The sequence below is a fragment of the Ictidomys tridecemlineatus genome, chromosome 3 (genome assembly GCF_052094955.1).
Source record: "Ictidomys tridecemlineatus isolate mIctTri1 chromosome 3, mIctTri1.hap1, whole genome shotgun sequence".
NCBI lineage: Eukaryota > Metazoa > Chordata > Mammalia > Rodentia > Sciuridae > Ictidomys > Ictidomys tridecemlineatus.
Genome location: NC_135479.1, coordinates 214909492 through 214976557, shown reverse-complemented (window position 1 = coordinate 214976557; position 67066 = coordinate 214909492). Strand labels below are relative to the sequence as shown.

Genomic DNA, 67066 nt, shown 5'->3' with positions numbered 1-67066 from the left:
GGGCCAGGGTGGCCGTGTGTGCCTGTGAGTAGTTCACCCTTGGTGGCCTTGAAGAGTCTCATCTCCTCCTCATGCAGGTTGTGTCCTCTGCTCTAAGGGCACTTGCTTCCCTGTGGCAGGACCAGAGTTTGACCCCTGTGACCCAAGTCTGGAACACTGACCTGCATGGGTAGTGGGCACAGGGTCCAGAAAGGGCCCCAGCTCTCAGGAATAGCTGGAAGTGACCATGCCAGCTGCTAGGTTGTGGACTGGGCATGAACAGGCCCAGGGGCACTGACAGAGTGTCACTGTGGTGTCAGGGACAGACAGAAGCCCCCATTCCAGGGCTCCAAGTATGTGCACCTGCCCACAGTGGCTGCCTCAAACAGGGCCCCTGGGTCCCATCGGCTCTCCATCACGCAGAGTCCCCGGGCTGCCAGTCATCGAAGGCTGAGCGCCAGCCTGTCTCCCTGCCCCATGCAGGGACCAACGCGTCCAGGCCCAGCCTCGGAGGGACCCTGCGCAGTGCCCAGCTGTAGCCATGGTGCACGGCCGTCCTCCCTGGTGGGGATGAGTCACAAACGTGTCTTTTCACGTTCCCTCTGTGCTGGGAACAGAATCAACTGCATAATAATAATAAAGGTTATTTATAAAGCCCGCCCCCGCTCCCCGGGAGGTTTGCTTCAGAGAGTTAAGAGATGACCCAGTTATAAGTACTGTGGACCAGGGAGGAAAGACAAACGCCAAGCCAATGACATGGGGCTACTTGGGAACGCTCCCAGGAGACCGTCATCATGGCCTGTGAGGGTCTTTTTAAATAGATTTTAAAGGTCACTTTGCCATGTTCAGTCTTGAAAAGCACTGAGCTTATGCCGAGACCCTGCATGTGCTCTGCGGCCCGGGTTCCAAGGTGGTGGCCCAAGTCTGTGACCATGTGTGCTGTGGAGCCGGTGGCAGATGTGCAGATCGCCGGTCCCCATGGAGCTCCGGGGTGTGCGTCCTCTGGTGCCCACGTCCCTCTCTGGAGCTGGGGAAGGGGCTGCAGCTGCACTCCCACCCCTTCCCTCCTCTCTCTTTGCTCTTGATGGCCGTGCTTCTTAGTGTTTGGTTTGCAAATAAGGTGACTGTCAGGCTGTGGGAACCTGCAGGCTGGGGTTTCCAGGTGTCCTCAACCCAGTGGGCAGCAGAGGGAAGATGTGTCCACTCCTGCACCTCAGGGAGCCTCAACGGTCAGATTGGTGCTGTTGGGGCCTGAGAGGCCCTAGATGGGAGGGACAGAAGCCTGCAGCTCCAGGAGTTCCTTTTGAGTGTTGGGGTGGAAAGAGGGTGTGCCAGTTATCCAGGAGGCCTGGCACTGAAAGGCCCCTTGCTGGACATGGGCAGCCTCCTCTGCCCAGTTTTGGGCCAGGGGCCTGGAAAGGGAGCCACAGGCAGGGGCTTGGACAAGGTCTAATCAGGACCTTGCAGGCCACCGCGGCCAGCATGTCGATGCTAGCCAGCTCAGCACTCCAGGGCCCCATGCAGCAGGGGTGTGGCCATTTGCAATGGGGGCTCCGAGGCTGAGTGTCTGATCGGTGCCTGGTGCCTGGCTCTCCAAGGGTGGGCCCTGGGTCCCTTCTGCTCAGGTGCATGGGGAGACGTGTGTAGTCTCATCTCAGGGAGAGATGGCCCAGGTGGGCAGTCAGATGAAGGGGGAAGGATGGGTCCATCCTGTGGCTGTTGGACCAACCTTGGGTTGGAGAGTGGTTCCAGTGAGTGAGCCGATGAGCCACAGGGGCCAGGGTCTGGGAGGGGCTGACACGGAGCCCTGACAGCAGTGTTAGAGCTTAGTGTGACGTGGCCTCCTGCCCATGTGGAGGTGAGGGAATTCTGAGAGGACCATCCAGGGGTCATTGTCCAGCTGTGGGGCCTGCACAGTGAGGGGGCGTGGGACTGTGAGAGGGTGGAGGCTCAGCCCGTACAGGTTGCAGGAGGCCTTTCCCCTGCATCTCCCTGTGGTGTCCTGCAGTGAATGAGTGTTACCACAGGGACAGTCAGAGATGTCCTCACCAGGGCCCAGCCGTGGGGCGGCCAGCACCTGATCTCTGGGTCATCCCTCTCTTCATGTCCCTGCCTTTGTCATTCGAGTGGTGTCCACTCAAGGAGACGCTGGCCTGCCTGCAGGGAGGCGTGTCACAGTGGAGCTGCAGCTCTGAGACCCGTACCCTGCAGGCGGTGGCTCTGGGGGCCTGGAGGAGCCACTTGCAGGCAGGGTAGAGCGGGGGAAGGGCTTGTGTGGGTGAGTGCAGGGGCAGGCGTGGAGGGCAGACTGGGCCTGCATTCCCCCAGGCACTGCTCCAGCCTCCTCTGCCAGGGCCCACCTCTGTAGCTCCTCCTGCCATTCTTCCACTGACCTGTCCTTGGGACTGCCCGGCAGGAAGGTGGGTGCTGGAGGAGTAAGTCCTGAGAGTCCTGGTCCCTGGGCAGGTCACCAGGGAGGTTCCAGGAAGACCCCGAGCCAAGGACGCCCTCTTTCGGCCAAGCATACCTTAGGCCATTCGAGTACTTCAAAGGATTTGCGGTTGGGCAGCCTGTGAGTCCTCACCAGCTGGTGGCCTGTCCACACAGTTCCTTCTGCTGGGAGCCAGGGAGGTGGGGTTTGGGACCAGTCCCACCGGGCCCTGTGGCTTTGGGTTGGCCCTGGAAGGACATGCACAGAGGGACACTCAGTGCCCACAGGGGGAGGCTAGGCAGTGCCGGAGGGACCTGGTGTCCTCTCCAGGTTTCCCCAGCGGGTGGAGGGCTGGCCCTCAGTCGCGGTCACTTAGAGCTCCCGAGAGTCCTTGGCGATCTGAGGCAGGCTGTCCAATCTACCGGCACTTCTGCCGAGGCTCAGAGACTCGGCCCTGGGCCCCAGGAGCCGGGCTGGCCCTTCACGCCGCTCCAAGCACGGAAAAGGCCCCGACCATCACGGCGCGGCTGAACCCGCCCCTCCTCGGCTGGGAGGAGCTCGGCCTGCGGAGTCTGGGGACGACTGGGGACGTGGCTTTCCACTGTGACCCTCCCGCCCGAGCCTCGCACTCCGCCTGAGGACTCCTGTCTGGCCCGCAGCGGGCGCCCCAGCCCGTACCCCACGGGTCCTCTTCCTGCTCCTTTCCGGGGTCGTGCGTCCAGTCCTCTGAAGGGCGGGCAGGGGCCTATGCTCACCGCTCGCCTTTCGTCCCACTCCTCACTTTGGCCCCAGGCGGGACTTGGTGGGGGCTCTGGTGAATCTGGTCTCAGGCCGTCTCAGCTGTGTGTGGAGTTCTGGAGGAGGAGGAGGAGGAGGAGGAGGAGGAGGAGGAGGAGGAGGAGGGGGAGGAGGAGGAGGAGGGGGAGGAGGGGGGAGGAGGAGGAGGAGGAGGAGGAGGAGGGGGAGGAGGGGGAGGAGGGGGAGGAGGAGGAGGAGGAGGAGGAGGAGAAGGAAGAGGAGGAGGAGGAGGAGGAGGCGGCAGCCTGACCGCGGGCTCCTTCTCTGCGCAGCGGGTGGAGTCGCTAGAGGACCGTGTGCGGAGCCACCGGGCGCGGGGTGTGCGCTGCCGGGCGCAGCAGAGCGGTCTGTGCCAGCCCGCGTCGTGCCAGTGCGTGTGAATGCGCCCGCGCGTGCGCCCAGGAAAGCCCGGCGCAGCCTGGTGCGCAGCGGGAGTCCTGGGCTCTCCCCTGGGGCTGCGTTCTTTCGGAGCTGTGTGTGCGGGGACGTCCCTGCTCCTGGGGACAAGCCAGGGAAGGGTCCCAGAGACGGGGGACAACCTGCGCTTGTACCTAGAAGAACAGGACGCAGCTGCGGGCTGGCCTGTGGTCCACCCGGGGTGTCGTGTTGGTGCTGGGGCCTGCGCGCCCTTGCTGGGCTCGGTCCAGGACGGAAGTGGAACTCGGGGGCCCAGATCTTGGATGGGAACCCTGCGTCTTTGTGGTCCTAACAGCTCTAGGGTCGGACAAGAGGCGACTGTACCCAAAGCTGGCAGGCTGCTGCTCACTCCGCAGTCCTGACTCAGCCCGAGCCGGCGCCTCCCGGGGTGGTCGGCGCCTGGATGGAGAAGCTTTGGGAAACTGCCTGCGTCACAGCCACCCGGTTCCGTGAGTTTCAGGAACGTGTTTCTGAGAAGGTCCCTGCGTGTCCCAGGCGGCAGGCTCAGGGTCACCAGGCCAGTGGGGGCCTGAGTGGAGGTGCTAAGGCCCCTGTCCAGACCGTCTGATACGTGGGGTCCTCCAGGAGAGTGGTAGGGAGGACAAGGTCCCCAGGGCAGCAGCGTTCTGAGGCCACAGCTCAGAGTGTGGGAGGAGGGTCCTGGTTTGTCTTTGGGGGTCCTCCCTTTCAGAGCGGCTTCCTGGGGACCCCAGGTTTTGAGCTGGTGCCATTGGAAAAGCTGCCTCATGTCCCCCCCGCCCCCCCTCGGGTCAGACTGTTCAGGGTCAGGGGATCTCTTAAACCTGCTCACAGGGACTTGGGGGACATCTGTCTGGACTTCTGGACCTCCTAGGTGTTAGTCCAGGCCACTCCCTCCCACCACCGCAGGGTGGGGTAAGAGCTAGAGGGTGCCCTGTGGGTGGGAGCAGGAGTGGAGCCCCAGGAGGCTCCTGAGGATTGGGGGAGGGGCAGGCATGGGCCTTAGGACTCTGGACCCGGGCAGACCCCACTACACTGGCCCCGAGGGGACTCTCCAAGGGAAGCAAGCCTGCTTCAGACCCCAGAGGCCTCCTGCCCTCTGACACCCTGGGCTGGACCTGGACCCTGTAGAGTGGGATCCCTTGCTCTTCATGGGCACAGGTTGTGACCGTGAGAGATGCTGGGGTTAAGAGGGACGGAGGGCCTCCTTGCAAGTGGCTGAAGGCAGTGTGTGGGCTTCAGCCGGACCCCAGGAAAACCTGCCCAGCCTCCCCCTGCCCTTCAGTGTCCTTCAACTGACCATGGCTATGCAGGCCGGAGGCGGCCACTGGCTAGACGGCTACCAGAGAAACGGCTGCGCATACCCTGAGCTCAGCCCTGGGAGGGGAGGGTCGGCTGGGCCCTGGGACCTGGCACTGCCGCAGGCGTCCCAGGCCTGGCTCTCCTGGAGGATGCTGGAGCCAAGGTGGTGTTAGCCGGAGAAAGAGTGGACCATCACACAGGGAGAGGGACACGTGGAGGCTGCCAAGGTCCTTTATTAATTTCAGAGCAAGATGCTCAGGGGGAGGGAGGACGAGCTGCTAGGAGGGGAGGGGGGCTGCGTGCCCAGGAGGGACTCCCACAGCCGCAGGGCTCCCCGTACCCCTCCCACTTAGCGGGCGGCCGTCTCACTCTCATCTGGACCTGACATGAGGCAGCAGCCCGACAGCCAAGGCTGACCTGAAGTCATGGGACCGTCACGCTGAGGTGGGCACCAGAGTGGTCCTGGGTTGAATCTCAAAGGCCGAGGAGAGGCCAGGGTGGGGCCTGAGCCCACTGTCCTGGGGACATGGCTGGTCAGCAGCAGGACCTCTGGCCCAAGGAGACACCACAGCAGGCCGGGCGGGAGCAGGTGGGGCGGCAGAGTAGGGACACGCAGGAGGCCGGGCGGCAGCAGCTGGGCTGGCAGGAGGAGGCACAGCAGGAGGAGACGGGCACGCAGCAGGTGGGCCTGCACACGGGGCGGCAGAGCAGGGACACGCAGGAGGAGGGTCTGTAGCAGCAGACGGGCTTGCAGCAGACGGGCACGCAGCAGGTTGGCTGGCAGGGGGAGGAGCTGCAGCAGTCAGACTGGCAGCTAGACTGCTGGCAGCAGGAGGAGGAAGCCTCAGAGCAGATGGGCACACAGCAGACGGGCTTGCAGCAGACAGGCTTGCAGCAGACAGGCTTGCAGCAGAGGGACACACAGCAGGACTGCTGGCAGGGAGAGGATGAGCAGCAAGAGGGCTCACAGCAGGACTGCTGGCAGGGGGAAGAGGAGCAGCAAGAGGGCTCACAGCTAGACTGCTGGCAGCAGGAGGAGGAAGCCTCAGAGCAGAGGGGCACACAGCACACGGGCTTGCAGCAGACGGGCTTGCAGCAGAGGGACACACAGCAGGACGGCTGGCAGGGGGAGCAGTTGCAGCAATCAGACTGGCAGCTAGACTGCTGGCAGCAGGAGGGGGTGCAGGAGCTGGTGCAGACTGATTGGCAGCAGGGTCTGGACACACAGCTCACTGGGGTGCAGAGGAGGGTCAGGCAGGGGGCTGGGGCGCAGCAGCTGGGCTGGCAGCAGCTGGGGGCGAAGCAGGGGGGCTCGCAGCAGCTCTCTGGGCAGTCGTCCACCTGCCAGGAGGAGTCGGGGCAGGAATCGCAGGAGCCAGGCTGGCAGACGCGGCTGCCATAGCTCAGGTCGCTGGAGCAGAGGGACATGGTGGAGGTGGCCATGGTGGGTGTGCTGGAGGAGGGTGGGTGAGTGTGTGTGAGTGTGTGTGAGTGAGGAGCTGGACTGCTGGGCTTTTATACCCGTCTGCATGGCGTGTTGTCCCAAAGGAGGCTCCTCAGTGTTGCTCCTTCCGTGTTGGTGTTGGGGCTGGTTGGGGACAGCCCTCATTAGGGCTGGCTTACTTTCCTGGGAGATGCCACCCAGCTCGTAAAAGTGAGGGCTGCACACGGACCTGGCTGGCTGGCCCTGGTCAGAGCCCCCGGGGGGAGGGGCACCAGGCAGGAGCGTGGCATGGTGAGTGGGTGGGCTCTCTGCTGGCCTTGGGCACTGTGTGAGAGCCCCTCCCTGGGCATGTGCCCCTTTCTTTGCCCCCCCAGGCCTGCAGAGACGGAGGGTGGCGCTCCAGAGCTGTCCTGCCCCACTGTGGCTCTGACGGAAGCACGCCTCCCGGGAGACCAGTGGCCCGTGCACTCTTCCTTGGGCAACTGGACATCTTGGCCTTGGTGGCAAGTTGCGTTTGTGGCAGGGACGCGGGAGCCATATCTGGCTGGACAGTGGCCACTGTGCCGTGAGTCCCTGCTCTCGCTGCTCCTCGGCTCTGGCTTTGGTGGCCGCAACGAGGCTCTGCTTGGGCAGGTTGGGGTGGGGCCCCGCTCCTGGCAGCCTTGGGACCCTCCTGCGTCTTCTGTCCTCCTGACCACTGCCTGTGTCCTGGGGCTGAGCCCCAGAGCCATGTCCACATGCCTGCGGACGCCTGGGTGGGGGTCCAGGAAACAGTGGCTAAATGAGTCAGGGTGTCCACTCTCCAGGAGGACGCCTTGGGCTGGAGAGATGGGCAGGTGATGTCCAAATGAGCAACGCTGGGTCCAGAGGTCATGGCCCCACTGCTGTGGGCCTGCGGTGAGGCAGAGCATCCAGGGGGTGTGGGGCGGGGGGCCGCTCGGCTCAGGGCACCAGGAAGCAGGGGCGAGGAGGGACAGGGAAAGAAGTGAGTGGGTGGGCCTCTTCCACCCGTGCCCCCAGCCTCTAGTGTGATCTCCCAGTCGTCCACCCGGCTGCCAGGGCCCTCGTGCTCCAGTGGCTCTCTGAATGCGGCTCTGGGTTGGGGGACAGGCCTCCACTCGGGAGCCTTTGGGGACATTCCTAATCCAGTGCGGCGACTGCCGTGGACCGTGTGCTTAGGGGGGCCAGGGTGGGGGCGTTAGAGGGCTCAGCGAGGAGCCTTGGTGATCCTGGCTGCCAGCCCTGCGACCAGGTGCCCTCCGCGCAGGCTGGACGGGCCGTTGTGGGAGACGCTGTGAAGAGGGCTTCTCTGTGTGGGGTGGTGGCCTGGGCAGCGGGCGGGCAGGCTCTGGCCCTCAGGTTTGGCTACGGCTGGGGAGACTCCCTTTCAGGTCTGAGAGCACTCACGTCGCTGTGTCAGGCTGCCTGGGCCTGGGTTGGGCAGAGCTGGCCACCTGGGCGGGCAGGGAGGCTCGTGGGCCTGGGAAGGGGCACAGGTGGGCGGTGGCGATGCCAGGTCCCGGGAGGCAGGAAGCCAGCTGCACCCGGGAGCTGGGGGCCAGGGACTGGGCACCCGTGCCCTGGAGGTTGGCGGCCTCCGGGGCAGCGCGTGTCTCACGATAGTTTTAATTTTGTCGGGTGAAATTTGAAGGGCTGGTGTTTGCCGGACGCAGCGGATCCACACGGCCAACACCCGGTGCTGACGGGTCTCGCTGTGTGCGGGGCTGTTCTGGGCAGGTTGTGAGCTTGAGATGGTGCTGTCCTGTGCTGACGGGTCTCGCTGTGTGCGGGGCTGTTCTGGGCAGGTTGTGAGCTTGAGATGGTGCTGTCATGACCCCAGATGGGGAGCCCCAAAGCCCACCCGAGCCAGCAGGGGGCCTCAGGGGAGTCCTGTGGGCATTGTCCTTAACTGTCCCCAGGGTGAGGTGGGGGGGAAGGGACACAGGAGCAGCCAGCTGGGCCGGACGCAGAGGACTTGGGGTGGACGGTCCCTGGGTGCCGGAGGCCTGCTTGGAAGGCAGAGCTCCTTCCTTCTGCACAAGAGAGCTGGGGTTGAGTGACCGTAGGCAGGGGAGGGCCTTGCTGGACAGGCCGAGCTCAGAGCCGGGAGCTGCCCGGGAGGCTGCGGGACTTCCCGGAAGCCCACTTCGAGGTGTGGAGAGGAGCTGGGGGTGTGGCGCTGGGGGAGCCCGTGTCCACAGGCCGAGGTGTGAGAGGTCCGGTCAGTGGCGGGCTGTGAGCGGCTCTCCAGATGAAAAGGCTGACTTGGGTTTGGATGTCTGCATGTAGAGTGACTGCTGCACACACTGGCACAGCTCCAGGGCCAGGGCTGTAGGACGCAGGCCGCTGGACACCTGGGGAGCCTGGCAGGTGGGCACAGCAGAGGCAGGTCCAGGGTGAGGACAGGCCCTGTGGCTCTGTCCTGCTGTGGGTGTCCTGCTGGACCCCAGTGCCGCCCTACCTCCACCCTCGGGGAGAAACAGAAGAGTGGCTGTGCAGGCCGTGGTGGGGGGCAGTCTGAGGGGCGCTGCCCAAGGGGCAGCACTGTCCAGTCCAGCAGGAAGGGGTGCAGGCAGGAGAAGCGTGTGAGTGCCCGGGGGCTTGGTGGGTGGATGGAGGGGCCTGTCGCCCTTTTATTTGGGTGCTGGTGACTGCAGAGGCCAGAGGCCTTGGGACACCCAGGGAGGCAGCCAGAGGGTTCCAGAGAGGTCAGACACTCCTCAAGGGTGGCAGGAGGGGTCAGTGGGAGGCCCAGCCCTGGAACTTGGACCAGCGCCCAGGGGCAGGAGAGGCGGGAGTGTGGCAGCGTGGCGGGGTCAGCACACAGGGGGTCGGGCAGAGGCGCAGGGAGGGGGTGAGAGGGTGAGGACAGCCTGGGCCCTGTGTTTGGTGATGGCGTCTGGGGACGGTGGGGGCCTCCCAGCTGGCCAGGTGGCAGGGCCAGGGTGCATGTGTGGCGGGCAGTGTTGACCACCTGGTCCATTTGTGCTGCTGTGTGACAAGACACCAGGAACGGCTCTTTATGTCCACAGTTCTGGGGTCTGGGGAGCACTGGCCCCAGGTGGTTTGGGTCTGGGGACTGTTGTGTCCTAAGGTGGTGATGAGGGGTGGGAGGCAGAAGCCCCCAGCTCCTACGTGAAAGGCAGAGAACTCGGGACTTCATCCCCCTGACAGACTCCCCTGTCACACCCGGCGGATGGGCAGGTCTCCATGTGCATTTTGGGAAGGATGCGTTCAAACTGACCGCCGGCCAGTTCCAGCACTGAGGACAGGGTGTGCTGGTCCCCGAGAGGCCACTGTCCTGTGCTGAGAGGACAGAGGCAGACTCAGCCTCTCCAAAGGACCCACGGTCCTCAGGGTGGGGAAGCCACCATGCAGGCCACTGTATAGAGGACAAAGCTGGACGTGGGCGTAGCGAGACTCACTCGGCCTGCAGCGGGCTGGACAGGCAGGGCCCGGCCGGCTCCGAGTGGAGGAGGAGGACCTGGGGCCCAGGAGGTCAGGGAAGCAGAGAGCAGAGGAGGCGAGGGCATGGTCAGGTGGGGAGCTGCCGGGGCTTGCCTCCTGCCCTCGTGAGGTGAGGCCCCAGCCTCCCACGGAGACCGCGCCAGGCCCCATCCTCCTGATGGTGGCACCCAAAGGGCATGGCCAGGTCCTGGAGGAGGCCGGTCCTGGGACACAGCCTGGCTGTCGGGGCCATGGGCTCAGCTCTGGTCTCTCCGTGTGCGACAGCAGGGACACTGGTGGTGCTCAGGGGTCGCCGAGTGGGAAGGCGGGCAGCTGGGTGGCCTGTCCTCGGAGAAGCTGCAGAGACGTGCCTCGTCTCCCCCGTGGGGTGAGGATGGCGATGTGGCCTCCAAGCCCCTCGTTCCCCGCTGCCCCTCGACACGGCACACGGGAGGTGCCCAGCCAGCGAGGCCACTCCCCTCACCTGTAGGCAAAGCCACCTCCTGGTTGGGCCGGTGGCTGCAGGGTCTCAGGAGCCGTGCGCATGTGGTGACCACTGTTTGATCAGGTCACAGGTCACTGCTTTGTCCTCACTGTCTGGGGTCTTTGTTGTACTGACTCTCTGTGGCCACACCCTGAGAACTGTGTGCGGGCTGGTGACACCGCGCAGCCGCAGAGCGCGGGCTTTTGTGCGGCCCGGGTCTCCCTCTACCCCAGCACCTGGCAGACATCGTGGTGCGCCACAGTGAACGCGAGTGACCTCTGCATCAGTGTCTCAGGGTGTAGTTCAGCCATGTGATGTGGCCTTCTCCCCCATAAACCTGCCTCCTCACTGTCCCCTGCCTGCCTGGGCCCCCGTCTGCGCCCTGCTCCTCTGCAGGTGCCGTCACAGCTCTTTCATGCAGGTGGACTCCCACCTCTGTCCTTTGGTGGCCCTGCCCGCCACAGCAGGGGCCAGGGCTTCTCTCATGTTCATGGCTGAATAGTCTTCCAACGCGCGCTGTACCTCGGTGTCGACCTGTTCATCGGCCGACGCCGTCACTCATTTCTACCCTTTGGCCATGGTGAATGGTGCTGCAAAAGACACTGGCAATCAATGATCTGATTGAGACTCTGCAGAGAGTTTCTTTAAGGTACCCCCCACTTCCTGGGGGCACAGCTGCTGGCTTGTTTGGCAATGCTGTGGTCACACTTTTTTGGGGTGCTCAACCTCTGAGCCACATCCCCAGCCCTTTCTATTTTTTTATTTTGAGACGGGGCTCTCACTAAGTTACTTCGGGCCCCAGTGCATTGCTGGCCTTGAACTTTCCGTCCTCCTGCCTCAGCCTCCTGAGCTGCTAGGATTGCAGTGTGCACAGGCACCCACTGGGCCTGGCTGGTTTTCTTAAAAAGGCGCTGTAGCTGGGGTGTGGCGGCCTCTCACAGAGGTTTGGGTTTGCCTTCCCTAGGAACCACCAGCAAGGAGTGTGCTTGTGGACATTTGTGTGCCTGTGAGGGGACGTCCACTTGCGCTCCGCCTGCTTTAGTCCAGTGTTAGATCCGGTCATGTGTTAGGTTTTACCAGAGCTTTCTACGTGGGCCGAGAGGGTGTTTTAATCCAGGAACGTGGGATGTCTTTCCATTTATCAGGTCTTCTTTAACTCTTTTAAAAATCTTTGTTTGGGTAGTTTAGACGGATGTGTCTTTGGAAAGAGGCAATACCATTAATCAATCGGTTTTATGAGGCCCTGAGGACCCGACCCAGGGCCTCACCCACGTGAGGCCGGCGCTCTGCCACCAAGGCCCAGCCCCAGCCTGTTCTCTGATTCTTTGGCACATTCTGTAGCTATCCAGATCGTGTCTGTCGGTCAGGTGGCTCCCTGGGTGCTCTCTCCTTTTCAAGGCCATTGCAAATGGAGCGTTGTTTGCTTAACTTCCTTTTTGGGTCGTTCCGTGCTCGTGTGCAGAAACACAGACGTCGCTGGGTTCTTTAGTAAAGGGTCAGTGGCTCTCTGGGGCGTCTCTGGGAGTCTCTCGGTGCTGCCCGTGTCTCTGCAGTAGAGGGCTTCCTTCCTCTGATTCTGGCTTGTTCTACTTCCTGTGTGCTCCTGGTCTGGGGGGTCCAGTTCTTCCCGGTCGGTGTGAGGCTAGTGGCAGTTCCATAATTCAGGAAGCGCCTCTGTCTTCCTCGTCTTCTCGTGTTCTCTTTTTCTTTTCCGCGGGGCTGAGAGGGCCACCTGTTCCCCTTCAGTCTGGTGACTTGGTGCGTGGCCTGGGTCGGTCTTTTTGGGCTGACCGTCGGCCTCCTGGAACAAGCCCCATTTAGTCATGGCGTAGGACATTCTGCATGCGGGTTGGCTTCGGCCTGCTGGTATTGGCTGGGACCTGAGCATCTGGGTTCATAAGGCACATGGCCGCGATTCTCTCTCTGTCTGGTCTGGCTTCGGTATCAGGGGACGGCTGTCCTGCCGGGCGAGTTAGGGAGAGTCTGGGAGGCTTTCCTGGGGTTCTTTAAATTCTGGTTGATTCCCCGTAATGCATCTGGGTTTTTGGTCGCTGTTTTCGTCTTACTCGTCATAGCTCTGCTGAGACTCCGTTTCTTTTTGGTCAGTTTGGGGATTCGTGTGTTTGTGGACTTTCATTTCATGTGGGTCCTCTAGTCTGCTGGTGTGACTTGTTCTTGCCGTTCTCTTGTACCTTGTTATTGCTCTGAGCAAGTCTTACATTGGTTCTGACCCGACTGTGTGCTGGTCTCTTGAGATCCGACTGCGGCTTCACGACCCTCTTGATGCTGCTCTCTTTGCCCCTTGTCTCGTTCACTTTCTAGAAAGTGCTTCCTTTATCTGCTTCTGGGTCCGCCCTGCTCCTCTCCTGCTTCCTGGAGGTGAAGCCGGGCTCGGATCTGGGACGTTTACAGTCCTGTCCCCCGAGCGCTCTCCGCGCTGCCTTTGTAGCCCTCCTGGGGCCTGCGCCCAGCGGTTGACAAGCTCCTCTGCCTGATGTGATTTCTTGGAGATCCTCCCAGGCTTGGTTGGTGGCCTGTGTGTGCTCTGTCCCGTGTCCCCTGCACACTGAGCAGGGTGCGGCTTGGTCGCGGTCCTGTTTGCTTCTTGACCTTCTGTCCCAAGTTCTGACGGTCGTGAAGATGGAGAGTCCGACCCTCAGCCCTGGGGCGCTGTCTCCATTCTGGGCTGGCTCCGTCTGTCCTGGGGCTTGCTGAACGGAGCTCGTGTGCTTAGGACTCTTCCACCCGAGGGTCCAGTCTTCTGCATGCACCGTCCTCTGGTGTGTGTGTGTGTGTGTGTGTGTGTGTGTGTGTGTAGCTCACCAACGGGGCGAGCACGACCCTGGTGTGTGTCCTTTGGTTTGGTGTGTGTCTTGCTTTCTGAAAAGCGAGTCTGCCTCAGAGCACATCAGCTTAGGGAGCAGCTGGGCCTGGCACCGTGAGAACGACCCCCGCGACCCCCGCGTTGGAGCCGGGGTGCCCCCAGGACCCCCCAGGTCCCCCCAGGTCCCCCCAGGTTCCCCCCCAGGACCCCCCAGGTCCCCCCGTCCCAGTGGTATCCAAGCAGCATCCACAGGGTCTCGAGGCTCCGGGAGAGGGACTCAGAGAGACCAGGTTTTAGAACTGTGTCTGTTGGATGCCACCAGGAGAGGAGGTGGACGAAGAGGCCTGTGTGCTTCGTACTGGACCCAGGACAGGGTCAGCTGGACGTCCTGGTCACCTGCCCTACTGAGGAAGTGCCGCCCGGCCTGCTGCCCCTCAGCTGCTCCTGCGTGTCCTGCTCAGCTGTTGGCTTCGGCTTGGGAGTTACCGCCAGTGTGTGGCCTTCAATGCGGCCGAGTCTGGCCGCCTGGGACTTGTTCTCTGCAGGTGACTTGTTTGTTCTCTGGGGGTGTCTGGCACCCTGCGTCCTGGGCGTCTGCGGTCAGCACAAGGCGTAGCTAGGCCCTTCCTCGGCTTTCCCAGCTCGGGAGCCCTTCCCGCCCGGGTGCCTTCAGCTCTTCTGCTGCCACCACCCATGGATCCCCCTTATATGCTGCACCTCTCTCTTAGGGACCCTGCAAATCAGAGGTACGGCCTTCGGACTGACCATTGATGATATTTTCTGTTCTCTCATATGCTGTATTTTTTTTTGGATGGAACCCAGGGTCCCTGAACCACTGGCTCACATCCCCAGTCCTTTTTTATGTTTTATTTAGAGACAGGGTCTCACCGAGTTGCTCAGGGCCTTGCTGGTTGCTGAGACTGGCTTTGACCTCGCGATCCCCCTGCCTCGGCCTCCCCCACCGATGGGATCAAGGCGTGGGCCACTCTACGCGGCATTTTCTTGATGTTTAGCCCGAACTTGGAAGGATTTCTCCACCTCATCCTCCAGGTCTCTATTCTGAGAGCCCACATGTGACTCCACCGCAGCAAACCCTGCTTTCCTGTGCCCTTTTATGCACTGAGGTGAAGAAAAGAGAAGGGAGGCCACTGGACAGAGCTCGAGGACAGCGAGGGCGTCCCGGGACGAGGTGGGCTGAGCTGTGTGCTGTGCAGACGTGGCACAGGGCACCTGTTGTGAGTGACTGTGATGTGTCAGTGCACACGTGCTAAGAACCCCAGGCGTGGCCCTGCCCGCCTGTGACCCAGAGACTCAGGAGGCTGAGGCAGGAGGACCTAGCAAGGCCCTCGGTCATTTAGTGGGGCCGGGGTGTAGCTCAGTGCTAGAGCACCCTGGTCATCCCAGCATCGCCCCCCTCTCCAGAAAATCTAAAGAATCCAAAGATGCTCAATGTCCATGGGATGATCTTTCTATTTTTTTTTTTGGTAGCTTTTTTTTTTTAAATTTCACTTGGATCAAATAGTTTTGATAGACAGAAAAAGAATCTGTACTATTATTTCCTTCCTTAACAGCTAATGTCAATTTTCAGACTTGATTGCTTTTCACTGGGCAGTTTAGAAGATATGGCCTGTTTTGTTTTTTTTTCATGAGTTTTCTCTTAGTCCCAATCATATGTGTGCAGTGTGTGTGTGTGTGTGTGTGTGTGTATGTGTGTGTGTGTATGCACGTGCAGGACTAACCTTCAGGCTTATGGCTTTTGGAACATATTCTTAGCTACAGGACAGAGTAATCACCAATGTGACTACAGTTTACCCCACTTCTTGGTCACTGACACCTGACGTGTCTCAACAGTCTGCTGCTCAGCTTGTAAGACATCACCAGGCCTCAAGGTTCGGAGCACAGAGGACTGGTGGCAGAACCCGTGCTTGCTGTATGGCAATGCCCAGGGCATTCCTTGCCCAGTGGGAAGCTGGGTGCACAGGCCTGGGTCTGTGCCTAAGGGGACGCAGGGTTCTTCCTTTTCCCCCATTACTGTATGTGCCTCTCCACTCAGTGAACCCCGAATGGAAGGACATTCTTTTTAAACCTAAGGGTTGGGCCTGAATGACGATTACTTTGCACACGTGCCTTCTAGGTGCCAAATGTGTACTCCAAATGTGGCGTTAACGTTGACATCCCTGTGGGTTCAAGCCACGTGTTTCTGACAAGCTGCAGGAAGCAATGGTAATTTTGGCTTTTTCTTGGTTTTGTTGTCGGATAATGAAAAGCTTTTGTAAAACAGCTGAGTGTCAATATGAGTTCTATGGCTTCAATCTCCTTTAAAAATAAAATTCTTAAGGGTCCAAAACAAAGGACAGGGGGGCAAATTAAAAAAAAAAAGAAAGAAAAAAAAAGAAAAGAAAGAAAATCAAACCAAAAGAAAAAAAAATTGCTGATATTGCCACAAATCATTAGAAATCTCCTGACATGCTGAAACCAAGTGGTTCAAAACAAATCAATGACTTGTTTTCAATTTTTTGTGGTTTCCTTCTGCTCCTTCTGCCCCTTTGCCGTCCGATTGGTGATGTTATTCAAACAGGACCGAACCCCTGCCAAGTGCAGGAGCGACCCGGCTGCCTCTTTCATCTCCTCGTCGTTGCTCTCGGGGGGCGGGGCTTTTCTGTGCGTCTCTTTTTGAGGGGCAGCGTGTCGCTGGGGACCTTCCTGGCCTTGGTGAAGTGCTGGCGCTTCTTGTGCTGGGATGCTTACCCGCTGTCCCCCAGGGCATCCTTGGCCTCCTTCTGGCTGGGCTTCCTGTCGTCCTCCTCCATTTCGCTGTGGCTCTCGTGACTCTGGAAGCTGCCCTTGCTCCCTTGCTGCCCTCCTGGCTCCCCTTGGTGGCAAACTCGTAGTGGTGGTCGGCCGGGGGGGAGGAGGAGGAGACGGAGTCGCTGGTGGGCGAGGTCCTCTGGGCGTTGGAGGACTTGGCACTGCTGTAGTTGTGGTCCTCCTTGGGGTCTCCGCTGACCACGGGGGAGCCGCACGATGGCTCACTCTCAGTCCGCATCCGGCAACTGGTGATGCCGTTCCTCATGGCTGCCATCATTCCCATGGGAGTGATCGGCAATGGCCGGATGCCAGGAAACAGCCCTCGCTCAGAACCCGCGCTCCATTTTGTATCACTCCTGGAGAAACTGCTTGTATCTCAGGGGGAGTATTGAAAAGCATCATGGCACTGGCAGCATCAATGTCAGGATCTTGCAGAAGGGCTCCGTTTCTCTTGAAGAAGGTACTGCCCGGCCAGATGGGTGGACCTGATGGGCTTTGATATGCCTGACGAGAGGTGGGAGGAGGTGGGAAGGTGTCTTTTTCAAAGCCTGAATTAGATTTTGTCTATACTCTGGGTCTAAGCACCATAACGACCCTTTCCCAATTCTCTGACTCCTCTCTTTGTCCACTTTTTCTTAAAACACTTATTCAATGACAGATTATGTCTCACTGAGTTTCTCCACCCAGTAGGTGCATTCGCAAAATACGGAAAATGTTCCAAGATCCAGTTGTAGATATCCTTCACTGGCAGGCGCTTGGTTGGAGAGTCCTCGGTGGCCAGGAATATGAGGCAGCTAAAGGAGTAGGGGGGCTTGCAGTTGGGGTTCTGCCTGGCATCATAGGGCGTGTCAGAATGGACTGGGGATGGACGGGGCTGAGGACCGCTCCCCAAAGCTCTTCAGCAAGTTCTTGCAGGCATGCAGCCAGTTCAGCTCTTCGCCTTCCACGGTCCCCCCTTCTAATCTGACGTCAGGCAGAGAAAAGTCAGGTCATCGACTTCCTGAAGGGCCTTGGAGAAACCACTGCCCCGGTATCACTGACTCAGTCCACTGGACACACTGATTCCTGAGCTTTCTGGCTTCTTACTGGCAGGCATGACTGGACCCATTTACGTGAAGGCTCCTGGCCCGATCGGGACACGCCCTTCAGCGGAGCCGACAAACTTTCGCGGGCGCCCAGCGGGCATCGCTTGGTGGCCCTGCTAAGGACGCGCGGGCGCGGGTTGCAGGGGCTCGGGGTCGCAGCGTGGCGTCCGGGATGATCTCTCTAATCACTCATCTTTAAAGCATCTTGCCTTTTCTTTTTTGAATGGCGAGACTTCTTTCCCCGAATCTCGAGTGTGTTTGGGTCTAGAAGGTTCCTCTGTTCCCGAGATGCTCTTCCCGGCCCCGGAGGGGGTGGGGGGCGGGTTGTGTGGCTCCCGATCTTTGCCTTTCCATGCCGTGGACTTTCCCGCGCTGGGCGAGGGTGCGGTGGCCCTGGGCTCTCTGGTCCCCTGTGTGTGGTGGTCCATTTTCTGATAGGCTCAGGCAGGTGGGGCAGGTGACATGAGCTCTGTGAGGTCTGTGGCTTGTCCACTGTTGGGCTTCCTGCGGAATAGGTGAGAGGAGGTGGACAACAGAACTGGGCACTGGGTCCAGGATGCCCGCTCCATCCTGGAGATGAGCGCTGTGCCTCCTGGTGGGCATGGGCTATCGGGCACCCTGTGGTGGGGCCTGCCGGGTGGTGCCAGGTGCAGAGCCGGTTCCCCTCCCACATGGCCCCACTCCTGTTGCTGGGCCTGCTGAGGGGGCAGGGCGGCTGGAGCTCTGGCCGGGGCAGCACCCAGCTCTTGTGCTCCCCACTGCTTCCTGGCCACGTCCCCTCCTGGGAGCGGGTCTTGGGGGCTGTGGCAGGGACAGTGGGCTCAGCCCCCAGGCTGCGGGGGATGTAGGACTGTCTCAGCGGTGGCTTCTCATGGCCAGTGCTGCTTTTGGGTGTTTGGTGGACTCACCTTGTCTGCCTGCAGGCTGGACACCGGGTTCTCCGAGTGTCCCCAGCCCCTGACCGCAGCCCAGCTCTCTCTGAACAGCCGGCTGCCGCAGCCCGGCTCACTGTTGTGACCTGTCAAGAGCAGCATTCCATGTGCCTTCTAGTTTCAGTAAAGCATTTTACTGTTTTTCTACTTAGGTACTTTTATTTTCCTGTATTTTTGTTTTTGTTTAGTTATAAAATATTTTAAACACAGCAACGTTGGGAGACTTAACTGGTGAGTATCGCCCGGGGAACGCTGGTTTTACTGCACACTGGGCTCTCCACCAGATGACCCCAGCAGCCACTCGGCCAGTGCACATCGATGCATTTCAGGGTCAGTGCAAACACAGCAGCTTCCCTGGGCCTTCAGCCAGGGCGCGAGCCAGGGCCCAGTCCTCCTGTTTCTGTGTGTGACATCAGTGGACGCGCTGGACACCTGGCCCAACCCTCTCTGCAGACCCTCCTGACCCGGCAGTTTCCTGGCCTCACAGCCTGCTGGCCAGGGCTGCAGCCACACCTGGTGCCCGCTGTGGGCTGGCTGTGGCCGACTTAGGACATGCCCTTCCCCTGGGCAGGAGGCCCCTGCCTGTCCTGCTGGCCCCGATCCAGTCTCTGGGGCCACGGGCCATGGGCCTCTTTTTGGTGTGAAAGCTCTTCCCACAACGGACAGTGGCCACAGCCTCCCAGGCTCCTCCTCCTCCGCCTCCCTCAGCTTCCAGGCTCCACAAGAGCCCTGGACAGAGGTCCCAGGGTGACACCAGGGGACGGAGGTGCCCTTGGACTCAACAACCTGCATCCACTCCCTCCAGAGGGGCCCTGAGCCCAGGCCCCTCGCCCTGGCAGTGGCTGTCAGAGAGACCAGCGGGGTAGGACCTGCAGCCAGCACAGGGCAGGACGGCACAGGGCAGGATGGCACAGGGCAGGACGGCACAGGGCAGGATGGCACAGGGCAGGACGGCACAGGGCAGGACGGCACAGGACCACGAGGAAGCGCTCGGGGAAGGAAGAGCAACCTGAGCTGAGGAGCAGATGGCCTCACTGCTCATGGGTGACTAAGATTCAGGGATCGGGACCAGGACACCATGGCCACAGGGGACGTGAGTCCATCACAGATGTGGGACTCAGTGGAGGAATCTGGTGTCTGGACAAAGAGAAAGTCTTCGGTGGTCACCAGGGCAGAGGTGGTCCTCACATAATCAGCAGCAGCAGGAGGGGGTGCTGCAGGGGACGGGCCTGCAGACCAGGGTGGGCAGGAGAGCTGGCAGCACACAGAGGGTGGGCAGTTCAGGGCACGCAGCAGGCCCCCTGGCAGGGGCTGGGCACACACACAGGGGCTGGCCAGCAGGAGGACGGGGCCCAGCACCGGGAGGCAGGACAGGCTGGGGGCAGCCCAAGGAGCAGCTGGTGTGGCCGAATGAGGCCGACGCCCTGTCCCGGATGGCTTCCTGCTCTGCCCACTCTGCTGACCTCCCTCGGCTCCCTCAGTCCAGGAAGCCCTTTGCCAGCTGCAGGCGCCCGAGACGCAGCTGGCTGTGTGCTTTCTGAACTCGGAGGCCGGTTAGCTGGAGGCCGACTGTGGAGGCCAGGGGATGCCACCTCATAGGTTCCCAAGGTCCCCCACTGCAGAGGCCCTGTCTGGTGTCCCCACAGCACAGCACGCTCCTGGCCCCAGGCCCCGCTCAGATCCTCCATGTCACAGACATGTCATCCTCGCCTGTGACGGACAGTGACCCTCAGTCTGTCCCCTGTTCTTCTGACTGGGTGACCGCTGCTGCCATCTTCGAGCTCAGGGTCTCTCCTCGATGTGGCTACTGTGAGGCCCGACGGGTGGAGTTCATGTCGGCTGCTGAACTTTTCTGGGATTCCTACTTCATAAGCGTCCCTCTCCCTGGAGTCCCTGCTCACGCGGCAGCAGCTCTCCGCTGGCCTCTCCCCTGCAGCAGCTGCTGCTCCCTGGTGCCCATCTGAGTGCTCTGGGGACTACGTTCCTGGTCGTCTTTCCCGTCTGGTCATTGGGACTGCACTCCAGCCTCCGGGTTCTGACTGCTGGTCCTGGCCTGGGAGACGGCGTGCGGTGGGCTGTGTGGGAAGGGGTCCTCAGCTCTCTAACCCGAGGGTCTCCACGTCCACCTGCTTCCAAGGAAGTCCTGATGTGAGTTGGCTTGGGCTTCGCTTGGCTGGCGGTAGATTTCCCCAGGCCCTGGGCCGGGGTGTAGCCGCAGCTGGACGCTGTGGGCGTCCACTGTCCACCCTGCTGCACCTCCTCCTGGTGGCCTTCCCCAGCAGTTGCGGCCCACCCCTCCACAGGTTCCAGGCGCCTGCTCCACTGCTGGGCCCCGCTGCTCAGGTCCCGGGCTTCTGCTGTCCGCCTGCTGCCCGCCCCGTGCAGAGGGCCAGGGCTTTCATGTTTTGCTCGCTGCTGATGGCACGGCAGCTGGGACAGTGGCCGCAGCCTTGGGAGCACGGCCTGCGCTGCTGTGGCTGCTCACCGCGGTGGCCGTCTCCCGCCTGGTCTCTGGGGCACAGTTAGTGGAGCGCTCTGCTGGCCGCCGGCCATCCAGGTGCCCAGTGGCCTTCCAGAGTAGCTCCTGTCTGTCCCAGCGGGTCCTGGTCCAGGCAGCAGATGCTGAGGAGGCACTGGGAGACCCTCACTCGGCTTCAGTGTGGACCCAGTGGAGAGGGCTGACAGGCACCGGGGCTGAGCCCCTGCTCCCCGCTGACGGGGGTCGCGGTCGGCCAGGGCTGAGGCTTCAGAGCCGCCGAGACGACCCCCGTCCATGGCAGCTGTCCTGGAACGCCTTCCACCATGGGGCAGGGGCTTCGTGCTGGGCTCCCGGTGCTGCGGGAGGAGCGGGCAGAGCGGGCAGAGGACCACACAGGGACAGGAGTGAGCCTGCTCACACGCCTGTCGGGCCCACGCGTGTGCGCTGGTGTGCGGGCTGCGGGCCCCGCGCCGTGCAGGCCTGGGAGACGGCCTCAGGGGGCCACTGCGAGCTGCCCTGCATCCCCCCAGGGTCTCCCCCAAGCCCTTCCGAGGCGCCACTCTGCGCCATGTTCCAGGGCCTGCTCGCTGTTGGGGAGGAGAAGGTGACCCAGGGACTGGAGTGGAGGGAGGAGGACGCAGGAGGCGGCCTGTGCAGTGTGCACGGCCCGGGGGAGAGCCTGGGCAGGGCACAGCTGCCCATCTGCTCTGTCCCTCCTTTCCTCGGCTGTACAAGGACAGAGCCATCGGGAGGACAGGAGAGATGACCCGATGGGAGCCCCGTCCCCCTGATGGGCACAGGAGCACCGCCATGTCCACCACCCACCCTTCCCCTCCTGGCCCAGGATGGTCTCCGAGCCTCTCTTCTTGTCCGCTGCTCTCTGTCTCTGGCCCCTCCCTGGGCTCTGGGAATCTCACAGAAGCAGCTCAGGACACGGGTGGAGCCACCAGAGCCAGCAAGGCCCCGGGCAGTTCCCAGGGTGCAGAGCTCCAGGAAGGGGCCATTAGTCACGGGGCCAAGCAGAGCAGCCACAGCAACAGCAGCCATGTGAGCGTGGCCCAGGCCGAGGAAGCAAGCCAGGAAGACCCGGCTGAGCTTCCGTGTTGCCCGGACGCCCAGCCGGCATATAAGGGCTGCCAGGGGAGGAGGCGCCAGACCTCACCACCTCCTCCCCAGCACCAGCCAGCCTCAGCCACCATGTGCCACACCAGCTGCTCCTCAGGCTGCCAGCCGGCCTGCTGCCTGCCCAGCCCCTGCCAGGCGACCTGCTGCGTGCCCGTGAGCTGCAGGCCCACTGTGTGTGTGCCTGTGAGGTGCCAGGTGGCCTGCTGTGCGCCCGTGAGCTGCAGGCCCATCGTGTGTGTGGCCCCCTCCTGCCAGTCCTCCGTGTGCCTTCCCGTGAGCTGCAGTCCTTCCGTGTGTGTGGCCCCCTGCTGCCAGTCCTCGGGGTGCTGCCAGCCCCCCTGCCCCACCCTCCTCTGCAGACCCGTCTCCTGTAGCACCCCCGCCTGCTGCTGACCCCAGGCCACAGACCAGCTGCTCCCAGGGCAGGCGGCCACCCCTGCACCCTGCCAGCACTGGGGACGGTGGAAAGCACGGCCAGTGGCCCCTCTGCACTGGGGGCGAGAGCGGGAGGACGGTGCTGATGCCCCTGCCCTGCGTGTCCCCCGGGCAGTCCTGGCCCCAGGGGCCTTCTCTAAGCCCACGTGAGCTAATAAACCAGCCTCCCGTTCGCAGCTGTAGCTCTGTCCTTCCTCTGAGCTGGCCTGGCCATCTATCCTGGTGACCTCTCTTCACATGGTTGATGGGGAGCCCTGGGTGGGGAATCGGCCTGAGGCCCAGTGTCCAGGTGGTGCGGGTTGGGGACGAGCCTCTGGCCTGTGGCCTGCTTCCCAGCAGAGTTCCTTCCCGCCGCTGGGCGCTGCCTGGAGGCCTGAGGCCTGGCGCCTCCCCTCAGGGACGTCCTGGTTCCCCAGGTCGGCCCCGTCTGTCTGCACCTCAGGCTCTCAGGGCTGGACCAGCTCTGTAGGTCCTCCCACCGCTGTCCACAGACATCCGGTTGATTGACCAACAACTGTCACAGCCTGAGCAGGAGTGCGCCAGGTCCCAGCACAGAAACCAGACGCGCCAACAGCTCACCAGCAAGGTCTCGGGGCCGCCGGGGTCGGCAGTGCTTACTCTTATCTGTCCCCCAAAACTACAGTTGGGGGCTGGGGATGTGGCTCAAGTGGTGTACAGCACCTGGCGTGCGCGGGGCGCTGGGCGCGATCCTCAGCACCACGTAAGAATAAAGATGTCGTGTCCACCTAAACTAAAATAAATAAATAAATAAACTGCAGCGGACTCAGGCTTCCCTGTTGGCCTGCAGTGTGCTTTTGCATCGAGTGGCCTTTGAGGACGTGGGCTCTGGAGTAAGCTCTTCTCCGCAGGGTGTTGGAGAGAGTCCTCTGCTTTGTGGGTGAGCTTCCCCCTCTGGCCCCGTGGTTCTGAGGTCACCATTAGCTTACATTTCCCGGGAGACGGGCCGCTTCCTCAGGAGCTGGTTCCAAGTTCTGCTGCTCCGGGGTCAGCCTGGGACCTGACCTTCCCTGGGCTGCACGCTGGCCGCCCCGGGCTCCACCTTTTCATTTATGCCCTAGAGGCCTGTGGTGAGGTTGCCCGGTGGCCTGGGTCCTGTCGTGTGGTCTAAATGGGGGCTTTGGATGAACCTGAGTCAGAGGCGACGGTCAGCCTGAGGGCCCACGCGGCTGCATCGCGCACGCACAGAACACTCTGTGTGAGCACGCGTGACACGCAGTGTCATGCACCACCCTGGCACATGCCTGCTTCCCACTGTCCTGCACCCCGGTGTCCACAGCCCAGGGCTGTGGTGCAGTGGGCTAGGTTGCCGGGTGACCCAGCGGCTACTCAGAGGGAATGCCCACCGTCCCTCCAGGGGCGTGGCTGGACCAGTAGCACTGCGGTTTCTCACTGGAAGACCTCCCCCAGCGCTCTGTCTGGTGGGTGGTGGCCGGCTGGACGAGGACTAGCCCGGCCAGTGCTCTCACACTGGGCACCGGGGAGGGGTCCTGCAGGTCAGGCTGCCGAGGCAGACGTCGCTGGCCCAGCTGCCAGGCATGCAGCATGGCCGAGAGCAGCTGTCCGAGGAGGGCGCCAACCTGCCCTGTCTTCAGGGCAGCGCCTACTGGACGTGCTCACTGTCCCCTTCTAGGCTCTGGGGACAGTGAGGTGCAGCAGGGCTTGGTATCCACTGTGCTGTGCCCCACACCTGCCGGGCACCTTCACGTCATGGGGGTGCGTGTGCAGACGGGCGGCACTCGGGCTCCAGGTTGGGGAGCGGGCAGGACCAGGGAAGGGACGGGAGAGTAGAGAGCTTCTGAGAAGGCCTGGCCTGGCACAGCGTGGCCGCAGCCTCTGTGGGGACATGCTCACCAGGTCTGGCCACGCAGAGCAGGGGCCTCTCCTGCGACTGCAGCTCCCCCCGGGCTGCACAGCAAGCGGCTGCGGGAGAAGGCCGGCGAGGAGGCCGGCAAGGAGGCCGGTGAGGAGGCCGCGGAGCCCAGTCCAGGGGCGGGGTGGTGCGGCAGGCGCACAGTGGCTCGCTGGAGCCCCGAGCGGGCGGTGGGCTGCGCTCCGAGGGCACGGGAGGCCTGCCCCCAACGTCAGAGGACAGAGTCGACCGAGGCTGGCGAGCCCGCTTCCCAGCTGGACCCGGGGGCTCCTGCAGCGTGGGGGGCTGGCCGGGGGCCCGTGGCCTTGAGCTGGACGACACTCTGTCACCCTGTGCCCTCAGGCTGCCTAGCTGGCACCGTGGGCTTCTCCATGTGCATGCCGTGTCTTAATAAAGTCCTGAACACTTCTGCGGGCGTCTCTCTCACTTGGATTGCACACCTGTCTGCGCTGGTGTGGCTTGTAGCGTCACATTGCTGATGACAATGACTCGGGGAATATCATGGTTTGGATGTGGGGTCCCCCAGAAGCTCAGGTGTGACATAATGCGAGAAGTTCGGAGGACAGAGGACTGGGTTAGGAGCGCCTTAACCCAGCCCGGGAATCGTCCCCTGGTAGGGGCTACTGAGTGGCGGCTGGAGGCAGGTGTGGCTTAGGGGTCTCTATTTTGTGTCTCTGCTTCCTGGTCACCAGGTGAGCTCCTTCCCTCTGACACACTCTGCCACCACGATGCTCATGTCACCTTGAGCCGGGTATGGAGCTGGCCTTCTTCGGGCTGAGACCTCTGAATCCGGAGCCTCCAAGTGGACTTTCCAGTTCTGCAGTTGCTCTGTCGGGCCTTGGCACAGCTGAGAGGAAGCGGCCGGACCCTGGGTCACTGGGACGCGAGAGTGTAAGCAGGAGCGTGGAGTCCTTCTGCTGTCAGTGTCAATGGCTCCACGGTCCCCAGGGAGCGTAGGGAACACTGTCAGGGAGGGAGCTTTAGCCCAGGTGCGGGTCACGGCTTTCTGGGGCAGGTGCCCACCATCCATCACTGTGGGGTCTGTGCATGGACGACAGAGCTCAGGCCTTCCCGGCTGTACTGAGCTGTCTGTCTGTCTGGGTAGAGCTCAGGCCTTCCCGGCTGTACTGAGCTGTCTGTCTGTCTGTCTGGGTAGAGCTCAGGCATTCCAGGCTGTACTGAGCTGTCTGTCTGTCTGTCTGGGCAGAGCTCAGGCCTTCCTGGCTGTACTGAGCTGTCTGTCTGTCTGGGTAGAACACAGGCCTTCCTGGCTGTACTGAGCTGTCTGTCTGTCTGGGTAGAGCTCAGGCCTTCCTGGCTGTACTGAGCTGTCTGTCTGTGTGTCTGGGTAGAGCTCAGGCCTTCCCGGCTGTACTGAGCTGTCTGTCTGTCTGGGTAGGGCTCAGGCCTTCCCGGCTGTACTGAGCTGTCTGTCTGTCTGTCTGGGTAGAGCTCAGGCCTTCCCGGCTGTACTGAGCTGTCTGTCTGTCTGGGTAGAGCTCAGGCCTTCCCGGCTGTACTGAGCTGTCTGTCTGTCTGGTTAGAGCTCAGGCCTTCCCGGCTGTACTGAGCTGTCTGTGTGTCTGGGTAGAGCTCAGGCCTTCCCGGCTGTACTGAGCTGTCTGTCTGTGTGTCTGGGTAGAGCTCAGGCCTTCCCGGCTGTACTGAGCTGTCTGTCTGTCTGGTTAGAGCTCAGGTTTTCCTGGCTGTACTGAGCTGTCTGTCTGTCTGGGTAGGGCTCAGGCCTTCCCGGCTGTACTGAGCTGTCTGTCTGTCTGGGTAGAGCTCAGGCCTTCCCGGCTGTACTGAGCTGTCTGTCTGTCTGGTTAGAGCTCAGGCCTTCCCGGCTGTACTGAGCTGTCTGTCTGTCTGGTTAGAGCTCAGATTTTCCTGGCTGTACTGAGCTGTCTGTCTGTCTGTCTGGTTAGAGCTCAGGTTTTCCTGGCTGTACTGAGCTGTCTGTCTGTCTGTCTGGTTAGAGCTCAGGTTTTCCTGGCTGTACTGAGCTGTCTGTCTGTCTGGGTAGAGCTCAGGCCTTCCCGGCTGTACTGAGCTGTCTGTCTGTCTGGTTAGAGCTCAGGCCTTCCTGGCTGTACTGAGCTGTCTGTCTGTCTGGGTAGAGCTCAGGCCTTCCAGGCTGTACTGAGCTGTCTGTCTGTCTGGTTAGAGCTCAGGTTTTCCTGGCTGTACTGAGCTGTCTGTCTGTCTGGGTAGGGCTCAGGCCTTCCTGGCTGTACTGAGCTGTCTGTCTGTCTGGTTAGAGCTCAGGTTCTCCTGGCTGTACTGAGCTGTCTGCCTGTCTGTCTGGTTAGAGCTCAGGTTTTCCTGGCTGTACTGAGCCATCTGTCTGTCTATCTGGGTAGAGCTCAGGCCTTCCCGGGTATACTGAGCTGTCTGTCTGTCTGTCTGGGCAGAGCTCAGGCCTTCCTGGCTATACTGAGCTGTCTGTCTGTCTGGTTAGAGCTCAGATTTTCCTGGCTGTACTGAGCTGTCTGTCTGTCTGGGTAGAGCTCAGGCCTTCCCGGCTGTACTGAGTGTCTGTCTGTCTGTCTGGGTAGAGCTCAGGCCTTCCCGGCTGTACTGAGCTGTCTGTCTGGGTAGAGCTCAGGCCTTCCCGGCTGTACTGAGCTGTCTGTCTGTCTGGGTAGAGCTCAGGCCTTCCCGGCTGTACTGAGCTGTCTGTCTGTCTGGTTAGAGCTCAGGTTTTCCTGGCTGTACTGAGCTGTCTGTCTGTCTGTCTGGTTAGAGCTCAGGTTTTCCTGGCTGTACTGAGCTATCTGTCTGTCTGTCTGGGTAGAGCTCAGGCCTTCCCGGGTATACTGAGCTGTCTGTCTGTCTGTCTGGGCAGAGCTCAGGCCTTCCCGGCTGTACTGAGCTGTCTGTCTGTCTGGTTAGAGCTCAGGCCTTCCCGGCTGTACTGAGCTGTCTGTCTGTCTGGGTAGAGCTCAGGCCTTCTCGGCTGTACTGAGCTGTCTGTCTGTCTGTCTGGGTAGGGCTCAGGCCTTCCCGGCTGTACTGAGCCTTCTGTCTGTCTGGTTAGAGCTCAGGTTTTCCTGGCTGTACTGAGCTGTCTGTCTGTCTGGGTAGAGCTCAGGCCTTCCCGGCTGTACTGAGCTGTCTGTCTGTCTGTCTGGGTAGAGCTCAGGTTTTCCTGGCTGTACTGAGCTGTCTGTCTGGGTAGAGCTCAGGCCTTCCCGGCTGTACTGAGTGTCTGTCTGTCTGTCTAGGTAGAGCTCAGGCCTTTCCGGATGTACTGAGTGTCTGTCTGTCTGTCTGGGTAGGGCTCAGGCCTTCCCGGCTGTACTGAGCTGTCTGTCTGTCTGTCTGTCTGGGTAGGGCTCAGGCCTTCCTGGCTGCACTGAGCTGTCTGTCCTGCTGCAGCTGAAGTCCAGTGGTCAACGCGATTTCTGTTTCTCCTCTGTGTTCATCAGTGGGGACTGTCGGTGTGGAGCTGGCTGTGAGGTGCCGACGTGTTCAGGGTGCAGTTCTTGAGTGGACCCTGTATCGTCTTGCAGTCTCCCCTGTAGCCCTGCGATCCTCCTCCGTGTTCCGTGGGTGTACTTTCCACTGTGTCCTCTCCTCTACCTGAGTCCACTTGAGCTGGGTTTCTGGGAGGTGGACAGCATAGTGTTGGACTCTGGTTTTCATCCCATAGGAGAATCTGTCTCTTGGTTTCGGTGTCAGACCTTTGGCTTTGGAGGTGCTTGTTGTGGGTTTACATGGACATGCCACCTGGGTACTTCAGGGGTGACACTCCACACGCCCCCTTTCTCTCTTTCCCTCCGTGCCTCTTTGGGGCTCCGTTTCTCCAGCGCCCCGTTCTGTCTCTGTGGGGCTGGTTGGCCCCGAGTCTACGACACACCTAACAGCACTGAGCTTGGGGACCTCACGAGGCCGCCTCCTCTTGCTCCTGCTGTCGGAGGGTGACCATTGTGGTGTAAACGTGATAAAATCCCGCCACACGTCACTGTTTTTGCTCTGGGTGGCGGGTCATCTTGTCACCCTGTACATCCACTTTCTCTTTGGCTTTTCAGTTGTAGGTGACACGATGTCTTTGTGTTTCTGTGGCGCTGAGGATGTACCCGGGCCTCGCGCGTGCCAGACGAGCGCTCCGTCTTCCCTTTAAGGCGCTCTGGGGCCGTCTTTTCCTCCGCTGTCCGGCCCTTGGCCTGGAGGGCTCTTGGACCCCCCGCACACGCCTCCTGTGAGCGGCCCCTCGGGGTTCCACTTCCACTTTGGAAACTCGGTTTGGTTCCTGCGCAGGGTGGAAGGTTCATTGTCTCTTCTCAGCCAAACCTACCACGGGACGCAGAGAGCGGACGCCGCAGCAAGCTCCTTCGACTGGCAGCCACAGCGTCTCCTAGGAGAAGGGCCTGGAGCGCAGTCGAGGGCTTGGCCTGGGCTTGTTGGTCCCTGGACTTTCCTCCCCCTCTCTCCTCCCTGTCCACGCGCCCTCACTCTTACTGAGGGTGCTCCCTGTGTCCCCGCGTCTGCGTTAGTGTCTCTGTTGGAAGGCGGCGTAGGGCATGGGTGCACGGTGCCTGCTGATTGGGCCCTGTGTCCTCGAGCTCTTCTGTCAACCGAAGTGACCTCCTCAGAAGACCCCTCCCGGCTCCCTGGTGCGGCCCTGCCCGACCCCTCCCTCACCCTGGCCAGGCTGCCCGCCCTCTGCGTCTCCCCACCCTCAGCTCCACAGGGCGGCAGTTCTCAGAAGCCGTGTGCCTCCTGCCTCTGTCTCCTCTTTGGGTTTGGCCGTTGGGGCTGAAGAGCGGCTGCTCCTCCTCTGGGAGGACATCACCGGGCTCTCTGGGCTTTGGGACGTGGGGTTTTGTGCTCCATTGTTTCTAGAATGTTCCCAGCTGTCAGCTCCTCACATGCTGCTTCTGCCCAGGTCTGTCCTCTTTCTGGGGCACGATACACAGGGCAGTGTGGCTCACCGTTGTCCCTGAGGTCCTTGACCTTGTCCTTGTTTCCTGCCTCCTCCGCCTTTCTGTGTTTCAGTCTGTATTTACCTGTCTTCAATCCAACGAAGCCGCACTTGGCTGCATCGAGGGTGGGGGGCCGTTGAAGGGATTCTCTGTGTGCTGTGTCCATCTGACTCTCTAATCCCCCTCGCTGCTGGACACCCCTTAGTGCTCCAGTCGCAGTGTCCGCTGCCTGTGGGTGGCCGCCGTCTGGCAGTTTGTGATTCGCGTCTGCTGGTTGCTCTGTCTTAGGCCTCGGAGGTCTTCCCCTTGCTGACCTCTGTCTTATGATCTTGGGCGTCAGACCCCAGCACTGCTCCTGGGGTGCGCGTGTCCCTGGGCCGTTGTTCTCACAAGAGATTTCGGGCAAGACGTGAGATGTGGGGAAAGAAGAGGAGAGAGGAAGCCAGCACCCTCAGGGAGGGTGTGGCTGGTCTCAGAAGAGAGCGACAGCCCCTGTCCCATGTCCCAGCTTTTACTGGGAATTTTAGGGGAATTTCCCAGAGGGTCTCGCGGGAGCTCCACATCCAAGTTCTTGTTGGCGGGTGTATCGCAGCGGGCTGCAAACTCCCCAGTATGTCATGTTTCCTTTGTGGGTTCCTGACCCGGACTGTGGGGTGACAGGTCACAGTCCCAGTGAGACCCTGGGAAGGACCCAAGGGCAGCTTTTGGGGGGGTCCTGGCTCGGCGGCAGGTTCTCTCTGGAGCTTGTTTTACAGACTTTGTGCCAGCGTCTGGCCAGGGCCATCTGTCTCCCCGAAGGGGGCCAGCCCACTCGCCTAACTGCTGGGTTGCCCGATGCCCACTGCCTTGGTCTGGGCAGGCCCAGGGCAACTTTGAATGATTGACTTCACAAAACAACTGGGGACGGCAGGGTTGCCCCGCAGTGACGTTAGCCCCGGTCCCCAGGGAGGAGCCTCCGCAGACTTCCTGCCCCCCCCCAGAGAGCAGCCCTGCTTGGCTTCGGTGGGCAGAGGAGACCCTCTGTTGGAGGGTCCTTTAGGCCTGTTTCCCACCCACCCCTCAGGGGAGAGGGTGTTTTTCCACCGTCCCCCACCCTCAGGGAGCCTCAGGAAGGGGGTGGGACACAGATTCAGGTCTCTCCCCCACCAGGGACCCTCTCGTCAGCTCAGCCAATGGGACGAAGGCTCTTTGAGGAGTGGCCACGGCCCTTACCCTTGCTCTTTGAGGAAAGGACTTGGAAATACACGGAGACAGGGAGCTGCGAACGGGAGGCTGGTTTATTAGCTCACGTGGGCTTAGAGAAGGCCCCTGGGGCCAGGACTGCCCGGGGACACGCAGGGCAGGGGCATCAGCACCGTCCTCCCGCTCTCGCCCCCAGTGCAGAGGGGCCACTGGCCGTGCTTTCCACCGTCCCCAGTGCTGGCAGGGTGCAGGGGTGGCCGCCTGCCCTGGGAGCAGCTGGTCTGTGGCCTGGGGTCAGCAGCAGGCGGGGGTGCTACAGGAGACGGGTCTGCAGAGGAGGGTGGGGCAGGGGGGCTGGCAGCACCCCGAGGACTGGCAGCAGGGGGCCACACACACGGAAGGACGGCAGCTCACGGGAAGGCACACGGAGGACTGGCAGGAGGGGGCCACACACACGATGGGCCTGCAGCTCACGGGCGCACAGCAGGCCACCTGGCACCTCACGGGCACACACACAGTGGGCCTGCAGCTCACGGGCACGCAGCAGGTCGCCTGGCAGGGGCTGGGCAGGCAGCAGGCTGGCTGGCAGCCTGAGGAGCAGCTGGTGTGGCACATGGTGGCTGAGGCTGGCTGGTGCTGGGGAGGAGGTGGTGAGGTCTGGCACCTCCTCCCCTGGCAGCCCTTATATGCCGGCCGGGCGTCCGGGCAACACGGAAGCTCAGCCAGGTCTTCCTGGCTTGCTTCCTCGGCCTGGGCCACGCTCACATGGCTGCTGTCGCTGTGGCTGCTCTGCTTGGCCTCGTGACTAATGGCCCCTTCCTGGAGCTCTGGGGCTCAGGGAGATGATCTGCTAATGGTTCAGAGCCTGTGAGTTATCCAGAGGTGTCTTTGTGCACTAAGAAGTTGTGGTGTTGGGACGTCTGTGGCAGTCCTGCTGTTCCCAGAAACCCATTGAACTGGAACATCTGATAACTGTTGGCTTCAGAGCCGAGGGTCGAGGCTTTTCACACATCCTGCCTTTGGCAAGGAGGGTTTCCCAGGTGTGGCTTTGCGAACACCACAGATCAGCTGATGACGCAGCTCATCCACTCCCCACATCACCCCACCTTTAATTATTACTGTAACGATGTATGTCTACTTGGAGGTGTTGGAACTGGTATTGGACAAGCTGGCAGTTCACTGTGAGAAAAAAGCATGGAATTGAGAGCAAGGAAATAAGTCTTAAGAGATACCATACAGTATTCTTTAACATTTTCCAAGGACTAAAACCACTTAGGTCATCCCAGAGATTTTCTGCAAAACTGGAAGGAGATAACATGGGTCTGGCTTTCCTGCTTGGCTTGGATGGGATGGTGCAGTGGCAGAGATCTCAACTCACATTGTTATAATTCCGAATTCCTAATAGATGCCTCTTCCCCCAATCCCATTGGCAGCTATTGTGTGGAACAGGTGTTACACAAACAAACAGAGAGTGACATGGCATAGTAAGTGTTGCCTGACCTTAAAACTTTGCATCTGATCACCTAGGCCCACTACAATAGCCGCTAAGGCATTCAGCTTAGCTTCAAGTTGATTATTAATAGCCTCCTGATCTCAGAGGGCTCTTGAAGTATTTTGAGCCAGAGCGTTGGTGATGGGGAGTGCTATTGCCCATTTCCTTTTCTTTTGACAACCAGCTACTGGTCCTTTGCCCTGTCTCATTCTCCCCTCTAATTAAGGGAACCTTTGCTGCTCCTAGGGGAAATGGGCGATGACCGCTCTGGCTGCTTCAGACTGAGAGGGAGCAATGTGGCCAAGCAGTTTGGGCTTCCCTTTAGGAATGTTTTGGGTTAGTTGAGGGGTCTGTGGTTTGGAAAGAATACGTTGTAAAGTGATCTGGGGGTGGGTGCTTCTATGAGAGAAACAAAAATGCATGAGTCCTGGAGCAAGATTAATACAAAATAAATGTTGCAGCATCTGGACAGTGAATATCAGGAAGATGATGGAAACCACTAATCTTTCACCAGAGAAGCTGGTCCCATAATAGGGCCAGTGAGGACATGGCCTCTATTTGGGAATGTAAATCTTTTACATTGCCCGTAGGGGCAGTCCTAAGACGCCCTCTTTTATAGCCTCCATCTTACTTACTCTTGCTGTGGCTGACACAAGTGGACATCTTAAGTTTCATTAAAAGAACTGTTGTGTTTTCTTTTAAATGCTCAGGCATGGCTCTGTTTTGGTTATAACGGCTTTGCTAGGTGTTTAAGATCAAGTTGCTCAAACTGACATTGTTCCCATCTGTTATGAGTCAGCTGAGTTTCCTCAGGGGTCACTCTTGGGAACTTGAGAGAAGCCTCTTTGTTCCTTTAATGCCAGCTTCCAGGATGGGTCTGGGTCTCGTTGACCACGTGGATTTCCTTGGAAGTAGAGGGACATCCCCTTCCCCAGTGCTCCTTCTTTTGCAGCATGGGCACTGGTCAGCTTTCTGTCCTCCAGGGTCTCATTGATCCCCCTGTTTGGGAGGTCATGTGGCCCAGAGTCGCAAAGCCCTTGGAGAAGTCCCCTTGTTCCTGGGTCTGAGCTGACCTCAGGGGGCAAGAGCCAAGTATTGGCTATTTTCTTTCTTGGACCTTTTACTTCCTTAAACTTAGTCTCCAGGTTTTGGTCTTAAACATCCAACAAGCAGTTTCACCAGTCTTAACGTCTGTAATTTTAAGTCATTTACCCCTTCTATTTAATTGGGGTCAGCATTGGTACTGGAAGTTAGCCTTACCTCCTATCTGTCCTGTGGCTGATGCCTGTTATCTCTGATTAACTCAGGCTCTTCTACTGAAAGCTGTACTTTTGTAAGGCATGATCTGACAATAGTTATAAAGTTTACAAGAAAAATATAAAATGAAATTAACAAGAGTAAAAACATATTGGGTTTTTTTAATAATAGGTATGAACCAAGAAACATAATGTTTATGATCCCCAATTTTGACTTTAAATTTTAGTTTGAAGAACACCAGGTTGGTAAAATGTTCTCCTAAACCTTATATTTTAAAGACTTCTCTACTTGGAAGATACGAATACATCTAGTGTACAAAGAAGCCGGTAACAGCACCACAATGATACTGGTGTTTTTATATTAATCAAGTTTAGCCTTTAAAGAAAACTTTGGAATCTGGAATGTAGCGTAATACTTTAAAATAACAGTTGTTATTTACCAGAGTTGTACAAACCCTAATTCCTTTCAGACTAGTTCCTCTACATAATAAAACATAACAGACATAAGAAATTATCTTTATAGATAAGAGCAGATTCATGTTTTAGGAAATTCTTGTAACTTCGACCTATAGAGGATTAACTTTGGTTTACATCAGTATGTGTATATTTGACCTTAGGAAAAGGCCTTCAGTGACTTCAACTGATTGTGCTAATTGCAGGGAGCCAATAGAGTTACACACAAAGGCTTTTGAGATTTCCCTGCTACAAACCTTCTCCAAGTTACTAATTCTACAAATTTTTACCTTACTACACAAAAGACTTTTTCTTTTTAATCCAGAAAACTTTTTTCTTTTACTTTCCATATTTAAATATATTTTCATACCTAGAACCTTCTTATATCTCTTTCCTAGCCTTTCACTCCTATTCAAATTTATATTCTGAAAAAATCCTCATGAGATGTTGAATTTAGACAAATTACTCTACTTTCATAAGATAAAATATTTTGTTTTAGTAGTATTTTAATTGAAACTCAACTGAAATTTTTTGTATTCTTTGTATATAGAATTACATCTGGGGCTGGGGATGTGGCTCAAGCGGTAGCGCATTCACCTGGCATGCATGCATGCGGCCTGGGTTCGATCCTCAGCACCACATTCAAACAAAGATGTTGTGCCCGCCAAAAACTAAAAAATAAATAAATAAAATTCTCTCTCTCTCTCTCTCTCTCTCTCTCTCTCTCTCTCTATCTTAAAAAAAAACAATTCTGAAGTTTGCTTGTTAACACAGCTATAAAACTGTGATTGATTGACTACAACATTTAAAATCTGTTCGAGTGACTATGACCAAGACTATGAAAAACCAAACTTTAAAAAAAAAAATAGAATTACATCTGTAAACAAACAAGTAACCTTGTTTTTAGTGAAGACAAGAAACAAAGCCATCTCAAATTTTTTCCATTTGCTAATTTATGAAAACACATTTGATGTTTAAATATATTACCTTATGGAATTTAAGAAGTCAAGAGTTTATATTTAGCAGTTGATGTTTTAGTACTTTGTAAGTTAATCAGAGTTTTTAAACAGACAATTATTTTTTTAAACGGTAAAAACCAGGATGTTGGGCTGGGCTGTGGCTCAGGGGTAGAGCACTCGCCTGGCATGTGTGAGGCCCAGGGTTCGATCCTCAGCTTCACATGAAAATAAATAAATAAAATAAAGGTATTGCGTCCAACTACAACTAAAAAAATAAATATAAAAAAACCCAACCAAACAAACCAGGATCTCAGACAAGTGTAGTCAACAGCACTAGCATCTCGTTCCTGTTGAAGAAAAATCCTAGAAGCTCTGGGGATCACCTTCTAGACGTTCTATAGAAAGCAACACTCTGTTAATTGTCTGACCCCTGGAAAACCTTGTGAGTTAGTAATTTTAAAGACAACTTTACTCTCATCTGATAACTTAAACTGAACTTTTTTTTTAAAGTCTCATGAACTAAAAGGTATTTGGATCCATTTTTCATTTAAACTTTGATTTATGAGAGCTCCTTTATCTACCTGCAGTTTGGACGCCATGCAGCTGACCTGTGGGTGCAGCAGACACGCAGACTCAGCGCCACCCCAGGGGTCCACATGCACAGACAGGAACGAGGCTCTGTGGCTGTTGGCGGTGACCTCCCCAGGAGGGAGGTGACAGTACAGATGGTTATGAAGCCTCTATGGATCTAACCTGAGAGACTCAAGTAGAGTCCTCCAGACTTTTGCTTTGTGACTTGAACACAGGGGCTGTACCCCTGGAAACGTCAGGTGGTGGGCGCTGAAATCCGAGGTTTGGCTGGCCATTGCCCTCGATGGCCATCAGATTTATTCCCAACATCACCACGACTATGTCCTTTTTAGGATTTTGTAAAAGGAGATTTTCCAATGTATTTGAGGGCTCACCCTTGAAAACTTGGCCTCTGAACGGAGTGTAAAACCTCTATGGTTAGATTAAACAAGATTGATGAGGAAAATACACTGACTCAGGTGTGAGGACGCAGTGTGAGTTCACATGGCGGTGGACCCTGGAAAGCACCGAGCAGCTCCAATCCAGCCACCTTGTAGAGGACCTCTTAGGTTTGCTGCCCCTCATCCTGGGGGTGAGCTCGGCTGGGGAGCACCTTGCAGAACCCTGTCCCGGGGGCCTCTGTTCCTGGTCCCATCCACCCCACTCCACTCTTCCCTGGTTCCCAGGACTCTTCCCATCTGTGTCACAGGGGCCACATGGGGTGCCCCTGCTGACCTGGCTGGTCTGACGGTTGCCCCCTGGCTGTCCAGGCTACAGGTCCACGGAGACCACGGCCCGCCCCATGCCTCCTACCCCACCTGTTGCCTTCCTGAGGGTTTGTGCCTCCTCAGCCTGGAACCTCCAGTGGGGACTGGAGTCCAGGTGGCCCCTGTGGCCCTCTGGGAGTTTCCGAGCAGGAATGTCTTCACACTCCTGAGGGGGGCAGTCTGCAGGCTCTCCCTGGGCAGGTGCCTCCCTCCCTGGCTGCTGTCCTGGTCACCTCTGGAGGTCCCCGCCTGCCGACTTCCTGCTTCTCGCAGCTCCTCTGTGACCCTGTTAGTGGCCGCCGGGGCCGAGGAAGGAAGTGGGGACGGTACCTCTGCTTCCAGATCCTTGTCTCTAAAGTGCTGTGAGTCTCAATTTGAGAGCTGCTCAGCTCCTACAGGACAGGGGACCCACAGCCCAGACATGGAGCAGGCCCCGGGCTCAGGAGAGACAGAAAGGCACAGAGGCTGTGTTTCCTAGAGAAAGGCTTTATTGATTCAGCGTTTGACCTTGGTCACATGGATGCAAGAGAGCAATGCTGACAAGAGGCTCCAGAGTGCCATCTGTGGGTAGAGGGACTTGAGGGTCCTCTCTCCCCAGGGAGGGAGGGAGCAGCTCCTTCAGGCAGCAGCTGCATGGCCACCAAGCAGGAGAGGGGAGGTCTTGGTGGCTCCCAGTATCAGGGATTCCTGAGTGAAGAATCCTGCTTAGGAGAACAAGAGTGGCCTGCAGAAGCAGGATGTTGAGCCGGTCAGCAGCAGGACCTCTGGCCCAAGGAGACACCACAGCAGGCCGGGCGGCAGCAGGTGGGGTGGCAGAGCAGGGACACGCAGGAGGCTGGGCGGCAGCAGCTGGGCTGGCAGGAGGAGGCACAGCAGGAGGAGACGGGCTCACAGCAGGCGGGCCTGCACACGGGGTGGCAGAGCAGGGACACGCAGGAGGAGGGTCTGTAGCAGCAGACAGGCTTGCAGCAGACGGGCACGCAGCAGGACGGCTGGCAGGGGGAGGAGCTGCAGCAGTCAGACTGGCAGCTAGACTGCTGGCAGCAGGAGGAGGAGGCTCCAGAGCAGATGGGCACACAGCACACAGGCTTGCAGCACACGGGCTTGCAGCAGACAGGCTTGCAGCACACAGGCTTGCAACAGACAGGCTTGCAGCACACAGGCTTGCAACAGAGGGACACACAGCAGGACTGCTGGCAGGGGGAGGATGAGCAGCAAGAGGGCTCACAGCAGGACTGCTGGCAGGGGGAAGAGGAGCAGCAAGAGGGCTCACAGCTAGACTGCTGGCAGCAGGAGGAGGAAGCCTCAGAGCAGACAGGCACACAGCACACAGGCTTGCAGCAGACTGGCTTGCAGCACACGGGCTTGCAGCAGAGGGACACACAGCAGGATGGCTGGCAGGGGGAGCAGCTGGAGCAATCAGACTGGCAGCTAGACTGCTGGCAACAGGAGGGGGTGCAGGAGCTGGTGCAGACTGATTGGCAGCAGGGTCTGGACACACAGCTCACTGGGGTGCAGAGGAGGGTCAGGCAGGGGGCTGGGGCGCAGCAGCTGGGTTGGCAGCAGCTGGGTTGGCAGCAGCTAGGGGCACAGCAGGGGGGCTCGCAGCAGGGGGGCTCGCAGCAGCTCTCTGGGCAGTCGTCCACCTGCCAGGAGGACTCTGGGCAAGAGCTGGAGCAGACGGACATGGTGGAGGCGGCCATGGTGGGTGTGCTGGAGGAGGGTGGGTGGGTGTGCTGGAGGAGGGTGGGTGAGTGTGGGTGTGTGTGGGGAGCTCTGGGCTCTGGCTTTTATACCTGCCTGGTCCCTGTGGTCCCCAGCCCACAGCCTCTCCTTCCGTGTTGCTGGGCCGGCTCCTGGCCGTCACGGGGATGCTTGTTTACCTGGGAGGCTGTCCAGCTCGTTAATGTCCTGCCAGCGTTGGGCCCCTGGAGCGGGAGTGGGTTCCGGGAGCAGTGAGTGCTGGGGTGTTGTGTGTGGGAGGAGCCTGGCCACCCTGGGCTGTGGGGCACCCTCCAGCCACTGGACAGCAGCTTCTGGGCCTGTCTCCCTTGGAGGGAAGCCTGGGCACAGAGGTGTCACCTGTGACTCACACCCCTCCCCAGGGCCCGTCACCACTGTAGGACGCTTGGCACCTGTACTGAGCATCCAGAGTCCAGGGCGCCTTGTGCCCTGCCCGGGGCCTCATGGCTGTGTGGAGCTGGACAGCCTGAGCCTACCCTGAGCCCTGCACAGGTCCTCATCCCTCCACCTCTCCTTGCCTCCTCCCTGTGGCCCTGTCCACCCCATCCCTGTGCCTGGGGGCAGCAGGCCTCCATCCTCAGGCCAGGATGGTGGGCTGTGCCCTCCCCGCTGGGGCACCAGGCAGCCTCCTGGGCTATGGGTCCAGGTTCTGAACCTGCAGAGCCAGGACTGCCTGTTGGCCTTAGCCCTCCTTGGGCCACCTCTCCATTTGCCCTGCCACCCGCTGTCCTGGGCACCTGCTTTTCCTACCAACCCCCCTGTGGCCCAGTTTCACACTTTTCCTTAGACCATATAAAATGCTCTGTCGAGTTCTGCTTCTTCATGGGGGCGGTGGGCTCTTATCAGACTGACCATCTGAGAAAAATGAGGAACCTGGTTAACTAATGCAATCTCCACTGGAGAGCCAGAGGACGCACCAGGAGCTGAGCCTGAGGGACCAAATCCCCATCACCCGTCACAGGGGACACAGCAGGGACCACTACTTGTTGGATTTTCTTCCTGAGGCATTTGCAGTTCACAGGTCACAGACAAGAGGTTGGGAAAGTGGAGAGAGATTTCAGTGGTCTTGGGGACTGACCACCAACATGAAGTGAAGCCAAGTCAGCTCCCAAGCTGAGAGGGGAAGGGACTCTGGCCAGGCACTCAGGCTTTTGTGGCCAACGCTGGGTCTAAGCGAGGCTGCTCCCTAGCAGAAGCAGAAGTAAGACTAGCCCCACCTGAACCAGCTCAGACTGAACTCAGGTGTTCTGCCAGAGCCAACAGGTGCCAGACCGAAGGTCAGCCCACTGCAAGACACGGGCTTCATGAAGAAGAAAATGACCTTCACATGTTCACTCACCACGTCTTATTTTTATTCAAAAAGTATCAGGCCTACCAAACGACAAGATCAATTGACCAAAGAACCAAGAGGAAAATGGCAAACCAAACAGACCAAGAGGAGAAACAAAGACCAAACAGACCAAGAGGAAAAACAAAGACCAAACAGACCAAGAGGAAAAACAAAGACCACACAGACCAAGAGGAGAAACAAAGACCAAACAGACCAAGAGGAGAAACAAAGACCAAACAGACCAAGAGGAGAAACGAAAACCAAACAGACCAAGAGGAGAAACAAAGACCAAACAGACCAAGAGGAAAAACAAAGACCACACAGACCAAGAGGAAAAACAAAGACCAAACAGAGCAAGAGGAAAAACAAAGACCAAACAGAGCAAGAGGAGAAACAAAGACCAAACAGACCAAGAGGAGAAACAAAGACCACACAGACCAAGAGGAAAAACAAAGACCAAACAGACTAAGAGGAAAAACAAAGACCAAACAGACCAAGAGGAGAAACGAAGACCAAACCGACCAAGAGGAGAAATGAAGACCACACAGGTGCACAGGTGCTCCAGAGATCTGAATGTCAATCACGAGCTTAAAGTAACTGTGACGAATTTTTTTAAGACAATGGGGGAAAGATGGAGGATTTCAGTGGCAGAATCCTATAAAAGAATCCAACATGAGTTTATGAATGAAGAACATAATAACTGCATTGAGAAATTGGTAGTTTAATACCTTATTCGACAAAGACAAAGAGGAGTTTAGAGAATGAAGGGAGGTGAAGAAATCAAAATGGAGCCACAGAAAAAAGACAAAAATAGACAAACAAACATGCAGGACTCATTAGAAAATATAGGTTTATCCTACAAGGAGAGATGAGTGAGTCGAGGTAGTGAACTGTGTCAGAACTTTAACTGATGAAAGCTATTAACCACAGATTAAAAACACACTGAGAATCCTAAGCAGGGCAGGGCACATACAACCACCCCTGGCCCTGCTGGTGCTGAAATGTCAAGACAGAAAAATTTAAGAGGTCAGGGAGAAGGAGAGACAAAGTAACTTCACAGAAGTAACAAGGAGACTGACAGATGACTTCTGGTGGGCATGATGGAGTCCAGGAGACACTGGAACTGTGCCTCTGTCACCTGAAGTCGGCCACAAGCTGGAGGTGTACACCTGCTGACAAGGTCCGCACAGATGAGGACAGCCCCAGGTGGTGGACGCCCAGAGCGTATGCCGACGGCAGCATCAAAGCTGGAGAAAATACGTGAAGAAGTTTTAAGGTAGAAAGAAAATGACGAAAAGCAAGGAAATTGGTAGAGAAGAGGGATCACAGAGGACAGGCACGTGTGGGTGAGTACAAATAACGTGACGCTGTGAATGTCTTACGAGTCTGTCAACATTTACAGAAAGGAAGTTCTCAGGAACAGGTCACAGAGTCAGAGGAGACTCCATGGGTTACAGGTTCTCGGTGCACCTGGAGCTGGTTCATAAGATCAGATCCTAGAGCTCCAACGTCACAGATTCCTGGTTAACTACACAGACGACAGAAGAAAATATGACCAAGCGGCAAGTGGTTGAACATGGTGGCCACTGGGGTCGGACGCACGGTCACTAGGTGACCCAGGTGTGCAGAGCTGGCCGCTGAGTTCACACGCACGGTCACTAGGTGACCTAGGTGTGCAGAGCTGGCCGCTGGGGTCAAACGCAACAGTCTCTAGGTGACCCATGTGTGCTGAGCTGGCTGCTGGGGTCAGATGCACAGTCACTAGGTGACTCATGTGGGCTGAGCTGGCTGCTGGGGTCAGATGCACAGTCACTAGGTGACCCATGTGTGCAGAGCTGGCTGCTGGGGTCAGATGCACAGTCACTAGGTGACCCATGTGTGCTGAGCTGGCCGCTGGGGTCAGATGCACAGTCACTAGGTGACCCATGTGGGCTGAGCTGGCCGCTGGGGTCAGACACAACAGTCACTAGGTGACCCATGTGTGCAGAGCTGGCTGCTGGGGTCAGATGCACAGTCACTAGGTGACCCATGTGGGCTGAGCTGGCCGCTGGGGTCAGATGCACAGTCACTAGGTGACCCATGTGGGCTGAGCTGGCCGCTGGGGTCAGATGCACAGTCACTAGGTGACCCATGTGTGCAGAGCTGGCCCCTGGGGTCAGTTCTGCACCTCACTGATTGCTCCTGTGTCCAGCCATTTTCACCTCTTTGGACGCCATCTGTGCTCTTCTTTCCTGGGGTCTTTTCAGGTCATTTGTCATCTGGCCTCTGTCTCAGCTGTGACCAAAATAGCTGAACAACTTGGAGGAGGAAAAGTTTGCTGGGGCTCATGGATTCAGAGGTCTCCACTGCTCTGGACCCAAGGTGAGGCAGTGGACCAAGGGTAAAGGGGACAGCAGATGAGGATGCGCCCCTCTTGGCACCACGGGAGCAGAGTGGGGGGGCTGCAGAGGACACAGACTCCCAGTGCAGTGGCCCACTCCTGCCGCCATGTCCACCTGCCTATGGTTACCACCCGGTCAGTCCATTCAAAGGAGGGTGGACTGCCCAGGCCACAGCTCCCATGATCCAGTCGCTCCACCTCTGAACATTTGTGCATTAACAAGGAGCTTTGGGGGACCCCCACGTCCAAACCATAAGAGTAACATTGAAACTCTGTGTGCCTCCGTGAATCTGGCATTTTGGAAAAGGTGGTGGTAAAGGGATAAATGAGGATCAGAGGGGTAAGAGGCTGGATCGGGGTGAACTGACAACTTCCCATGAATACACAAAGGACACAGGGACACCGTGTGGTACTTCTTCCTTGATGACCCTCACGTCACGGCCTGGTTTCCTTTCCTCCCCTCCTGAGTGGCAATTCCTCTAGGCAGGCTCCAGTCACCCTGTCCCCTGCCCTGATTGGAATGTGCTGCGCCTGCCCCTGGTTTTAGGGAAGGTGGCAGAGGTGACGTCCCCTTGGTACCCTAGTGGTCCCCTGCCCAGCCCTTCCAGTGGGCCGGGCCCTGCCTGTGGCCTCCTTGTCCTGGACAAGCAGCAGGTCACCTTCTCTTGGTGCCTTAAAGAGTCTGTTTCTGAGGCTGCAGTTTGATTATAAGGTCCCCGAGGGCCTCTGAGTCACTCTGCACGGAGTTCCCTGAGCTTCTTGAAAGTGCAGACTCAGGCGTCTCCTTAAAATGGGACGTTTGGGTCGTTATTCTTCAAAAGTGTCTGCCTTTCCCACCCTCCTCTCCTTCTGGGACTCTGGTCATGTGTGTGTATGCGTGACGCCAACAAGTCTCCTAAGATTGATTCACTTCTAAGTTCTGTCCTTTAGGTGAGAATATCCTAATAAACCCGACTCATGGTCACTAATTCCTCCTATGTTCAGACCCTAGAGTACATTTCCCATTTCATTTGTTCTTCTCCTCAATTTCAGAAATTCCATTTTATTTATTTTTTAAATCAACCCCTCTCCCTCTCCCTCCCTCCCTCTCCCTCTCCCTCCCTCCCTCTCCCTCTCCCTCTCCCTCTCCCTCTCCCTCTCCCTCCCTCTCTCCCTCTCTCTCCCTCGACTTCTCCCTCTCCCTCTCCCTCCCTCCCTCTCCCTCTCCCTCTCCCACCCTCCCTCTCCCTCTCCCTCTCTCTCCCTCTCCCTCTCTCTTCCTCCCTCTCCCTCTCCCTCTCCCTCCCTCCCTCTCCCTCTCCCTCCCTCTCCCTCTCTCTCCCTCTCTCTCCCTCTCCCTCTCTCTCCCTCTCCCTCTCCCTCTCTCTCCCTCTCCCTCCCTCTCCCTCTCCCTCTCCCTCTCTCTCCCTCTCCCTCTCTCTCCCTCCCTCTCCCTCTCCCTCCCTCTCCCTCTCCCTCTCCCTCTCTCCCTCCCTCTCCCTCCCTCTCTCCCTCCCTCTCCCTCTCTCTCCCTCTCCCTCTCTCTCCCTGTCCCTCTCTCTCCCTCTCCCTCTCTCTCCCTCCCCCTCTCTCTCCCTCTCCCTCTCCCTCTCTCCCTCCCTCTCCCTCCCTCTCTCCCTCCCTCTCCCTCTCCCTCTCCCTCCCTCTCCCTCTCCCTCCCTCTCCCTCTCCCTCTCCCTCTCTCTCCCTCTCCCTCTCCCTCCCTCTCCCTCTCCCTCTCCCTCCCTCCCTCTCTCCCTCTCCCTCTCCCTCTCCCTCTCCCTCCCTTCCCCTCCCTCTTTACTGACATTCTCTATATTGGGAGGAACATCCTTCTCCCGGAATCTTTCACTTCTGTGTCCATAGTTAGATTTCAGTTTCCTGAGTGTGTTTAAGGGACTTACTTTATTTTTTAGAGACTATTTATGACTCTTCTCCTTTGTAAATGCTTTGGGTTATACATGAGTAGACTGTATTTGGACATAGTGCACATACGTGATGATGCGTGACTTCCCATTGTGTGGTGGTACCTCACGTGGAGTTAGACTGCCTACGACCTCATCCAGGAACACAGGAAAGTTATGTCCCCTTCTTTCTCCTGTCTTTCCTGTTCCCACCCCCATCCAACCCAGGGACCCTCCACTCCTCCCTCCCAGTCCTACTGTGAGTCACCTCCATGCACCAGAGAGGACATCTGGCCTTTGGTTTGGGGATTGGTTTATTTCACTTAGTGAGATAGTCTCCAGTTGCTCTCCACCAAATGCCGTAATCTCATTCTTTCCTGAGGCTGAGTCTCCACTGTGCATGTGCCCCACGTTTCTTTACCACCCACCTGTTGCAGGCACCTGGCTGGTTCCGGACTCAGCTGTTGTGAATTGAGCTGCTATAAACCCTGATGTGGCTGCGTCACTGCAGTGTGCCCATTTCGGTCCTTTGGGTATAGACCTGGGAGTGGACCCTGGGTCACATGGTGGCCCCCTTCCTGGTTTCCTGAGGCGTCTCCATTCTGCTCTGCAGAGGGGTGCACACAGCAGTCCCTCCAGCAGTGGGGGCCTTCCCCACCCTCCCCAGCACCCACTATCGCCTCTGCTCTGGATGACGGCCCTTCTGTCTGGAGGAGGTGGGACCTCAGGGTGGTTTTCGTTGCGTTCAGAGTCTTACTTTAAAAGCACCGTTTCTGCGTCTCCTCAGGGACAGTCTCTCTCCTGGATTTTACTTCTCTGAGAGAGGTCCTGCTCCTGACCTGCCTCATTACTTTTGTTGAGAGCTCTGCAGCTGGCTGTGCCCTGTGCTGGGCACCTGGGCCACCTTGGCGGTGTGCTGGGCCATCTCCTCCACGTCCTGCTTGATCAGAGCTTGAAGGTCCGCCCAGGGGCCTGCGAGAGCTGCCCAGGTCTCCCTGAGCATGTGCCCCTCTGTGGGTGCTGGGGCCTCCTAGGTGCCCAGGAACACTGGGGGGTCTTTCAACCCTTCACCCCTGGAGGCCCATCCAGCTTCGCTCAAGGCTGCTCAGGGCGCCGACTGTTTTCACAGACGACCTCCTTGCCCCAGAGGCCAGCTGATGTCCATCCGCCTTTGCAGGTTCTGAACAACACCCCACATTGCTGCTTGTCCCCGGGAAGTCCTGAGTCTGCAGATATCCAGGCTGCCCCTGAGCCAGTCCTCCAGGGGCCAGACAGGTCAAAGGGACGGCCACCCCTCCCCAGAACCAGTCCCCACCCTGCCCCTCCCGCGGCAGTGTCCATCAGTGCAGAGAGTGTGGGCAGCACAGCTTTATTGATGTTCAGAGAGTGGCACTTCTGGGGACAAGAGCAGGGTCAGGAGGACCCAGTCCCAACTGGGCAGGGTGGTGGCCAGGAACAGGAAGTGGGTGCAGCGGCCAGCTCTCCCCTGGGCGGGGCCGCAGAGCAGCCAGGGAGGGCTCAGGCCTCAGACTTGGGCTGGACAGGGAGGAAGGGCAGGAGCTGGACCTTCTGTGTGAGCTCCCGCAGGCTGGGGTCAGGACACCCGGGTGGTAGGAGGGACCTGAGCCCACTGGCCTGGGGACATGGCCGGTCAGCAGCAGGACCTCTGGCCCAAGGAGACACCACAGCAGGCCGGGCGGGAGCAGGTGGGGCGGCAGAGCAGGGACACGCAGGAGGCTGGGCGGCAGCAGCTGGGCTGGCAGGAGGAGGCACAGCAGGAGGAGACGGGCACGCAGCAGGCGGGCCTGCACACGGGGCGGCAGAGCAGGGACACGCAGGAGGAGGGTCTGTAGCAGCAGACGGGCTTGCAGCAGACGGGCACGCAGCAGGTCGGCTGGCAGGGGGAGGAGCTGCAGCAGTCAGACTGGCAGCTAGACTGCTGGCAGCAGGAGGAGGAGGCTCCAGAGCAGATGGGCACACAGCACACGGGCTTGCAGCACACGGGCTTGCAGCAGACGGGCTTGCAGCAGAGGGACACACAGCAGGACTGCTGGCAGGGGGAGGATGAGCAGCAAGAGGGCTCACAGCAGGACTGCTGGCAGGGGGAAGAGGAGCAGCAAGAGGGCTCACAGCTAGACTGCTGGCAGCAGGAGGAGGAAGCCTCAGAGCAGACAGGCACACAGCACACAGGCTTGCAGCATACAGGCTTGCAGCAGACGGGCTTGCAGCAGAGAGACACACAGCAGGATGGCTGGCAGGGGGAGCAGCTGCAGCAATCAGACTGGCAGCTAGACTGCTGGCAGCAGGAGGGGGTGCAGGAGCTGGTGCAGACTGATTGGCAGCAGGGTCTGGACACACAGCTCACTGGGGTGCAGAGGAGGGACAGGCAGGGGGCTGGGGCGCAGCAGCTGGGCTGGCAGCAGCTGGAGGCGCAGCAGGGGGGCTCGCAGCAGCTCTCTGGGCAGTCGTCCACCTGCCAGGAGCAGTCGGGGCAGGAATCGCAGGAGCCGGGCTGGCAGACGCGGCTGCCATAGCTCAGGTCGCTGGAGCAGAGGGACATGGTGGAGGCGGTCATGGTGGGTGTGCTGGAGGAGGGTGTGTGTGTGTGAGTGTGTGTGAGTGTGTGTGTGTGTGTGAGGTCTCAGGGCTCTGGCCTTTATACCCGTCCAGGGGCCAGCAGGAGGCCCAGCCGCGCCCTTCCCTTTCCTGGTTGGTGTTGGGCCTGAGGCCCCTCATTAGGGCTCAGCTCGTAAAACCCCTTTGGTGCTGGCAGAGCCGCTGCCCTGCTGAGTCTGTCCCCTGGGTCACCTGGAAGGAAGGAGCTGCTTTGGGGGCTGACCCTGCAGTGCCCCCCGTGGGCCACCTGCCAGGGCATCTGGTGTTGGCTCCTGGCCCCGGGGACATGTCTGTGTGTCCTTGGCCTCTGTGCGCAGTGGACCAGCCTGTCCTGTGGAGCCTCCTGGGTTGGGGAGAAGCCCAGGCGAGGGTGGCCCTCCCTGCGGCAGGTCTCTGTGACCTGATGTTGGCGTGGGCAGCAAGGACAGGGAGACCTCGTCCCCGTGGAGATGGACATTCCAGGGAGGCCAGGGCTCCTTGGACAGTCGCTGCATCGGGACAGTGAGACCTGGGCACAGACCAGTCTGTCCGTCTGGCCCTTGAGCTTCCCTGAGCCTGTGGTCACTGTCATGGCATGGCGGTCCTGGGTCAGCACCTGAGGATGGGGGTGACCAGCAGGAGGTGGTGTGGAGCGAGGTGGGTGGAGGAGCTGGAGGGGCGTGTGGTGGCCCAGGCCTGTGCCCAGAGGGTCAGCCTGGTAGAGTAGCCCTGACCCAGGGTGGGGACAGTCAGCATGCCCCCACCCAGATCCCGGGCCCAGCACAGGTAGTGGACAGTTCCTCCCAGGGCCAGTGTTTCAAGATGTCTGCAGCTGAGGATGATGGGGTCATGGTGAGGACACGCATGGGCCCGGCCCCGACTGTGGAGTCAGCAGTGGTCAGCAGATAGGACAGGGCTGGGGACACAGGGACCATGCAAAGGCAGGCAGAGACTCAGAGTGGACTCTTGGACAATCCTCGGGAGACCAGAGCTCAGAGGTCCCCTGTGGACCCTGCCCCAGGACGGGACCTGCCTCGGAGCCGCTGAGGTGAGATCCATGGGCCCAGGATGTGGAGGTGACGGCCAGCCCGGCCCACCACTCCCGTGGGCAGCAGGGGCAGCCCGGCCAGCATGGGCTGCGAGGGGCTCTGGGCCGCCGCTGACCCCTGGTGACCCCAGGGGAAGATGGAGCCTGAGCAGCTCTTTCTGGTGAAGATCTTGGCAGTTCCACTGAGAACCCTCTCTGGCTGACAAGGGCATCGCCGAGACCTGGGCACAGCCTGCTCCCAGAGGGTCTGCCGTGGACACTCAGCCCCAGCCCTCCCCGGGCACCTGCCACCCTCAGGTGGGAAAAGAAAGGGAGCAAGAGCCGCGGATGCTGCAGCCACACAGCGCCAGGCGGCACGGCTCGAGGCTCTGGGAGGTCCTACCACGGCTAAGGGACGCTCGAGGCCTGGCCACTGGTCGTGCACTGGACACGGGCAGGAGCTGCTGTTGGCCACCCTGCTGTGACCAGTTCACCAAGAGTCTTCCTGAGGCGCCAAGGAACGCATGGAGCCACCAGAAAACACCTGCCCAGGGTTCGAGGGGCGCAGGCTGGTGGGAGCCCGAGGCCCTGACCACCAACCCGGACGGGCAGCTGCAGAGGAGCTGGACCCAGGACTCAGAGCACCCAGTTCCTCGGGCACAGGATATCTCCCTGAGTGGCCAATGACCTGTCTCGCAGGTGCTGCCTGCAGGACCGCGGGGTGGAAAAGGCTCGTGTGTCCAGTACCCTGAGTGTGGCCTCCCTCCCAGAGCCCTCAGCTGGGGTGACTTGACCATGATGTCTACCACTTTGTCCCTGTAAAGTGTAGAATGTTGCCACTCTCTAGTTCTGGAACATTCTCCTCCTGCCTAAGGAAACCCAGCCCCTGGTGGCCACTCCTGTCCCTGTGGACCCTCTGCTTATTTCATGTCGGTGGAATCATAGAACATGGAGCCTCTGTGTCTGGCTCTTGGCCCTTCATGTATGTTTTCAAGGTTTATCCATTGTGGTAACCTGTGTCAGGGGCATTTCCTTTCCTTGGCTGAGTACTATTCCACACCATGGACAATCACTTTGGATCTTTTCATGAGTGCTCAGGTGCTGGTTCTTTTCACTGTTTGGCTGGGTGAACAGTGCTGCTCTAACTTCGTGTACAAGCTTTGTTTAAATGTCTCTTTTCCGTTGTGTGGATATGGAATGTCTGGAATCGCTGGGTCACACAGTCATTCCATGCTGCCCTTCTGAGGGACTGCCAGACCATTTTCTGTGGCACCTGGCTGTTCCGCCCCACCAGCACCGTGCAGGGTCCTCAGCACCAGCTGCTGTGTGTTTGGTGACGGTGACCACGGGGGGCAGGAGTTGGTGTCTGGCTGTGGCTTCCAGGGGCATCCCTGAGGGTCTTGTCCTGTGGTCTGCAGCCCCCTGCCCCGCGGTGGCCTTGAGCGCCACGTTTCTGACTTCCCAACCTGGAGGCTTTCTTTCCTTTTCTGCCTGTTGGCTTGGCCGGTCACTCTGGTGCACATCGCTGGAGGGGGCAGGCGGCGGCCTGGTCCTGCTCCTGGGCTGAGCGGCCTCTCGCCCTGGTGTGCTGGAGCTTTCCGTCCGTGCCCTCCTCCCGTTGGGGACCTTCTCCTGCCTGTGCTGGCTGAGGAGGTGGCTCCGTGGGCTTCTCTCATCCTGCGAGACCCCCGGGGCTCCCGGCCGCTCCGTCAGAGGGTCTGTGCGGGACGGGTCTGCACCTGTCGGACGCTCTGGATCGCGGGGGAAGCCCGCCCGGTGGTGCCGGGCCTTGCTGTGCCCTGGGCTTGGTTTGCGTGTTGGTGGAGGGTCTCTGAATCCATCTTTATCGGGTTGGGTCTATGGTTTTCTTTTGTTGTTTTTTCTGGTTTTGGTCTTGAGATCCTGCCGACTTCAGAAACTGCGTTAGAGTGTGTTCCTTCCTGTTCCATTTCTTGGGAAGAGTTTTAAAGGACTCAAATATCTCTTTAATGAACATTTAGCACGGAGGGCAGCCGGTCCTGGGCTCTTCCTCTGAGGGCTGGCTTCTGACCCCTGATTTAGCCTCTTCACCTACTCCAGGCCGCGCACTTGTCCACAGAAACCCGAGAGGGCCAACTGCCGATAGTAAAGTCTACTTTGATTCAAAAATTGTCACGAGACAAATGGGGACTTTGAATATCAATACGAGGCTCCGTCTCTCCTGTAGATACGATGACCGCAGACATTTATGCACCCAACGTGAAGGCCCCAGGAGACAGAGAGCAGAAAGGGCAGTTGTGATTCCACAAAACCTGGGACTTCCGCGGCCATCTCCACCAACAAGAAGGGGCGGTCACCGAACAAGGGCAGGGGAGAGCATTGAGAAACAGGGAACTGGGGGACCCAGAGCCCCCGGCAGGCTCTCCGTCCAGCAGCAGCACGCAGACCTCTGCCACGCGGTCCTTCATAAAGGAGGTTCCGTGCATAGAAACCGCTAGTGAGTTAGATCAGAGAGACAGACTCTCCTCACCTTCTCCCAGCCCCAGACGCTCCTCCTAGTCCTGCCTCCAGCGAGGTCACAGGAGGCCAGCGAGAGAGAGAGAGAGAGAGAGAGAGAGAGAGAGAGAGAGAGAGAGACGGAGGGAGTGAGTGCACCCAGGGAGTGGGCTTTTATTGGGGAACAAAAAATTCCAGGGAAAATCCCATCCAATGAAGGTTAAGGGGGGCAGCACCCCAAGGTCAGGGGCGACGATTGGGTCTTCAGGTCAGTGTCCAGGCTCGCCTCTGCACGGACACCCCTGGACCTGGAGAAGGGTGCGGAGGGCTCTGACACCGCTGTGCCTAGGCGCCTGTCACCCAGCCCGGGAGGTGACCCAGACCACGGGCGAGGATGGCCTCCCACAGCCTGCGCCCCCCGCCCCGGGGAGACCCGTCAGGCCCCAGCGCTGACTCAGGGAGTGTGAAGTGACTGAGATCCGACAAAGCACCTTCTGTGACCACGGTGGAAGGACACTGGCATCCTAACAGGAGGAAAGCAGGGAAATCCAGGAATGTGTGGGAATCCCGCAACAGACACTCAGACAGCCAGGGTCCAAGAAGAGGTGAGAGAGGTCCGGAGACTGCTGAGGGCGGCCAGAGCTGTGAGCCGAGGGCCCTCTGCGGACGTGAGTGTCCACCAGAACCAAGGGTCTCAATCCAGATCCCAAGTCCACACCTCCACGACCCAGAACAAGTGAGTCCAAACTGACCCTGAAGCTAGTGGGGGGAGGGGCATAAAGTGGGCACAGACCGAGGAAATCGAGGGCAGGAAACCCGCAGTGAGAATCAGCGAAGCGAAAAGTCCCCAGAAAAGAGCGAGAACCAGGCGGGCCTTGAGCTAGACTGACCAGGGAGGGAAGGCTCGGAACACTGAGTCGTACCTAGGAAGGGTGCACTGCCGACCTGAGGTCAGGAGGGCTCCCAGGTGCCCACAGACCCGCAGCTGACCACCGTGTCCTCCTCTGGGGGCCGGTGATCTCTAGGCCCCTTTATCTCAGCCTGGAACAGCACTGACCATAGGTCAGGTCTCCTGGTGGAGGACTCTGGGCTTCCACTTGTCCCTGACGTCTTGCCTTCCCTCACTTCTGAAGGTGGCTGGACGGAGGCGTCATGGCCCATGCTGGCCCCCAGCACCCTGACCGCTGTTCCATCGCCCTTGGGCCCCGGCCCGGGTGGCAGGTCGGCTGTGAGTCTGGCCGCCCCCCTTTCCTCTCCGTCTCTCAGTGACGCAGTCCTGGTGCGTCTCCGTGTGGATCCTGCTGAGTCCGTTCTACGTGGAGCTCTTTGAATTTCCTGGAGGAGTAGATTCCTGTGTCCCCTCAGACGTGGACACATTTCACTGTCTCTTCAATGTTTTAAAATTTCCTATTTAATAAACACGAGCGCGATTCCCCCGTTTGCAGTGGGTTGTTGTGACCATTTTCTGGAGTAGCATTGTCATTGCTGCATTCTTCCTCAGCTGGCCACTGTCCCACCGAGTTAGTGTCCAGAGAGTGACCTGAGCTTCTGGGACACTGGAGTCAAAAGATGTCCGCCCCCCCCCCCCGCCCCCCGGCTCTGCAGCTGGCTGTGCCCTGTGCTGGGCGCCTGGGCCAGCCTGGGCGGTCTGCTGGGCCACGTCCTCCACGTCCTGCTCGCGCTTCACGTCCTGCCTTCTGGAAAGGCCTCCTGGGGCTGTGGGCAATGTGAAGGCTGGCCCTGGGCACAAGGGACAGGGCAAGGACACTCTTGCAGCCCTGCTGGCCTGGTTGAGCCCGAGGGCTGCGTGCCCGTCCCCTGCAGACAGCGCGGAGTTCCATGTGGAATGCCACGCACCTTGGCCCAGCAGTGACAGGGACGGTGTCCTTCTCAAACGGCGATGGATGAAGAGTCGTGCTGCGACTGTGGGCTCCCTCCCTGGAGAGGTTGAGCCTGGGCCTCTGGGGACAGTGCAGCACAGTTGCCCCCTGTGTCCCTTTGCCCCTGTACTTCAGGAGACTGTCCTCGGCTCCCTTGGCCGGGGAGGCGTGTCTGGGCAGCTGGCCCTGCGTGTCCATGGCGTCTCCGCCCCTGGCTGGACACTGTTTCCTTCTTCACTTCCTGGGCTTCCCGGGCTTCCCGAGCCCATAGCCGTCCCTGTGTCCCTGTGTCCCCCCAACTCCAGGGGGGCTCTGGGGCGGCCTCTCTGTTCTCAGCCCCTGGCAGCTCCTCCATGATGAGGCCTGGGCCTCCCTGAGTGCCCACGTGAGTGTGTGTGTGTGTGTGTGTGTGTGTGTGTGTGTGTGTGTGTGTGTCCACGGCGTGCAGGGCCCAGGATGCTCACACTTCCCAGATGGAGCCCTCTGGGTGCTGGGCTGAGGCTGGAGACCCCTCACCTCCAACCTCCAGCATAGCTGTGGGGTCACCACCCCAGCTGCCCACCTGCGCCAGGAAAGACATGGTGTCCAGGGGACGTGACCAGTGCACAGAGCCTGAGTCCCAGAGGACATGGACAGTGCAACCGCACAACACAGAGGAGGAGGACAGGACCCTCCAGGTCACGTGCAGTAACCTCAAGCGTCACTGCTGGTGAGGCGAGGAGGGTCCCCTGGCTCAGGGCCCAGAGCGAGGCCCAGTCCCCACCCTGCCCCTCCCGCGGCAGTGTCCAGAAGTACACAGAGAGTGTGGGCAGCACAGCTTTATTGATGTTCAGAGAGTGGCACTTCTGGGGACAAGAGCAGGGTCAGGAGGACCCAGTCCCTACTGGGCAGGGTGGTGGCCTGGAGCAGGAAGTGGGTGCAGCGGCCAGCTCTCCCATGGGCGGGGCCGGAGAGCAGCCAGGGAAGGCTCAGGCCTCAGACTTGGGCTGGACAGGGAGGAAGGGCAGGAGCTGGTCCTTCTGTGTGGGCTCCCGCAGGCTGGGGTCAGGACACCCGGGTGGGGAGGAGGGACCTGAGCCCACTGGCCTGGGGACATGGCCGGTCAGCAGCAGGACCTCTGGCCCAAGGAGACACCACAGCAGGCCGGGCGGGAGCAGGTGGGGCGGCAGAGCAGGGACACGCAGGAGGCTGGGCGGCAGCAGCTGGGCTGGCAGGAGGAGGCACAGCAGGAGGAGACGGGCACGCAACAGGCAGGCCTGCACACGGGGCGGCAGAGCAGGGACACGCAGGAGGAGGGTCTGTAGCAGCAAACGGGCTTGCAGCAGACGGGCACGCAGCAGGACGGCTGGCAGGGGGAGGAGCTGCAGCAGTCAGACTGGCAGCTAGACTGCTGGCAGCAGGAGGAGGAGGCTCCAGAGCAGATGGGCACACAGCACACGGGCTTGCAGCAGACGGGCTTGCAGCAGAGGGACACACAGCAGGACTGCTGGCAGGGGGAGGATGAGCAGCAAGAGGGCTCACAGCAGGACTGCTGGCAGGGGGAAGAGGAGCAGCAAGAGGGCTCACAGCTACACTGCTGGCAGCAGGAGGAGGAAGCCTCAGAGCAGACAGGCACACAGCACACAGGCTTGCAGCAGACTGGCTTGCAGCACACGGGCTTGCAGCAGAGGGACACACAGCAGGATGGCTGGCAGGGGGAGCAGCTGGAGCAATCAGACTGGCAGCTAGACTGCTGGCTGCAGGAGGGGGTGCAGGAGCTGATGCAGACTGATTGGCAGCAGGGTCTGGACACACAGCTCACTGGGGTGCAGAGGAGGGACAGGCAGGGGGCTGGGGCGCAGCAGGGGGCCTCGCAGCAGCTGGGGGCACAGCAGGGGGGCTCGCAGTAGCTCTCCTGGCAGTCGTCCACCTGCCAGGAGCAGTCGGGGCCCAGGCTGGGTGAGCAGATCCTGCTGCCTCCGCCCCGGTGGCTGGAGCAGACGGACATGGTGGACGCAGCAATGACGCAGGCTCTGGTGCAGCAGGTGTGCGCCATGGCGAGGCCCAGCTGGGGTGGGGGAGCTCTGGGCGGGATTTATACCTGTGGAGTGTTTCCTGCAGGAGTCGCAGGGCCTCCCTTTCCTTGTTGGTGTTGAGGTTTGTGTCAACAACAGCTGACAACACTTCACTGTGGGGATGGCCTGGCGCAGCGCCAGCTCTGAGTGTGGCTGGTGCTGGCAGTCACTGGCTCACTGGCGGGAGTGTTCCTGCTGTGAAACCTGGGCTGGCTGAGGTTGGCTGCCGGGGAGGCGGGTCTGGGAATCACGGCCTCTCCTCTGCCCTGTCTGTCCTTTGGTGTGACTTTTCACTTTGTGGTGCTTGCACTTGCTGTGCCACCCCAGCCTATGGCTCTTCCAGGGGACGAGGGTGCCCTGGCCAGGAGCGTCCCTCTGTGCTCTCCTGCTGGTCCCTCTGCGAGCTCTGCGGCGGCCGGCTCTCCTGCTGCACGTCCACCCCAACACCTCCTGGTTCTCCCACTTACTGAAGGGCCTGTGTCGTCTGCCGGTCCTGGAGTTTCCTTGATGTGATCCGGCTCCCTCCTCTGTTCACCACGAGCCTCGGGGGGCGTCCCCGTCCCCACCCCTGGATGGCAGCGCTGTCTCGGTGCTGGTCACCTCAGAGCTTGGCATCCGTGGGACTTCTGGGGTCAGCGGGGGCTCTGTGTCCTCCCTCGTGGGCGGCTCGGCTCTGGTTTGCCTTCCCTTCCTGGAGGGGACAGTGGTGGCTTCTGTGGTGGGCTTGTTCTCCTGCGCACCTGTCACACTCCTCGGCAGAGAGGTGCGCACACACCTGGGGGCGGCCAGCTCCACTTGTCTCTGGGCTGTTCCCGTGGCCTGGGTGCAGGCATCCCCTGGAGCTCCCCACCCTGTCCTGTGGGTTCCTCTGTGTCCCTCTCCAGTGGGGGACAGTTAACTCCTGAAGGCCTCGTCGTCTTCTTTCTGGACTCATGCCCCTGATTTAGTGGAGCACGTCCTCCCGCAGCTTTCTCAACACGGGCATCGTGTTGTGCACACGCCGACGTGTGTTTGAGCACTAGCATGACCTTCAACGCCCTTTCCTGCCCTTGTGCTCGGTGGATCGTTCAGCTGGGTATGATCTGGGGCTTGGGGAGGCTCTGTCTCTGAGTGTCTGGTTGAGGCTGCAGAGCTTTCTGAGGATCCTGAGGGACGAGTTCTAACCTTCCTCCTGCCAGAAGCACTTGCTGTTCCTCCTTCTCTGCCCCTGGTCGGCGTGGCCTGGTCCGCCTGGCCCTGTGTCTTCAGCTCTTCGCTCCAGGACTGCCTGGGAAGCCCCCGTGGCTGTGACATCACGGTCACCCCTTTGGTCCTGTGTTGTGAACTGTGACAGTGCAGCCTGCTGCGTGTTCTCTGTCCATTATCTTCCCGAGTCGGGGATCTGGGTCCTTCCAGGTTTTGGCTGGGAGTGATCCCGCCACCGAAGATGCTCCTGGTGTTTTGCGGGGAGTGCCGTTACTCAGCTCTCCACCCAACACCCTGCTGCCCCTGGTCCTAGAGGAGTCTCAGCCCCCCACCTCCGTGAGTCCCAGGAAACTCTGCTTCTACCCATGAGGCACCGTCCTCAGTCTCCCTCCTTCTGGAAAGTGTGTGGGGAGGCGGCCTTTTGTGTCGTCTGCATGTTGGTGAGTGGAACGGGTCACTGTCCTCTGGGCACGTGTTCTGGAGAGCGGCTGCTTCTTAAAAACAGTCATTTCTGTTCCTGTGGACGTGGAGAAGGGTGTGGACGTGGAGAAGGGAGTGGACGTGGAGAAGGGTGTGGACGTGGAGAAGGGAGTGGACGTGGAGAAGGGTGTGGACGTGGAGAAGGGTGTAGACGTGGAGAAGGGTGTGGACGTGGAGAAGGGTGTGGACGTGGAGAAGGGTGTGGACGTGGAGAAGGGTGTGGACGTGGAGAAGGGTGTGGACGTGGAGAAGGGTGTGGACGTGGAGAAGGGAGTGGACGTGGAGAAGGGTGTGGACGTGGAGAAGGGTGTGGACGTGGAGAAGGGTGTGGACGTGGAGAAGGGTGTGGACGTGGAGAAGGGAGTGGACGTGGAGAAGGGTGTGGACGTGGAGAAGGGTGTGGACGTGGAGAAGGGTGTGGACGTGGAGAAGGGAGTGGACGTGGAGAAGGGTGTGGACGTGGAGAAGGGAGTGGACGTCTGACTCTGGGTCCCCCCCCCCCCCTGTTGGGGACTGTGGGGTGGTGACCCTTAGGTGCCGGGGTCCTGCCCCAGCGGGGTCCAGGGAGTCCTGAAGGATGAGTGGCGTCGGCGAAAAGATGAGACAGGAGTCGTTCCGTTGGAGCAATCTCCAGAGAGAGAGAGCGCTAATGCAGCTTTCTCCGGGTCATCTTTTATTACGATTTTTCTCACCATTATAGATTCACAATACGTCATTGATTATACAATTTAAAACTTTGCCGAGACATGACATTTCCTTAACCATGATCGGGGGTACAAAAAATGTGACATTAATTTACATTTTTCCAGAATATGACCTTCAGTTATGTAATTATTAAAAGTACAGAATCATTAATAAAATGCATCACTAATTTACATTTTTCAGATTTTCCCAAGATTTATATTTTTCCCAAGATATGTTATATTCTTAACTAATGCCAAGCTACGTAACCAGACTCTAAGTCTCCTAACCAATCATTACCTAAAGTACACTTGTACTTTATTTCTAATCTAAAATTCCCACCTAAAAAAGTCCCTTTAAATCTTATATTTAAAACATCCTAAAGTTTATGAATCATTCTTAAAACATATCAGAAACCTGTACAACTAAAGTCTTAAGAATTTCTAAACTTAAGAATCTAAATAAAATGATATTTCTAACATTATTCTAAAACGGTGTCTCATAAAGCTGTTTTAATTAATTCCTAAATTTATTCTCATAAAACTGGTTGAGCTTTCTCAAAGAGTTTCTTTGTTTCTCAGTCAAGGTGCACTAGTTCTCATATCTTTATAATCATCTCAATAGAAAGTAAGTTCTATTGAGATGATTATAAAGATATAATCTTTATAATCATCTCAATCAGTCCACTTTCCACCAATGTAAAGTAAGAAAGGGTTTATAAAAAGAGAGGAATATATCTTTATATGTTTTAACTTTCCTAAGTGTATAATATAACTTTCCTTGATCAAAAATGAAACTGCATGTGGTGAACTTTGTGAAATAAGCATACTGATTAGGTTTTCTAAGAGGCCAGAAATATGGGCTTGGGTTCTAGTTGATATGATCAATGTGGCGCCTAAAACTCTCATGACCTTTCAGAGGATGACTGTTGTCCCTTATCAGGTTTGTCCACAATGTACTGAGATAGAAGCACAGCCTCTGCTTTGTCCTTGATGTGCTGGAGGGAGGTAGAACAGCCTCCAAGGCATGAACTGCCTGTTCTGTTCTAGCCATCTGGAATTTAACTTGTTTGGCATTTAACATGCTCATGCCTCCTGTCAGGAACATCAGCATGAAAATGCAAAGTCTCTTGGGGCCTGGGGATGCGGCTCAAGCGGTAGCGCTCACCTGGCGTGTGTGCAGCCCAGGTTCGATCCTCAGCACCACATACCAACAAAGATGTTGTGTCCGCCAACTAAAAATTAATATATAAATTCTCTCTCTCTCCTCTCTCTCTCCTCTCTTAAAAAAAAAAAATAGAAAGAAAATGCAAAGTCCCAATTACATAAAAAAGGGTCTCATGGTTTCGGTTACCCACCAACCAGCGTGGCTTTGCCACATTCATCCTCACTGTGACCCTGTCCAGACAGTGGGAGGGCGGCTTTGCCAACACTTTTTCTCACTGTGACCCTGTCCAGACAGTGGGAGGGCGGCTTGGCCAACACTTTTTCTCACTGTGACCCTGTCCAGACAGTGGGAGGGCGGCTTGGCCAACACTTTTTCTCACTGTGACCCCGTCAAGACAGTGAGTGGGGGATCGCCTTCACCACTTAGGAACCGTCTCTCAGCCAAGCCAAGATGGACGTGCTGGTCAGTGCTCTGCCACTGTGACCAAAGGCCGACGAGGACGACTTTAGAGGAGGAAAGGTTCATGTGGGGCTCGCAGCTTCCGAGGCCTCTGTGCCCGGCGGCTGACCACTCCTCAGGGCTTGAGGGGAGGCAGGACACTGGGCAGGAGAGCAGCTGGGAAGGGGCTCCACTCACCAAATACACAGCCCAGGGCAGGCCCGGGACCCTCCTCCAGCCACACCCCGGCCTGCGGCTGCCACCCATCGTCCCTGTCAGGGGACCATCGCGGGGGTGGGCTCACGGCTCCCATAACCCAGTCGATGCCCCTGAAACTTTCTGGCGCTATCTCCCGCCTGAGCTGAACCGACCATCCCCTGGCCCCAAGGCTGACCTCACCGTGCAGAGCATATTCAGTCCTTTGCCAGAGTCCCCGGGGCCAGCGGTTCCGGATTTCCCGAGAGCACAAGTCCAGACTCTCTCCTGGGGTCCAGGGCCAACTCTCAGCCTGAGCTGAGCAAAGGCGAGCGGCGGGGGTGCTGTGCAGGACGGTGCGCAGTGGACACTCCCCAGCCGCAGGGAGCAGGGCCTCCCAGGACGGGGCAGGCCAGGGCAGCCAGAGCCCAGCTGGGCAGACAGTCCTGCGGCTCCAGCGGGCACCTGGCCACAGGGCAGGGTGGCGTTGGCTCCGCCCTGTGTGCGTGTGGTGGCATCACGTGGCTTCTGCTGGCTTCTCTGCCTGTCCCTGAGCTTCCCCAGGACGAGGCCCCTGCTGCTGGCACGTCTTGACCTCAGTGGTCTCCGCCGAGCTTCCTGCCCACCCTGGCACGTCATCCTCTTGGGGGCTGCCTGTGAGCTCCGTCCCTCCCAGGCCTCCTTTGAAACCTCGGTGGCCCCCATGGCCCCTCCAGACCTTCCTTCCACAGAAGCGGCACCACATGTCGATGCCCAGGTCTGCGGCCATCTGGGGCAGTAGCCACGCCTCCGGGAAGCTGGCTGCTGGGCCTGGGGGGCCTGGACAGCAGGCGTGTGAGCCGGCTTCCTAGCCCCTGGGCCCGGCTCTCTGCTCAAGGGAATTCTTACTTTTACTGCCTTGGGCCGGAGACGGGTGTGACCATGGCGACCCCGGGGGCCTCCCGCCACCCTTCCTGCTGTCCCCAGGTAAGCGCTCAGCTGCGCCTTCAGTGCCGTGGCGCCTGCACAACCACAGCTCCCTCAGCCCCAGGTCTCTCACAGTTTTCTGGCCACGTTTGGGTTTGGGATGTTTCTGCTCCTGATTGTCACAGCAAACCCGACGACAAGCTGCCAGCACTATCCGTCCCCCACCCGAATGATGCCTGCAGAGTCCCTCCACCAGTTGACCAGCTGCCGTCGCTAATGGAGCCCCACGCAGTCTCAGGACGAGGGCAGGGCGTGCAGACTTACTGCCCCCCCCCCCCGCAGCCCGTCCCCGAACCCCCCGAGCTCCAGGTCTGCTGAGCTCCCCCAGAATCACCGCCTACACCCAGCTTGCGGCACCCTGAGCGTCTCCAGTCGGCATCACCGACCTTTCAAAGTCCCTCCTACGGTTCCAGAAGCTCCGAGGCTGCTGAGCCACAGGTCAGCTGGCCACAGTGACGACCCCGTCCTGGTCACAGCTTCTCCTTACTCAGCTTTCTTTGCTGCTGTGACCAGAAGACGGACCAAGGACAGTTTTGGAGGAGGAAATCCTTATCTGGTGCTCACAGTTTCAGAGGTCTCCATCCACGGACGGCCAGCTCCATAGCTCCGGGCTGCAGATGAGGCCGGACAGCTCAGGACAGGACACCAGGAAGCAGACAGACAGACACCCTTCACCAGGGACAAAATGTAAACCCAAGGGTAGCTCCTAGGGACCCACCTCCTGTGGCCACTACCCGCCCCCTCCAGCCACCGCCCTGCTGGTCCCTGTCAGGGATGGGTGCACTGTGACTCGGCCAAGGCTCCTGACCCGTCCCCTCACCTCTGACCTTCCTGCAGTGTCCCTCACATGAGCTTCTGGGGACACCTCATACCCAGACCACATCACCTCCACCCAGTGGGTCCTACACACAGCGTTCAGAGGCCACTCATGGACGGGGGGTTCACGGCTGTGAGACAGTCCCTTTTGGTCCCATCTGGAGAGCTTAGAGGACCCTGTTCAGCGGGGTCGCGCCACAGCGGAGGGCTGGGCCGGGGCTTGCCCCACTCCCGCCCGACCTGCCCGGGGAGGCCAGTCTCTGTGCGTGCACCTGTGCGGTCGTCCTCGGTCCCCCCTGGGGGCGTGTGCCCAGGACGGTTCCCTGTGGGCAGAGAGCCTGGCCCTGGGCGGCTCGTCCTGAGGCTCGGAGGGCGGCTGGTGGGCCGAGGCGTCTCTGGGTGCCCGGGACAGGTCCTGTGCTCGTTCCCTCCTTCCGCATCATCCTGTTCGTCAGTCTTGGCTTCGGTGGCCCGAGGGGCCTGTGCTCTCAGGCCCAGGGCCACCCCAGACCGTCCAGCGGCAGCTGTCTGCAGTGGCCCTCAGCTCAGGTCGTGCTGGGGTCTGAGTTCCTGGTACCCGACTTGTTTTCTTGGTGTGAGGTTCTCTCTTTCTGAGTGGACGCGTGGTCCCCCGTGCATTGATGGACGGCACAGTCCTCCCCCCTGCTCACCCAGGGCTGGGGTTCACGTCTGGTGCCTATTCTGCTTCAGGCTCCGCCCGTCCCTCGATCATCGTAGCGTCACCTGTGGTGCCACCGGCCCTGGACCTCAGGGGACTCAGGGAACACTGTGGTTCCACGGGGTTTAGAATCTGGGCAAGGCTGGCAGACGCTCTCCCACGGAGCTACACCCGGCTCCACCCTGGGCAGAGTCTTTACAAGAAAGGAAAACCACGTTTTCCTGTTTTTCTTCAAGTAAGATTGGAGCTCAGGCACTGCCCCAGCTGTGGGCTGCCCTGGGCCACGTGGACATCCCACCGGTGCTGACCGTCCGGTTCGAGTTTGTGTTTCCCTTTCTGTTCTCTGTGTCTTCAGGCCCTTCGCCAGTCAGAGCCATCTTCCATTTCCTTGGGTAAACTTATCCTTGAGATGTTTTTTCTTTTGTGGGGCTGGGGATTGAACCAGGGCCTGGGCACGCCAGGCCAGCACTCACCAATGCCACATCCCAGCCCTCCTAAGTACTTTTTTGCTGTCGTGGGGACTATTGATTCTGCTTTTGGATGGTTTTATTGGGAGTGTGCAGAAACGCCACAGGTCTCTATGTTGATTTCAGGACCTGATCCTCACTGGCTTTGTTCATGAGCTAAGGCAGGTGTGTGTGTGTGTGTGTGTGTGCACACGTGTGCATGTGTGGGGTGCCCTCGGTGGTGCTGGGGCAGAGTCCAGGGCCTGGCAAACGCTCTCCCACAGAGCTACACCTGGCTTCGTCTTCCAATGGTGTAGATGCAGATTCCCCCACAGCGAGCTGACCATGGCCACAGGTTAGAGAGGCAGCACCCCACGACCATGTGAGTTCCAGGGAGGTGGCCCTGCACCCCGTAGGAATGGCCAGGTGGGACGTGCCGCAGTGCAGCTGGGCCAAATAACCGGGAGGTGACAAGCGACTTGAAGGTTGAAGTGGGAGCAGAGGTATATATACCTAACTGATTGCACACAGCTTGACTCAATCAGCATCATCTAGATACAGCAGTCAGCCAAATAGGAATCCCCACCATCTAAAGGGCTTGGTGGCGTTGCTTCACAAATCAAACCAGGTGCCATCTTGATTTGACCACGGCCCCCAACAGGGACGCACCTTATTCACATAGATGCACATGAAGCATCTAACCACCCAACGTCCACTCCTGCTGAAGTCCATGTGGGAGGAGATCCTCAGCCTTTCAGAGGCAGCTGCGACCACTCACAGCCGGCCTCAGGACAAGCCACAGCTGTCCCTGTGGGGCCAGGAGAGGGCGGGAGGCCTCACCACGTCTGTCCCCCAGCGCTGGAACTCCTGGCCGAGCAGTGAGACAGGAGGGGAGAGGGGCGTCCACTCGGGGAGGAAGCGAAAGGGGCTGTTTGTCGCCCCCACAGTTCCCACTGGGCGCTGAGCTCCCCGTGGTCAGTCCCTGTGCATCGAGTGGACGATGGGGCTTTCTTTCCTGAACAAATGCCCAGGCCGGTCATTGTCTTCCTGATGGAGATGAAGTGACAGACCAGGTGGAGTCCCCGCTGGGCTGCGGGGTCCAGCTGGCCGCCTGTCTGGCTCTCAGGTCCTGGCTGCCCATGCTCCTGCTCTTCTTTGTGGCCATTTTAGTGGCCATAGGTTCCTGGGAACCTTCTCATCTAAAATCCCAGTTGTGTTGGCGTAAAGACACGATTTTTTCTCATGATCAGACATTTTTGTCTATTTACAGAATAGGATAGTTTTGATATTTTGTTATCATTTATTTTCATATATTTAATTTGATTTGCTTATTTCTCTAAGATTTTCCCTGGTTCTGATTTTGGTAGGAGTTTAAAAGTGCAGTCTCTGGTTTTATGCATCTTTCTTTCCATTTGTCAATGTCTCTCGGCGCCTCCTGGACCTTCTCCTCCGTCTCTAACTCCGTCCTCTTCGCTCGCTGGTCTCTGAGCGTCTTCAGGACCCACTGCTCTCCCAGCCCCAGCTGCTGAGCACAGACCCCATTCATCCCGATTCTGAGCCGCGATGATTTCATTCCCCTCAGCCCGGAGCCCCTCCCAGCTCCTGGTCAGGCGACCTAGGCTGCGGCTCCGCGGCACCTGCACCTCCCTAGATGGTGTTCCCACGTTTCAGCCACAGGAAGACAGAACCGGGGTGCCCTGCACAGGGTGCTCCTGCACAGCCAGCTTTGCCCGTCTCCACCCTTGTGGCCCCGAGCCCTGGAGGGCACCGCCAGGCCGGGTGGTCACCCGCGGCTGTTCTGATAGTCATACAGACGTCCATGGCGTTGACCGAGCTCTGGGTGGTGTCGTGACCTTTGAACCGGCCTCACTCTGTTTCCATCTGCGACACCTGGCACTGAGATGTGCCCAGCGGGTGGCTGCCCAGGCGCTGCCCCTTAACCGCCCACCGACTCACTCCCTGTGGTGACACACTCTCCCCTGCAGCGGGGCTGTGCCTCTCCATGTCCAGGGTGGGAATCCGGCAAAGCATTGGATGCACACCAGGAGGCTTTCCTACGAGTGCAGCCCCAGAGCGTGGGACCCGCCAGCGCACTTCCCAGATGGCAGCCTTCCCGGGAGTGGGCCTCGCTCACAGGCCTGTGCAGCCGTGCCCACCTCCACACCGCTGCCCCGGGTCCACGCTCAATTGTGTTTTCTGAGCTTGGTGAGGCTGACCGTCGCTGGGGCTGAGTTTTGACTGTTGGGCAAGAATTGCTTATGGCTTCTGTGAATCGCTGACTCCCTCCTGGCTCATTAACCGTCTTCACGTCTTCCTTGTGGATCTGAACCGGGGTCTTGGTCAGATCTTGTACTGCCAGGAGCTGGCATCTCAGTGGCTCCAGGCCACGAGGCCCTTCCTCCTGTCCAAGGTCAGAGGTCCCTCCGCTGCCGGACATCCCTGGGTGACAGCAGGAAGCCAGACCAACAGGGAGTCGGTGATCCTAGAGGGGAAGGCGAGGGGCCGAGCAGGCAGGACAGGCCTGGCGCACAGAGAGCTCTGGGCTGGGTCCCCACGGGTCCGAGCTCCCGGCCCGAGCTGTGCTGCCCGCGGGGTGTGGTTGCCGCAGTCTGGCTGGGCACAATTCAGGAGCCACTTGTCAAAAGAAACTAACTTTATTTTTAGAACCACAAACGCCAAACAAAACAGCTCCTCAGGAAAAAACCCTCAGAGCCCAACTGCCACCACCGGCTTCCACAAGCCTCTCACCCACACCAGCCTCTCCACCTCCCACAATCCTCCTGCTCCTGAGGCCGATTGGCTGGGTCGTGTGGGCGGAGCCAAAGAAGTCCCCCAATGAGCAGCTCCGTGGTCTGAAAGGGCGGGAAAATGGCTCAATCAGCATCACCGCAGAGGAGCCAATCAGCTAGATGTTGCTGGGGCCGCTGTGAGCCAATCATCAGCTGGCAGTCTGAAGGGCAGGGAAACAGCCCAATGAGCATCACCGCAGAGGAGCCAATCAGCTAGATGTTGCTGGGGCCGCTGTGAGCCAATCATCAGCCGGCAGCTGGAAGTTTGCTGGGGCCCCTTTGGCTGTGGCTCTCAACAGTGGTCTCTGGGTGAGCCGGCTGAAGACGCAGACCCTCTGCTGCCAGCCTCAGTGGGGAGCAAGCGTCCAACCGGGTCATTAGTGCGGATGGTTCAGGCCAGGGGGGCAGAGAGGTGGGGACCCTCCCCAAATTCACATTCTCAGAGGCCAGCCAGGGGTCAGCTGTGCCAGCAGCCCAGGATGGCTCTCCTGCCTGGTCTGGTCGGGCATGGGCCTGAGGCACTTGCCTGCTGGAGTGGGCTGGGGCAATCACTCCTGAAGGGGGACCCTGCCCAGGGCAGGTGCCCTCAGGTCAGACACCCTTGGTGTCCCAGAATTCATGGTTGTCCCTGGGCACCAGGCTTGGGGTGGTGCAGGCTTCACAGAGGCCCTTGAGGGGGGCAAGGGGGGGTGGGTGCACCTGGGGGTGGCCCCGTGTGGGACGGCAGGAGGCGCTCACTGAACGACAGAACGGCTGACTGCGTGTTCGTGGGAAACTTTATTGGGGCGTCCCACAGGCTCCCAGAGTGAGGGCCAGAGGGGGAGAGGCTCAGAGCCCGGGGAGCAGCCGGACCCAGAGCGGGCAGCGGGGGCTCTTCGCAGGCCTGGGGTGGGAGGGCTGAGCGGCCAGCTGCAGGAGAGTCTTAGGCCACATGCGGCTTCCGGCCAGCAGGAGCCGGATGGCCTTGCTGGGGCTGCCGTCCACCTGGTAGTGCAGAGATGGCCATGGAGGGACTGGACAGTCAGTCCTTAAGGGATGGAGCTACCCAAACAGGAGTAGGAGGCAGGTGACCACCAGTCCCTGCAGGCTCAGGGGGGGACACTAGTACAGAAGCCTGGGTGCAGGAGGCAGTGGGCTCCCAGCTCTGGGTGGCCCAGGAAGAGCACTCAGCAGCAGGACCTCTGGCCCAAGGAGACACTACAGCAGGCCGGGCGGGAGCAGCTGGGGCGGCAGAGCAGGGACACGCAGGAGGCCGGGCGGCAGCAGCTGGGCTGGCAGGAGGAGGCACAGCAGGAGGAGATGGGCACGCAGCAGGCGGGCCTGCACACGGGGCGGCAGAGCAGGGACACGCAGGAGGAGGGTCTGTAGCAGCAGACGGGCTTGCAGCAGACGGGCACGCAGCAGGTCGGCTGGCAGGGGGAGGAGCTGCAGCAGTCAGACTGGCAGCTAGACTGCTGGCAGCAGGAGGAGGAAGCCTCAGAGCAGAGGGGCACACAGCACACGGGCTTACAGCAGACGGGCTTACAGCACACGGGCTTGCAGCAGAGGGACACACAGCAGGACGGCTGGCAGGGGGAGCAGTTGCAGCAATCAGACTGGCAGCTAGACTGCTGGCAGCAGGAGGGGGTGCAGGAGCTGGTGCAGACTGATTGGCAGCAGGGTCTGGACACACAGCTCACTGGGGTGCAGACAAGGGTCAGGCAGGGGGCTGGGGCACAGCAGCTGGGCTGGCAGCAGCTGGGGGTGCAGCAGGGGGGCTCACAGCAGCTCTCTGGGCAGTCGTCCACCTGCCAGGAGGAGTCGGGGCAAGAGCTGGAGCAGACGGACATGGTGGAGGCGGCCATGGTGGGTGTCCTAGAGGAGGAGGGTGGGTGGGTGTGTGGGTGGGTGTGTGGGTGAGTGTGGGTGTGTGTGGGGAGCTCTGGGCTCTGGCTTTTATACCTGCCGGGTCCCTGTGGTCCCCAGCCCACAGCCTCTCCTTCCGTGTTGCTGGGCCGGCTCCTGGCCGTCACAGGGATGCTTGTTTACCTGGGAGGCTGTCCAGCTCGTTAATGTCCTGCCAGCGTCGGGCCCTGGAGCGGGAGTGGGTTCCGGGAGCAGTGAGTGCTGGGGTGTTGTGTGTGGGAGGAGCCTGGCCACCCTGGGCTGTGGGGCACCCTCCAGCCACTGGACAGCAGCTTCTGGGCCTGTCTCCCTTGGAGGGAAGCCTGGGCACAGAGGTGTCACCTGTGACTCACACCCCTCCCCAGGGCTCGTCACCACTGCAGGAGCTTGGCACCTGTACTGAGCACCCAGAGTCCAGGGCGCCTGGTGCCCTGCCCGGGGCCTCATGGCTGTGTGGAGCTGGACAGCCTGAGCCTGCCCTGAGCCCTGCACAGGTCCTCATCCCTCCACCTCTCCCTGCCTCCTCCCTGTGGCCCTGTCCACCCCATCCCTGTGCCTGGGGGCAGCAGGCCTCCATCCTCAGGCCAGGATGGTGGGCTGTGCCCTCTCCGCTGGGGCACCAGGCAGCCTCCTGGGCCACGGGTCCAGGTTCTGAACCTGCAGAGCCCAGTGTGCCGGCCTGCCACAGCCTTCCCCTTCGCCCCTCTGCTGCCTTCTCTGTCTGCTCCGCTGACCCCCAGGCTGCCCAGTGGCCTCCACCAGCCTCTCCCACCTGGCCTTCCAAGCCCTTCTCCCAGCCCTGGGCTAGGTGGCTCCCCAATGCTGCTACCTTAAAGCAAGTCCCCGGCTCCACAGAGCTCGGGCCGGAGGCCTGCCGCACGCCGGGAGAGCGTGCCCTGCGGTGTCCTGCCACCTCTGGTGCCCTTGCCACCCCTGGCCACGTTGTCCTCAGCGAGCAGCTGGAACCTGGAGACTGTTTCTGCCCGTTGAACCCGTGCTGCTGACTCGTTGGTGGTCATCTCGTGGCCAGCAGCCCAGTAGCTGGGCTCAGCCCACGTGTCCCCGTAGGTCACTCTGGCTCTGGGGCATCGGCTGTGCTGCGGCTTGTGTCGGGGGCATTGCAAACAGGAAGGTCCCTTGTACCGCAGGAAAAAGCACCAAAGGGACCGTGAGGAGGACGCCCGTCGGGAGGAGAGCTCAACTGGAGGGCAGGGTGGCCTGTCCCCTGCGGGGCGTGCTTCTCGGAGTCTCGTGTCCTCCCTGCTCTGCCAAACCCACAGAGGACACAGAAGGGCACAGTCCTGACCCGACTTGCCAATAAATGTCAGGGGAAGCCTCAGAATGCGCAGCCCCCGGTGGTCCTGCCCGCCGGCTCCTCTGCCGCCCGCGGTCCTCGCGGGTCCACCCACCTAGCCACCATCGGCCTGTGGCCACCGCCCGTCTGTCACGTATCTGTCATGTTTACCCCTCTCCCTGCTGTGCTGCTCTTCCCGGGCCTGTCCCTGTCCCTGACGTCCATCGCTGCCAGCCGTCTCTGCCCATGTGCCCCCGTCCTGTGTGGTTCAGGCCCGGACACGCGCACACCCCGCACACCTGGCACGTGTGTGTGCGCGTGCGGAAACGGAACCCAGGGCCTGCGGAGGCCGAGCGGTGCCCTCCCGCTGAGTGGCGCCGTGTCCTCGTGCCGGTCAGGGTGCACCTAGGTACCCCCAGTGTCACAGGGGCCTCGTGGTCCTGGCGTGGCCGGGAGGGCCTGGCCTGGGCCGCCCAGGGCCCTCTGGGTTTTCACTCTCGGCGTCCAGGCGAGGAGCTCGCAGCCCCGGTCAGGCCACGTCCCCGCTCCCCGAGGAGGCCCCACGGGGGCCCACCCGGCTCCTGTGGGTGTGGCAGGGCACAGGAGTGTGGCGTGTGGCGGGCCACCTCCTCGCCCCACGAGCCCTCGTGGGCAGTGGCTCTGGGCTTCCCTGGGCCTTCTCCAGACGCACCGTGAGGCCCTCAGGCTGCTGCCCGCGGTGTCCACGTAGGGCTGCGGGGAGGCTTCGTCAGGACGGTCCCCTCCTCTCCCAGGGCTGCACCTCCGCTTGGTCACGTCCCCCGTTTCCTCTCAGCTCCATCTGGCCGTGTCCCCACCCCTCACAGTCCCTCCCGCCTGGCCACCTGACATCAGGCCACCGGCCGTTCACAGGTACGGTCCTCGCGCTCTCTAGCGACCGCGTCCTCCGTGGCCCCGCTTCAGTGTGATGCTGGAAGTCCCCATCGTCACCTCTGCTTTCTTAAGCTGCGTGACCCTCAGGTTTCCTGGCTCGGAGCCAGACGACTGTGGGTCTGTCCTACTGTCTGGGTCCTCGGCCTGTTTCCTGGTGACTGTGACTCCTGGTGGCCTCTCGGACATGGCTGTGACGTCTCCCGAGCTCGGGTGGCTCACGTGGCTTTCTGCTTCTCGGTTCCCCCCTGCCCAGCGTGACATCTGCCCACGCAGTTGGGGCGGGGCTGCAGAGGGCTCAGG

At 59.4% G+C, this 67066-nt stretch overlaps 6 protein-coding genes and 1 pseudogene across 7 annotated transcripts; 1 reads left to right on the top strand and 6 right to left on the bottom strand.

Moving 5' to 3' along the window:
- Window positions 1-5146: 5146 nt before the first annotated feature.
- On the bottom strand, window positions 5147-6514 carry LOC144376542 (uncharacterized). The gene has a single exon (XM_078044764.1). It carries the CDS (start codon window positions 6347-6349, stop codon window positions 5441-5443), a length of 909 nt encoding a protein of 302 aa, XP_077900890.1. The 5' UTR covers window positions 6350-6514; the 3' UTR covers window positions 5147-5440.
- Window positions 6515-15232: 8718 nt separating this feature from the next.
- Window positions 15233-17043, bottom strand: LOC101966497 (forkhead box protein N3 pseudogene; annotated as a pseudogene).
- On the top strand, window positions 16669-25017 carry LOC101965984 (uncharacterized). The gene is made up of 2 exons (XM_078044763.1): window positions 16669-21722; window positions 21753-25017. The coding sequence occupies exons 1-2, from the start codon at window positions 21172-21174 to the stop codon at window positions 21925-21927; spliced, it is 726 nt and encodes a 241-aa protein (XP_077900889.1). The 5' UTR covers window positions 16669-21171; the 3' UTR covers window positions 21928-25017.
- A 5043-nt stretch (window positions 25018-30060) lies between these two features.
- Window positions 30061-31200, bottom strand: Krtap12-3 (keratin associated protein 12-3). The gene has a single exon (XM_005342883.3). The coding sequence runs from the start codon at window positions 30583-30585 to the stop codon at window positions 30265-30267; it is 321 nt and encodes a 106-aa protein (XP_005342940.2). The 5' UTR covers window positions 30586-31200; the 3' UTR covers window positions 30061-30264.
- Window positions 31201-35937: 4737 nt separating this feature from the next.
- On the bottom strand, window positions 35938-45378 carry LOC101965306 (uncharacterized). 2 transcript variants are annotated; one of them, XM_078044762.1, is made up of 2 exons: window positions 44729-45378; window positions 35938-37018 (listed from the first exon to the last, which is right to left on the bottom strand). In XM_078044762.1, exons 1-2 carry the CDS (start codon window positions 45376-45378, stop codon window positions 36217-36219), a joined length of 1452 nt encoding a protein of 483 aa, XP_077900888.1. In that variant the 3' UTR covers window positions 35938-36216. The 2 variants fall into 2 exon arrangements, with proteins under 2 accessions (XP_077900888.1, XP_077900887.1); XM_078044761.1 differs by lacking the exon at window positions 35938-37018 and having other exon boundaries at window positions 43062-45378.
- A 6145-nt stretch (window positions 45379-51523) lies between these two features.
- Window positions 51524-52832, bottom strand: LOC110596972 (uncharacterized). Its single transcript, XM_078041329.1, has one exon. It carries the CDS (start codon window positions 52813-52815, stop codon window positions 51883-51885), a length of 933 nt encoding a protein of 310 aa, XP_077897455.1. The 5' UTR covers window positions 52816-52832; the 3' UTR covers window positions 51524-51882.
- A 10614-nt stretch (window positions 52833-63446) lies between these two features.
- LOC120883649 (uncharacterized) lies at window positions 63447-64939 on the bottom strand. Its single transcript, XM_040287121.2, has one exon. It carries the CDS (start codon window positions 64518-64520, stop codon window positions 63843-63845), a length of 678 nt encoding a protein of 225 aa, XP_040143055.2. The 5' UTR covers window positions 64521-64939; the 3' UTR covers window positions 63447-63842.
- Window positions 64940-67066: the final 2127 nt, after the last annotated feature.

Coding starts and splice junctions, on each gene's coding strand:
- LOC101965306 (XM_078044762.1), bottom strand. CDS start 45,378: ATGACCGCCTCCACCATGTCCCTCTGCTCCAGCGACCTGAGCTATGGC. Junction 37,019..44,728: donor TGCCAGCAGTCTAGCTGCCA/GTCTGACTGCTG, acceptor CTGCCAACCCAG/CTGCTGCGCCCCAGCCCCCT.
- LOC101965984 (XM_078044763.1), top strand. CDS start 21,172: ATGACCCGATGGGAGCCCCGTCCCCCTGATGGGCACAGGAGCACCGCC. Junction 21,723..21,752: donor ACTGTGTGTGTGCCTGTGAG/GTGCCAGGTGGC, acceptor TGCGCCCGTGAG/CTGCAGGCCCATCGTGTGTG.
- LOC110596972 (XM_078041329.1), bottom strand. CDS start 52,815: ATGGCGCACACCTGCTGCACCAGAGCCTGCGTCATTGCTGCGTCCACC.
- Krtap12-3 (XM_005342883.3), bottom strand. CDS start 30,585: ATGTGCCACACCAGCTGCTCCTCAGGCTGCCAGCCAGCCTGCTGCCTG.
- LOC144376542 (XM_078044764.1), bottom strand. CDS start 6,349: ATGGCCACCTCCACCATGTCCCTCTGCTCCAGCGACCTGAGCTATGGC.
- LOC120883649 (XM_040287121.2), bottom strand. CDS start 64,520: ATGGCCGCCTCCACCATGTCCGTCTGCTCCAGCTCTTGCCCCGACTCC.